The sequence below is a fragment of the Manacus vitellinus genome, unplaced genomic scaffold (genome assembly GCF_001715985.3).
Source record: "Manacus vitellinus isolate BGI_N305 unplaced genomic scaffold, ASM171598v3 scaffold_9_pilon, whole genome shotgun sequence".
In the NCBI taxonomy this organism is placed as follows: domain Eukaryota; kingdom Metazoa; phylum Chordata; class Aves; order Passeriformes; family Pipridae; genus Manacus; species Manacus vitellinus.
Window position 1 is genome coordinate 18951738 of NW_021940917.1, and position 72089 is coordinate 19023826.

General features: G+C 38.3%; 1 protein-coding gene across 3 annotated transcripts; it reads left to right on the forward strand.

Moving 5' to 3' along the window:
- The first annotated feature begins 26108 nt into the window (after positions 1-26108).
- On the forward strand, positions 26109-41615 carry DIRAS2 (DIRAS family GTPase 2). Of its 3 annotated transcripts, XM_018086197.1 has the most exons (3): positions 26109-26299; positions 30903-30977; positions 38361-41615. In XM_018086197.1, the coding sequence occupies exon 3, from the start codon at positions 38402-38404 to the stop codon at positions 38999-39001; it is 600 nt and encodes a 199-aa protein (XP_017941686.1). In that variant the 5' UTR covers positions 26109-26299; positions 30903-30977; positions 38361-38401; the 3' UTR covers positions 39002-41615. The 3 variants fall into 3 exon arrangements, with proteins under 3 accessions (XP_017941686.1, XP_017941685.1, XP_017941687.1); XM_018086196.1 differs by lacking the exon at positions 30903-30977; XM_018086198.1 differs by lacking the exons at positions 26109-26299; positions 30903-30977 and adding an exon at positions 27537-27596.
- The last annotated feature ends 30474 nt before the right edge of the window (positions 41616-72089 follow it).

The following is a 72089-nucleotide window of genomic DNA, read 5'->3' on the forward strand; positions in this document are numbered from 1 at the left end:
AAAAAAAAAACCTGTTATGGCGCTCCAGCAAAACATACTTGGACATTACACAGTGGGAATAGTTTTGATTCAATTTTTGTGATGTTGGCATTGTTTTACCGAAGGCCTGTTTTATGCTGTTGTTGTAGAAAGGGTTTGCAACGAATGAAGGAACCATAGAATGGCCCGTGTTGGAAGAGACCTTAAAGATCATCTCCAAACCCCTTCCAAACCCCTTGCTATGGGCAGGGACACCTTCAACTAGACCAGATTGCTCAGATCTTTATTCAACCTGACCTTAAACACTTCCAGGGATGAGACATCTACAACTTCTCTGGACAACCTGTGTCAGTGCCTCACCACCCTCACAGTAAAGATCTTCTTCCTAAGATCTTATCTGAACTACTCTCAGTGTAAAAACATTCCCCCTTGTCCTGTCACTGTACTGTCTTGGAACTAGACTCTCTTTGTCTTTCTTGTAGGTTCCTTTCAGGTACTGGAAGGCCACCATTGGGTCATCCTGAAGCCTTCTCTTTTCCAGGTTGAACAATACCGATTCCCTCAGCCTTTCCTCATAGGAGAAGTTGTCCATCCCCCTAATTAACTTTGTGGCCCTTCTCTGGACTTGCTCCAACAGGTTGATGTCCCTCCTGTGCTGAGCACCCCCGAGCTGGATGCAGTGTTCCAGGTGGGATGTCCAGAGCAGAGGGGCAGAATCCCCTCCCTCACCCCGCTGGCCACGCTGCTTTGGATGCAGCCCAGGACACAACTGGCTTTCTGGGCTGTGAGTGCACATTGCTGGGTCATGTCCAGCCTCTCACCCACCAGCACCCCCAGGTCCCTCTCGGCAGGGCTGCTCTCAATCTGTTCATCCCCAGCCTGTGCTGATACCAGGGGTTACCCCGACCCAGGTGCAGCACCGTGCACTTGGTCTTGTTAGATCGCCTGAGATTCCCACAGGGCCCACTTTTTGAGCTTGTCCAGGTTCCTCTGGATGGCATCCTGTCCTTCTGGTGTGTCAACTGCGCAGCTCAGCTTGGTATCCTCTGCAAATTTGCTGAGGGTGCACTCAATCCCTTCATCTGCATCATTGGTGAAGACTTTAAATATCACTTGTCCCAATGGATTACCAGATCCCAGAAAAGACATGGGTAGTTTTAGCAGTTAGGAAGCTAGGATAGGTACACTCAGGACTCAATGATTTCAAGTTCATTGAAGCATCTTGTAAACTTTTGTGCGTGTCCATCACTGTATATGAATCTTCTCTTGTCGATGTCAATCTGAATGGACAAGCAAGATAGGAATACCAAGCCTTATGTAATTTTCTAATGAAGGAAATTTATATTTCTCTTGCTTAGCTGCATGATTATTTCAGAAGCAGGGAGCAGCTGATGGGTGCTGGAGATGTGTCTCACAGATACACACAGTCCTAAGGATCCCCTTTGTAATTTGGTGTAAAAGCAAAGAAACAGAAAGTAGTCATTCTGCAAAATCCTGATAAAACATCATTCTTGACAACTGTATCCCTGTGCTGGAGTGTTCTATAGTTGTATAACAATTCATATGTTGCAGTTGTCTGCCTGTCAATGTGATTTCTTTTTCTGATCAAGGGCTCAGGGTGGGGCTATGATTACAGTTTGGAAATTTCTCAGTTTCCTCAGAAGACAGGAAGAGCTAAGTGCCAGGGGGCCTGTGTGCAGCAGCGGTCTCTGTTGCCTCTGCTGCCCCAAGCCTTTGGCTGCCTGTCCTCAGGGCCAGTCCTGATGCCCTTACTTCAGGCTCCTGGGAAAGAGCCCTGTGAGAAAGATCTGGGAGATATTTCAGCAGAGCCTCCTGGCCTTGGCTTCCAAGCCTGGCCCTTACCAGGACTGCAACTCAGCCGTGACCTTGACCCTTCCTGGCCACACACCCTCCTGGTCCTGGCTGACAGATCTGACATCTCTGCTCGGCCTCAGACCTGCCTCAACCCTGGAATAACAGAACATTCTGGAATAACAGAATATTCCAGTGACTTTATTATTAGTTTAGAAAATAATTTTTACTTTTCTCTAGAATTGTTCCTAGGTTTTTTTGTTTGTTTTGGGCTTTTTTGCTTGTTTTGGTTTTTTTATGGTGGTTTGTTTTTTTTCTTTTTTTTTTTTTGTTGCTGTTGTTGTTGGGTTTTTTGTTGTTTTTTTTTTTTGTTTTGTTTTGTTTTGTTTTTGGTTTTTTTGTTTTTTTGTTGTTGTTGTTTGGTTGGTTTTTTTGGGGGGGTTGTTTTTGTTTTTGTTGTTTTGCTTTTTGGTTTTTTTTTGTTTTTCTTTTTTGGTTTTTTTTTTTACTTCAAGTTGAAAAAGGAGAAAAAAATTAAAAGGAAGAAAATAAAAAATGAAATGTTATAAATTCTAAAAAGAAAGAGAGATATCTGCTGTAGAGATATTACAGAAATCTTCACAAAGTTATGCCAATATCAGTTTTCATGGGTATTTTGAACAAGGAAAAGGAGTTGTTGGAATCTAATCTTTAGCTTTAACATTGGTAGGACTGAGTGCAAAAAAAAATGAATTGTTCAATATAATGTAAAAAGGAATGCAATTTTAAGATAACAGAGATTTTTATTTTTATGTGAAAGTAAGTTTTATTGATTCAGTGCTGTGAGAAGAGTCAAGATGGACATGCAGATCAAGCTGCTTTCTGCTTCCTCCTCTGTTCCTAGAACTCTTCCCAGGACAGAGTTTGTCTCGATATCAAAGGCATGCAACACAACTGTTTTCAGTGCCCTGACATGAAAATGTGTGTTTTGGTTTAAGAATGGTACTTCCCAATTTAATGCTCCCACTGAAACACTCCAAACCATGTGCTGCTCGACCACTTCCCCCTTCCCCACCTCCCTCTGTGGCGGGATGGAGAGGAGGATTGGAGCCTCTACAAAAACTAAAGATTATGGGTTGAGACATGAAAGATTTACTGGAAACAGCAATGAAATAAGGCAACAAACTGTAAAAGCAACAATACTAATGACAGAGTGTAAATGAAAGAGGAAAATAATTCACACATGACTACTCACCACAGAAACACGAAAATAGGCAATACCCAACCTCTCCTTCTGCCACAGTATTCCTCCAAAAGGTGTTCCTCCTCTGTCCCCACAATATGATGTGAGGTGGTATAGAATAACCTTCATGTCCTAACCATGGCCCTTCTTAGTTACTGCAAAAATTAACCCTGTAATGGCCCAAACGGGGACCACGTGGGTTGAGAAAGAGAGACATAAAAAATCCTGGCAGTATTTTGTCATCAGTGACCATGAAAGTCTGTCAAAGCATTTTGCAATCAGCTGCTCCCGTGTGAAGCAAGAAAGACATCTGGTGAAGCATTAGTGTCCAGATGGCTATTTCAAGAGCTAACAAGATGACTTAATGAAATGCTAAAGATGGAGGATGCCAGAGCCAAAACTGGATGTAGTTCATATGCATCACAAGGGAAAAGAAAAACAAGATGCCAATGACTTGCTTGTAGAAGAACTGTTTGCTTAAACAAAATGGAAAATACTGCTTGCTAAACGTCAGCAATATATAACTCATGAACATGGTTAGTTGAGTGCTCAAGAAAGTCACCTCTGTGATTCTGGAACTCAAAACCAAAACCATATGTAAAGAAGCACACCATTGCATCACAGAGTAATAGAATCTTAGAATCACAGAATCATAGAATGGCCTGGATTGGAAGGGACCTTAAAGATCATCTAGTTCCAATCCCCTGCCATGGGCAGGGACACCTTTCACTAAACCAATTTCCTCAGAGCCCTGTCCATCTTGGCCTTGAACACTGCCAGGGATGGGGCATCCGCAGCTTTTCTGGACAACTGATTCCAGTGCTTCACAGTAAAGTGCCTCATAGTAAATAATTTCTTCCTAATGTCTTATCTAAACCTGTTCTCTCATTTTTAAGCCATTTCCCCTTCTCCTATCACTACCTGTTCTTGCAGCTAGCAAGAGAGTGATTCCAAGCCTCTTGTAAGTAATTGCTCTCCATCTTTCTTGTAGGATCCCTTCAGGTACTGAAGACCAAAATTAGGTCACTCTGAAGCCTTCTATTTTCCAGGCTGAACAATCCCAATTCTCTCAGCCTTTCCTCACCAGAGAGGGTGTTTTATCCTTCTAATCATCTTTGTGGCCCTCCTCTGGGCTTGCTCCAACAGGCCAATGTCCTTCATGTGCTGGGGACCCCAAAGCTGGATGCAGCACTTTGGGTGGAATTTAATGAGAGCTGAGTAGAGGAGCAAAATTACCTCTCCTGACCTGCTGACCATACTGCTTTTGATGCAGCCCAGGATGCAGTTGGCTTTCTCTTCAGCTGTCTTGGACAGTGTCAGACAATTCCCCTAACCTCTGCCAGGCCCTGCCACAAATCTGTGGATCAAGCGTGGACTAATGTTCCCTGTGGCCACTTCCATGCCTTTCCTTCTAAGGCATTTTAACTTCCTTGGAAGAAATGCTGATAAATTCTATGAAATTTCTAGATGTCAGAGAAGAGGTCTTCAGGAGAGATAACTTTGATCTTGCAAAAACATTAAGTGGGTTATAAAAAGGAGTGGGTCCAAAATTATTTTATGCACATACACAGAAACAAAGACATGTACACTTTCATAAGTACTTAATTAGAGAGTGTGGAATACAGAGGATGCAAAGATTTATTCCAAAGAACATAGTAGGGGAAAGCAGCACTCTTGGGGTTTAGTGCAATGGTTATTACCACAGCCTTGGTGGTTTGCTGAAAGTAAGAGAACTTTTGAGATCACTTCTCTGCCTCCTAAACAATTGGGACCTGCAATTATTATTGCAGTTTTGTCTGGCAAAAGACTCCCACCAATAGTTCCAGGATGTCAGTAGAGAGACACTGTAATATTATCATCAGGAAGAAAACAGTGACTGATGGCTCCTTGTCTTAACATGCAATGTTTTAGCACTGAATGTAGTGTCCTGAGGTGTCCTCATAAGTGTTTAAAGGCAGAAGCAGATGGAGGGGAAACAGAAGCATTTTCACAATCCTCAGTGGCACAGCCACGGACACAGGGACAGACACACAAGGGTATCTTTGTCCAAGAGACAAAAACTTCCTGCATGACTATCCAGATGAAGCAAGGGATTCGTTATAATTGCCTTTCTCTTCTGGTAATCAGAAGTGAAAGTTCAGTTTTCTGTGACCTTTTTTCTTTTTTACTGCAGAAAGAAAATGTTGAGCATTAGTAACAGAGCTATTAATTATTAACAGCAACAGCAAGCAAAACTTATGACACATAGAAGTAAATTAAATTGGTTCATTTCCTGTTATGGGTTAAGAATCTGTTACTTCAACTGTTTCCCTTTGGCTGGCTTTCCTCTTTAGCGCTGACTCAGTAAAAGGTGAGCCAAGGATGGACTTGTTCCATCATATATTAATGACTTCTCTTTAATATTTTCCTTAGAACAAAAAAGGCTGTTTTTTTTTTCTTTTACATCTTAGCTTATAGTTGACCTTTATCGTAAAAAGTTTTCAAAAATGTCACTAATTTGTAAGTAGCACTTTGGCAACTTTCTGTCTTGCTTACAGAGAGCTGTTAAAGAGCAAGAAGTTTTCCTTTTTTGATCTGGATTTTTACTTCTTTTATTTGTTTGTTTATTTTTTAATTTGGGGAGAGGATGTCACTTCCCTTCTTACACCTGCTTACGGATTGCATCACAGATCAATATGATTCATTAGAAGGTGATAGGACTGTTTCAAAACAGAACATAAATCAATCCATAAAAATAATTGCTTCTTTTTTTTCTTTTTTCTTTTTTTTGTTAGAGTTTGCTATTTTCCATTTTCTGGGAATATAATCCCTTTTCTGATTCTGTAAGATACTAGTAGGACTGATATGTCCAGTTTAATTATTCTCAGCATGACAGAACCAAGCTGATATGGGGTGAGAAATGTATCCTAACCACCAAGCCACTTAAATAATTCGATGTTTATTATCAATACTTTATAGAATCCAAAGCTTACTTGATTCCTTTTCTCACCATTTCTGACGCTTACTCTGACTCAGCCACACAACACTGTGGCTATAAAAAGATGTGCAAAACAACTGACTCAAGCAGAAGCATGCCTGTTGCACGTGTCTGGTTAAGATTTCCCTGTTTTAGCTGCATAGGTACATTTTTCTCTGGTGGCAGACTGCAACTGAGAACGGGCAGGTACCATCAAGTGTCATGTAAGAGCCTGAGAATTGTTCAGTAATTGCAGTTGCAGGTGAGTGAAAAGCAATTTCCCAGAATTTTTGCAGTTAATTGGAGGGATTGGGCTGATGTACTTTAAGAGTATGCTAACTTTTAAGTTTGGAAAGAGTATTCATCTGCAGTAACCTCAGATGATGAGATGAAAGCTGAAAAGCACCATTTGGGCTTCTGACTCCCACGTGACTTTTCAAGACTGATTGAAGTAGAATGTGGAAATGTTTTCTGCCAAAACATGTAAATAACACCGAAAGTCAGATTAATATATTTGTGGAACTATTATTTGTTCATATAAATTTAGTTTAAACAGAGAGTGCAACATGCTGGGGAGTTTTGACATGCAAGCAGTAGCTGTTTCAACTGACAATATCCCATGCAAAGCAACTCATTGAATGTTTCACCATCTTCATCAATTCTGAAATCCTATCCTTCTCCTAAGGTTTCTGGTGTTCTGTACTCATAAGTAGGTTTAGTGTAAGAAGAGCATGGTGCTGGACCCTGGTACCATCTCCAGTGTGTAGTTGGGGGGGCTTTTTGTTTGTTTGGTTGGTTGTTTCTGTTGGTGGTTTGGGTTTTTGGGGTTTTTGTTTGTTTGTTTGTTTTGTTGTGTGTGTGTGTGTGATTGTTTGTTTGTTTTGGGGTGGTTTTGGGTTTTTTCTAGGTTTTTTTTGTTTTGGTTGTGTTTGCTGAGCAAATCTCCAAATCCTCAGGAAATGTTAGCTATGTGGGTTTCCGATCCTGAAAGTGTTCACATGTGACTGGTTTCAGAAGCACATGGTTGGCAGCAGCCCACTGTTTTCCAATTCAATTACATCAGCCATGTTGCACTGCTTGAAGCAGAAAAACACAACACTGCATTTTCTTACTTTGTGACCATCCTCTCAGATGATAAATAAACTGCAAGATCTGTGCTAGCTGCATTTTCTGGATAAATTTTAAAAAATGAGTGAAACGTTCTTTCAAACTGTTGGATTTGTTTATTGGTTGGCCTGTCGAAATTGAATACATAAATATACAGAACACAAATAAGTACAAGCACTGTGATGGCCAGAAATCAGCAGAGATTCAGTGATCATTGTAGCTGAGATTCTCCAAAAAATCAGGCAGCAGCATGTGTTTAATGAATGAGCAAATATTGGGAAATTGGCCAGATCCTTTAATTTAAATGTCTCTGTTTGCCCTGAATTTTGAAATGGGGATGGGGAGGGAGGTAGGCAACTGATAAAGTAGCCATGAATAAAAAGAAGCGGGGTCTTTCTAGAGTATTTTGAGCATAACATGTTCTATTTACTATATGGATATGCTGCAGCACCAGTGATACTGGTTACCATTAGAAATAATGGATAATTATCTTACTGATACATTGATTTCTGTTATCTAAATAAATTATCTTTCTTTTCAAGTTTTATATGTATATATAAATAAAATAAATTTATTTATTTATGTATAATTACATAAAGATAAATATATATACACAAAGAAAGAAACGTATCATTTTAAAATGCATTCTAGTTAGAACTACATAGAATTGCATAGGTATAGGGAAATTATTGTTACCACACTTGAAATGTCTAACCACTACAGTAGGTGAATGTGAAAAATAAGTCTGTTCTGAAAAATAATGAAATAGGTGGAGCACAGAGAACAGTTCCACTTGGTGACATGTTACGTTCACCTAAAACTCTGTAATTCAGGCAATTATGGAAGAAATTTTAGCTGTAATAAAACAGATGCTCCCTATTTTGGCCTGCATACTTTACTGCAAAGTATAACCAAACAAGGATGGTTTTACACTGTTTTTTCTCGAGATACTTCTTTATTCTCTGTTAAAATTGTGATAATCTCTGACTAACTGCACTTTTTGTACAGTCTGTTAAAGGCAGAATGACCTTTACCACATCATCTAAGTCAAAGATATTATTTTAACTTTCTTCCTGCACTTTTCCCTCGGGGGTTACAGGCACAATAGTTTTTATTTGCCATTTCTATTTCATTTTCTGATTGTCCTTTCATGTGTCCTCCTGTTTAGTACATTATGTTGATCTTCCTTGGAGCTGCACCCTGGAATTCTACTGTGTTTGAAGCAATTTAGTCTGTCCAGTGGATTCTTTCCTTTTCCCATTATGCAGAAATCTTGTTGTGTTTAATAACTCTTGACTATAAATTTCTGTTCAAATACACTTAAAACTCTTACACATATAAACAAAGTAGATGAAGAATTTTCTTTTAACAAAATAATTTCTGTACCTAGCATGAAAACGTCTTATGGTTAAACTTTATCCACCAAACACAGTATTAGATGTGAAGGATATTTACAGAAAACTCACTTGTGATAATGAAAAGAGCTCTGATATGGTTGGTAGTTTAACTTGCTCCACTCTAAGGTACTTTGTTATGTGAAAAGATAATTTAAAACACCTATAATGAAAATAGCACTCTGATGATTTACAGAGCTAATTAATTTTCTTGGCTTTGTTTTTTTCCTGCTTTGCAAGGCCTGAATTGTGACAGTAGGGCAAAAAGTGAAAGAATGACTGGAAGATGAAATAGAACATGATCAGATTAAATTTCCTATTTTTTTGATAGGATGAAAAAGACAAAACAGAAAAAAACCCCAAATCTACTGTACTAATATAGACAATACCCCTTAATGACAAGAAATCAATGAGAGTGCTGATAGTCTTTCCTATTGTAAATGATACACCCAATTTCAGAAACCAAGTTTTGGGTCAACTCTTTTGACATTAGCAACTAGAATGTGCCATAAATTATCTTTGGATCACCTTAGAAAAATGCAGAGCAGAGTACTGAATTCCAGTTAATTTAGTTTAAATTTTCAGCCACATCTATTGGATTTCACACAGAACTGCTGTCTTTACAAAGACTGCACTTTAAGTGATCAGGAAAAAAATATATATCCTGGATAATAATATTTTTTAAATGTTATTAAAAATATCACTGGAGGATTAGAGTCATATGTTTGGCCTTGGTCCCCATCTTCTATCACTGTGTGGTGAGAAGAGAAAGCTGTAGCACTAACTTGTTCTCTTACAGGCCTGGTAATAAAGCATTTCAGTGATATTTAAAAGCTGGACAGCAAAGATACCAGTGTCCCATTTGAAGCCCCAGAGATCCAGCACAAACATTATAAAGGGCCTAAAGCAGGAAAATTGGGTGGATAAATGCTCTGTCCATCCCTGGTGGTCAGAAGGGTGAGTCAGAAACGAGGCATAACATCAGCAAGTGTCACACTGTCACTGCTTATTCTGAGGTCAGGCATCAGCTAGCAGAGGATTTTTGTGAATTCAGCAGTCTGCAAGGGCTTCAAGTTCAGTCACTGTGCTCCTGTGTCCCTTGCAGAACTGCAGCCTGCTGCTCTGGGGGGCTCCACGTAGCACTGACCTGCCCCTGACAGATGCAGTGAAATTTATGCTATCCATTTTTGAATCCCATGTTACAAAGTATTTGACCCAAACCAGACAGTCCTGGCCTTCTTGCACTCGATGACCCTTGTAGGTCCATTCCAACTCAGCATACTCTGTGATTCTGTGATTCCAAACACCAGTCAAGTGGGAGTTCCTTCCTCTCCCATGTTGCCTGATAGATCTATCATGAGATATCGTGTGCTTTGGCTATGTACTCAGGCTGTTCAGTCAAACAGAAATTTTCTGAAAGCAGTGTCTGCAGAATCGGGTCCTGAGTTGCTTTGTTGACTTGAGAGGAGGTATTTGTGAGATAAAATTTGAAGGGAGTGCTGCAATGTGGAAATCTGTACCTCAAGGCCAGAACAGAGTGTTGGTGGTTTGCTGCGTAGGGACTGCTGTCTGTTTTCACTTTCCTTGTTTTGTTTGTGATTAGTCAGAATGTTATTAGTGCAGAATGTTTCTGGTTAATTTACACAGCTATTAAAAGATGGAATAAGTGGTTAAAAAATTATCTACTGGGAAAATCACAGCATGGTAAAGGTGCTATAAGTCCTGCTGATTGTATGGTGGCCCGGTGTCCAGAAATACCAGCCTGGGGAAAGGTGGAAGGAAGTATTCCCTTAAGTGTTTCTTACATCTCATTTGATCTACCTCATGAATACATTTTTAAAGCATCTCTTCGTCATTTTAATTAGCAAATTTTTATTTTATCATTTTTATTGGCCACTCGCGTCCCTTTCTCTAACTTTCACAAACATTCACCCGCATACTGCCGGGGTACATTATTCCCATGACTTTGTGCAGTACTGGAATTTCTGCTAAACTAACAGACACTTTAATGTTTTCAAGTGCCAGTGGAGAAATGTTTATAGTAATAACTGTTTAGTACACTATTACATCACATAGCACAGTGCAAGCAGCTATCAAAAATATGTAATTTTCAGCAATACACTGCTGTAATTTTCTGATTCAAAGTATTTTTCTTCACCGTACTCCTGGTTAAACATATATTTATCTGATAGATTTCTATGACACAGCCTTTGTTAGTGAGTATACAAGGTGGAAATATTAAAAAAAAAACAACTTTTTTTTTTCAGTCCATTAGACAATAAAGTTAGTTGCAATGATACTGAAAGTTCGATAAAAACTTGGAGTGTATAACAATCCATACTTGCCTCTCCAATGCTAATTACTCCTTTGGGTCGTGTTACATATTTTTAAAAATTTATTTATATAATATATCCTTTAGGATAAATTTGTTGCTGGAGTAAATAATTTTAACCCCATTGGTGTCTGCAGAGGTGCAATTGAAATGTTTTATACATTGTCTTTTTAATCCTTCCTTGGAGATGTAGAACTAAAATGGGTATCTTCCCACATGTAATTTAGCAATTAAAAAAAAAAATTCTCCCTCTAGGCTTATCCTATTTCAGGATGAGGTATTTTCAAGTGAATTTTTTTTTTTACAGCTGCAGCAGCAGGGGACACATTAGGTTGCCATTACTGGCTAGTCAGGCATTGAAGAACTGCTGAAAATGGAATAGAGAAGTTTCACTGTGAGCCCCTGAAAAGGTGTGATCTAAGACACGGTATAAACTCTCCTTCACAGCTTTCTTTATGGTTTGATAAGAGGTAAATTGATTCTGGTGACTAGCCTCTCTCAGTATAACTTTCTGTACTGATTTCCAGACAAACAGATGGACTTCAACAGAGCATTTGAAAAAAAAAGCTGTTGGCAATCTTACTGAGAAGCTTCTATTTCTGATTCTTGAAGTAAATACCTGGACACCATGCTTCTGGAAATTCCTTTAACAGAGAAGTTAGAACAACTTATGTTGAACCACTCTCAGTGAAACCTGCATAAAAAGACTCCAGTGCAAGGGGAGGGAGTGTCAACTACCCTTTTGTAGCCAGCTCTCCTGGAGGGAACAGGACTTCACTCAGAGGCTGAGCTAAGCTTTTCCCTCTTGTGAAAGAGGTATCTAATTTTTTCACAGAATTAGGGTTTATGCAAGCTATTCGTAGTGTAACATTCATACCCAGAAAGCAGACCAACAGACTGGGAGGGAAAGCTTTCCATCTGCAGAGATTATACTTCTCACGTGCTGAGGGTACAGGAAGTTTGGTGGATTTAGTTGCAGAAGCTGTGTCATAAATCCTTGTTTTCAGCTGTTGAAGACAGCTGTGAGGACCTCAGGTCATTTGTGGTGAAGTTTATTGCCTTTGTCATGGAACCACCGTCAGTAAGGACCTAATCAGAACTTTAGATTGTGTAAAGGCTTCACTGAAGCACTGATTGATGCAGGGGTTTTTGGAGTTGTACAAAAAACTTCCATGTCTTTTGCAGCCTTTAGTGTTCTAATGAGGCCAGGGTGATGATGTGGCATGCACAGACCTACCCAAAAGTGAGCAATGAAGGGAAGGGTGGTGAGCACAGGCTAGCACCTACCACTAGAATTTTGAGGCCATGATATGACCACATATAATACTTAAAAGATGATGGCTGGTTCAAGACTGTAAGGTATCAACAATTTTTTTTTCTTATGTGTTTGTATTCTTTTTGCTTATAAGTGTTTTTTTTTTGGGGGGGGAGGGGTTTGTTTTGATACTTTATAAAATGGCAGATAAAAAAAATGTATCTTTGTAGTGACCCTGTTCAGTTGATGCTTTTTCAGTGTTGCTGCCTCAGGAGGGTGAAGTCAAAAGTACTGTGCCCTGCTGACAAGAAACCAAACACTGAATCATACTCATGAACTGAGCTCTAGGTATTGCTGTGTGGAAGAAGAGGAATTCTAGTGCCTCCTGACTCTTGGCACTATGACAAGGTCTCCAAATCTGACACTGATGAGCTAATATTTATTTAAAAAAACAAACAAGCATTCATGTAAGATTACTGGAATCATTAGGAAGGGACAACTGTGATAATATCCAGATAATCCTTTGCCAGTAGAGACTTAGTGAGTGATTTGGCTGTTGTACCTCAGTTTATTTTCTGGTGACTGAAGATCAGAAGGTCACAGTGAAGCTTTTCCAAAGTAATAAAATATACCCAAAACCAACAGAAAAAGAAATTGGAATACCACAATTATCCAAGTTCCCCAAACCAATCAGGCATGTATATGTAAAATTTTGCTTTAATTGAATTAAAAAATTGCACACTTACATGGACCAACTTCTTTTGCTAAGAGATAGGTAAAGAATTTCAACAAAATCTTCTAAACAATTCTTCTCTTTCTTGCTTTTTCTGGTAGCTTTCTTCCCTAGGGAGAATCCTTGGTGTTTAACCAGAGCAGATTAAGAAACCATCTCTAAGCAAATCTTTTCCATCCACAGTGTTTCCATCCACATTTGATTTAATAAACTGTTTGCCTGATTTCGATCTGTATTCATCAACACAATTCTTCTTCAAATTATATTGAGAATATTTTATAAAATTAAGTGTGTAGTGTCCACGCTGCACAAACTGCAATGAATTGCAGTTTATCTGTGAGATGTCACCAAATTTAGCAGAGGAAGAGCATTTGCTGGAGTGGTAGGAGTTAATGCAAGTGTATGCTCTCTGTCTATGCCAGAACAATTGATTTGGGCAGAATATACCTGCCTTCATCCTTGTTCCAGCACTGCAGCAGTGTTACAGAATGGAAAGGGCTCATTTATTTAGAATCCGCCTAATTTATGTAGAAGGGTACCAAGTCTCAACTCTGCCAACCAACACATATTGAAGTCTAATTTTGATAAAGACAGGCTTTTGCCTATAGGTGAGGCTTAAGGACACTTCACCTCTTAAGAAACAATTTCAGTTTATTTTACTAGGTGCTATTACAGGAAAAGAAAAACACGAAAGTTACCAGCCAAGTTCTGTTTTCTTTGCCAAGTCGGCAAAGTCCCCTTATAAAAACATTGACAATCTGACTCCACAAGTATTATTATCGCAGTCATGTCATAACTGTCTAGTAGTTAAGTGGGCTTTTCAGGAAAATAATGTTCTTAGATGCACCATTTAGATACTTGAATGACTCCTTCAGTATGAATGCATTAGTGTTAGTGGTTGCACTGCTGCGCAGTAAGTAAAGGTCTTACTTCTGCAAATGCAAACCTTTAATATTTTGGCAATTGTGTAGGCTGTGGGCCCTTTGGAAATGTCTGCATGCAGGACATGTCTGTGCAGCACAGGATCTGGGTACTAGCAGAGGCCACAGATGTGCAGTCGTCGTGTCACTGAAGGCATTACACTGCACTTTTCAGCAGAAACTGATGAGCCAAGGTGGTTGTGCTGTTTTTGGTTTTGGAGCTAGCTTATTTGACACAGGCTCAACTTTCTCTGTATAGTCCACTCTGTAAGCTACATCTTTAACAAGTCAAAGTTTTTGAGTTACTGGAGCTCATCTTGTTAGAACCCGGAGCTAATAATGCCAAGATTGTGGGTTTAATCCCTGTGTTGGCCATTCACTTGAGAGTTAGACTTGATGATCCTTGTGGGTCCCTCCCAACTCAGAATACTCTTGTGATTCTGTGATTTATTCACTGTGCTCTTGAGACATACTCTAAATGACCCAGAGCCTATAAACAGAAGTCATGCACCCAACACCTACTATCTTTCTTCAACAGAACTGTTCAGGGGACTCAAGTTTTGATTTAGCAGGTACCTAGCTGATGGTCTGAACAAAGACTCTCATGATCATGGTTACAGTCAAGGTCTTTTGAGGCCTTTAAAGCTCCAAGGAAAGCCATAATTTTTCATATGACTAAGAACTTACATTAAAATAACTGTGACAAAGAAAGGGACAGGATCAGCTTGTATAAGTGGTATAAGTCTTTTTCTTCATTTTTAAAGGACTAATTTTCTTAAATAAATGTGATTATGCTACTCTGAAAATGTTCTATGTTAACATTCTTATTTCTTGAAAGGAAAGCAAATTCTTTCTATTCCTTACATGTTGCACAATATAATGGCACACAGCCCACACAGTGGGTAATTTAAATGAACAGCAGGCCTTCAGATTACACCGAAAGGCCTGTTATATTTCAAGCAGGGAACATTTTTATTACAGTCACATTCCTGACATCCTACAAGATGCATACTCATTTTTTTTCCTCTCCCTCAATATCAGACCAACAGACAAATAGCTGGGATAAATGGGCATCTCTGGAATACCCATGGCCAGTTCACAAATAAAGCTACCTCAACTTTTTGAGCTGGAATATTCTGCACTGAGAGAAAACTCTATTTTATACACAGGAACTGCAGCATGAGTTGTATGCAGGAAGCCTCATCACATACAATCAGTGATTCACAGTTTCATTCAGAGCAGACAGCAACTTAATGGCATTATTCAGCCCAGCAAGCAGGGATTTGTGTAATGGGGCTTTCCAAAGGTATAACCACAGCAGTGAAGAGAGGTGGCAGCTCAATATTTTCGGTTTGTGTTTGACCTTTTGTCATACTTTGGACCTTGATACAGCCTCAGCTGCTTCCCTCTTGCTTTGGAACAAGTCTGATCATTTTTCCTGTAACTAAACTAGGACTCAAACAGACTGTAGTCCTACCTCACATCTTTAATCTATGTTTGTTTTCTCACCCCATTAGCTTCCTCCTGCCTCATCCTCACTGCCTCTTTCAATTTCAAGGCTACAGAAGTTATAGTTCATTATAATGAACTGCAGCTCATTAGTGCTGCTCTCCGAACCATGGAAATTCCCCCCTAAAGAACTGCCACCCAAATAAAGTGACTTAAAAGATTGGGAATTTTGCAAATGATAGTTTTGCAAGATCTCTCTATCCCCTAAAAAGGAAACAAACACATCTTTGGATTCATAAAAATGCACACGTTTTAATGCTATTAAACACAAGCAAGTATAGATGTCTACGCATCAAAATGGACAATTATACATTTTTGTTAATCTTTCCATGTGGCTTAGGCTGTGTCTTTATTGCCCACTTATATGCAGCATACATATATTCAAGAGAGTTATCCATAACTTGCAGGAAGGGTTAGTGACCAGAAAGCTCTGCTAAGACTCAGCAGAGTCTATTCTTAGCCCTGTTACCAGTAGAGTTGATGACCTTGGACAAGTGAATTCACCTCTCCAGACCTCAGCTCTACTCACCGAATTGCAGTGACATCTATCTGCCCCTGGAATATGATGTAATAGGTATTTGGGAAAGGTTTAATACCTCTCTTATTGTTCATGTTTAAGGGTAAGTGAAGAACATGCAAACTCTGCTTGTAATCTATTCAAACATCAGCTGTATTCTAAAAATTGAAGGTCTATGGGTTCAGTTCCTTGAAATAATGATCAGAAGGGTATTTCAGAATCACAGAATATGCTGATTTGGGAGGGATTTAGAAGGATCACTGAGTCTAACCCTTACCCCTGCACAGGACCATCCCCAAGAGTCACACCATGGACCTGAGGGTATCATCCAAGTGCTTCTTGAACTCTGTCAGGTTTGGTGCTGTCACCACTGCCCTGGGGAGCCTGTTCAGTGCCCAACCACCCTCTGGGGGAAGAACCTTTTCTAATACCCAGCCTAAACCTCCCCTGACACAACTTCAGGCCATTCCCTCAGGTCCTGTCTCTGGTCACCACAGAGCAGAGATCAGTGCCTGCCCCTCCTGTTCCCCCCACAAGGAAGTTGTAACTGCAATGAGCTCTCCCCTCAGTCTCCTCTTCTCCAGCTGAACAGAACAAGTGCCCTCAGTCTTTCCTCACACAGCTTCCCCTCAAGGCCCTTCACCATCTTTGTTGCCCTCCTTTGGACCCTCTCTGATAACTTAATATCTTTCTTAGATTGTGGCAATCAGAACTGCACATAATGTTCAAGGTGAGGTTGCACTGGGTAAATAACTCCTGTCTTCCTCCAAATGAATAGAATTTCTGCCAAGAAATTTTGCCCACCCTAAACTGTCCTTTGGAAGATTGTTCCTGATACGCTGAATAACATCATTTCCAAAATGGCTTTGCATTTGATAATGTGCACTAAACAATCCTCACTTCGCATTGTCTAAGGCAATTCATAACTACAAAATTAGTAAAGATTTTATTTTTTTTTTTGCTTCATCAACCAATTAAATATTACTTGATCAAAACATTTAATATGATAATTCGGGTGAAAGAGCTGAAGTCTATTGTGTTTTTCTTTTCCACTCTGGCTATTGCATGTTTTTGTGTGGCTAACAAGTTTAATGAAGATTATGTATTACTAAGGATATGCAGAGCCATGCAGAAGAGAGGCTGTCCTTGCAAGGAGGATAAACAGCTCTGACCTCCTGGCTTCTGCAGTGAGTTCACAGTGACAAGATGATCATGGAGCAATGGCAATTGGTAAGAAGGATCAAGTACCATGACATCTTATATAGTTCAGTTACATATCTGTACAGATATGCATAAGTGTACAGATGCCAGCGAAGGCCTTAAAATGCTAATGCATTTAATAGAGAAATATGTGGCAAGAACTATAGAGAAAACTGAAAAATCAACAAAAAATAAAGGGCAGATAGAAATATTTCCATGATTTACATGGAATCCCAAAGAAAATTTATCAGTGTGATAGCAAAAGGGAATCTGACAGTAATTCTGTCAACAGGTTTTCTTATTCCCGTTATTTGCACTGTTTTCATATCTGACAATGAATGCAAGCTTTTCCCCGACTTTGGTTGGTAGATGTAAGCTATCTCAGAGGGGAGGAGGCAGATTCCTGTAACACAAGGTGGCACTAGGCTGCTGCCATTTTTGAGACCAACCTTCAATGCCAGGAGGAGGAGATGTGGAAAGAGTAGACTGCTCAGTTTTCAGTCTGACAAGTCATTTCAGCTGAGCAAGCTGGCCTACAGAAGCAGTGAAGAACACAACCTGCTTTCTGCACGAGGTTCAGAGCTGCCATCCTAGCCTGTGTGTGCCAGTCACCTTGGGGACATTACGGCAGACTTGGCCAGCCTTGCTGGAACACAGCACTGGCACTCAGTGCTTCTCTTTTAACCTTGACACGTAAAGATGAGTTTTACTGTTGATCAGGTAAAAGACAGAGTTTCTCCCAGCTGAGAGGAAGTAACCTGTTAAATCATCAGCTATTCTTGGGAAGCTGATGGAACACTGCTTGTTAAAACATTTTCAGAGACACATAACATCTCTGTAATGACAGAAATGCTGATGAGAGTGTTGAATCAATGGTCTAAAAGGGCTGACACAGTGGGACAGAGGAAATGAAGAGGATCAGTTTATCACTATATTACATGACAAGGAAAAAGAAATACACATGTTCTTAGACCTGCTTCGTGCCAGATGCCTTGTTCGGGGAGTAGTTTCTTATTGATATTGGTTCCAAAAGGTCTGTTCACTGTGTCAAGCACTGCTGTACTGTTTCACATTTCTTGACAGGGTTAGGAGACCAATCCACTTGGTGGTAAAGCACTTAAAGACCACAGGGCTCAATTTAGCAGTTGCCATTGACTCTAGTCCCCTCTGGGAACATCCTCAAGAAAGAGACAGATAACAGCAGTGCACACCTCTGCATACAACTGCAATGTGGACAGTAGTGAAAAGTATTTTTGCCACACAAAGTCTCTGCTTCAAATCTAGTTGGTAGAGGAGAGAGATAATAATAGACTTAGCGCAGAGTCAAGAGGAGAACGTGAAAAACTCCTGCTGATATTCTTTGTATACTGCAGAAACAGGAGAATTGCTAGTGTGCAAATTTTGTGCACGTACACTGTGAGGTTTCTAAGCCAAACACAACTCCCATCAGTGGGGATTCCTGCAAAGGCAGGAATTTGAATCACAGATACTAGGAAGAGTTTCAAATTAGTAGAATTTATGTCTAATTAGAGGTTGTCCATTGTTTCCTGTATTGTTACCCTGATTCTACTCCTTGTAGAGGTTGAAGTTCAACAATTGAGAGCAGCAACCCAGCAAATAATGGAGGGCTCTCTTCTGCTCACTACTCACTTCTGATTATTGGTTGCAGGTGATGGATTCGAGTACCAATTAGACCTGTCAAGACAACCACAAATGAAAGTTTCCATTTCAAATAGGCAACAATAAGGTCTGAACAAAAAATAAAGTAATTTGCAAAGTGTGTAATACTTTGTCTGTAACCAAAAGACTATTTCTTTCTCCAAATGTTTGATGTAATCCAAATATTTAATACATAGCTAACATGTCAAGATGTTAGCCTTAAACAGAGAAAGTAATAGCAGGTTCAGTTTGTTGTTGATCAACAAGTGAGCAGTTCTTGAATGGGAATGTTATGTAGTACTGAAAGTGCAAAAGTAAAAAGTAATGGAATATTTAGGTTGGAAAAGACCTTTAAGATCACTGAGTCCAACCACTAACTTAGTGCTGCCGAGTCCACCACCTAACCATGTCCCTAAAGACCTCATCTACACACCTTTTAAATAGCTCCAGAGATGGTGACTCAGCTGTTTCCCTGGGCAGCCTCTAGCAGTCTGTGACCTAATATCCAATCTAAACTTCCCCTGGTGGAACTCAAAGCCATTTGCTCTTGTACCATTGCTTGTTACTTGAGAGAAGGGGACAATCCCTACCTGTCTACAGACTTTTTTCAGGTAGTTGTAGAGAGCTTCCTTTTCTCCAGGATAAACAACCCCAGCTGCCTCAGCTGCTCCTGGTAAGATCTGTGCTCCAGACCCTTCACTGGAGATGTTGCCCTTCTCTGAACATGCACCTTCAATGTCCTTCCTGAACTGAGGGGCCCAGAGCTGGACACAGCACTCCAGGGGTGGCCTCACCAGTGCCAAGTGCAGGGGACAATCACTGCCCTGGCCCTGCTGGCCACACTATTGCTGACACAAGCCAGGATCCATTGGCCTTCTTGGCCACCTGGGCACACTGCTGGTTTATGTTCAGCTGGTTGTTCACCAGCACCCCCAGGCCACTTTTCACTGGGGAGCTTTCCAGCCATTGTCCCCCCAGCCTGTAGCACTGCATGAGGCTGTTGAGGTCCAAGGGGTGGGACCCAGCATGTCACTTTGTTGAACCTCATACAATTGGCCTTGGCCCATTGATCCAGCCTGTCCACGTCTTCTGTTATGATTGATATGAATGACAGGTTATAAAATATGTATATGTGAGATGCACTTTTAAAATGCTGTACAATTAATGAAGCTTATGTGCTATTGGTAAATAATGATATATTCTTGTACCAGATCTGCTCTATACCTTTCCTCCTCAGCTGGGGGGGACAAAAGTTATGAAAGGCTCAGGGTTCGAGATAAGGTAAGGGAGGGATCACTCACCAATTACTTCACAGGCAAAACGGGCTTGACTTGGGGAAATTAGTTCAATTTATTGCCAATCAAATCTGAAAAGGACAATGAGAAATGAAACCAAACCTCAAAACCCCAACCCCCACCCCTTTCTTCTTTCTGGGCTCAGCTTTACTTCTGATTTCTCTACCTCCTCCCCTCCAGTCCTCCAGAGATATGGGCTTGAGGGGTGCTGTCAGTTCATCACACATTGTCTCTGCCTCTCCTTCCTCCTCAGGGGAAGGACTCCTCACACTCCTGTCCTGCTCCAGTGTGGAGCCCCACCCACAGGAGACAGTCCTCCACAAAATTCTCCAATGTGAGGCTGCAGTTCTTCAGGAGCTGTTCCAGTGTGGGTCCCCTGCGTGGTCACAGGTCCTGCCAGCAAACCTGTTCCAGTGTAGACTTCTCTCTCCAGGTGTTCTCCACAAGTTCTGCCAGGATCCTGCTCCAGCTCAGGCATCTGACAGGGTCACAACCTCCTTTGGGCACACACATCTGCTCCAGCATGGGGTCCTCCATGGACTGCGGGTGGATATCTTCTCCACCATGGACCAAAACATTGCCATCCAAACCCAATACACCCCTGTAATGTTTACACCTAAGAGCTGTTGTAAAACCTGAATGGGGTTGTCTTCATTTTAAGGGGCACAAGATAAATGAATGCACTAAGAAAAGAAGGACTGCCTGGCTATGGGAAATTTTTTCCTGTTTTTCAGTTTTATTTTCAAGTGCAATGCAAGTAGCTGACATAATGTTTGAATCTTTTAAGGCATTATGCTCACATAAATTTAAAATTGTGCTTGCCTAAACCATCATTTGTCCTGAGAGCTATAGTTTGTATTTGCAGGGTTAAGATCAATGAATAATTGATTACTGTAATTCATTTATGTTTATCAAGTCACAAGTTTCTTAGCCTTCCTCCTTCATGGAGATTTTCTTCAGTATGCCTGGATGATTATGGGTCAAACACATTGTGGGGTTTAGTGTGAATATTGATCAGCAAATGGAAGGACTGCTCTTAACAAACTGATTTATACCCAGTATATTTTGTGGTGGGTGCTTATACTAACTTATAAAGAGAGAAATACTCTGTTTTTCTATAAAGGGTTCTTAACAATTTACAGGTGTCACAAAATTCTAACAACGTTCTATATTAATAATATAGATTATATATTGCATATAGTTAAATAATAAGAAAAATAATATTAAATAATATAAATATTATTAAATTTTAAATATTGCTTATGGATTTCTAACAAAGCATAGTAACTTTTTCCTGTATTTGCAGTTCTATGCAATTTATTGATGTTGAATCACTAGTTTACATGTGTATGTGTTTGTGCATGGTTTAGTGAGACTTACATCTGCAGAAAGAAAAGTGAGTTGAACATGACACTTTTTATGCTTACAACACAGAAATTTTGGTTTTCTGTTCTTTGTTTATTATAAATGCCACCAACATATTTTTATTTTAAAATTATCATGTTAAATACTGAGCGGGGCTACACTATCTTACCATTTCACAGAAAATCAGGTTAAATGCAGTTAACTATCAATTTTCAGTCACAATAACACTCTCCCCTGTGTACCCTGGAAAGATATTAGAGAATAGAGTCAATGGCCCATCTCCTTCAATCACATTTATGGTATCTGACAACCCAGAAGCCAATAAGAATTAAACCTTGTCTTTCTTTCCCTGTAAATCAGCAGCAAACCACTTGCTCCCAAGTGTTCAGAAGCAAGCCCTGAAGTTATGGCCCTTATACAGACAATAAGGCAAAAGTATCTCCTTGTGCCATTCCGTTCATCAGGAATCAAGTCAAAACTTGGAAAATATTGATTCAGAGTAATACAGTCAATAATGGAGATTTCAGGTCAAAAGGGTGTCTAAAGGAAACTATATTCACCATATTGCAGGTGTGAATGACAAAGTCTGGGCTGAAGTCCACTGAAATCTAAAAGAGAAAATGGCACTGTGGGGTCTGATAATATTTTCTCCAAGCTACCAGTTCCATCTGCAGCCTGTAAGGAGCGACATGTCTTGCAATTTTGCTGAAATAGCTGCTTTATTTTATTGCAAGATAAGAGCTAGGCTGGGTTTTATTACAACAATATATATTTATTTATTTATTTAACTTCTGTGTGCCACACAAAGTTACCTTGCAAGAAAATGAGCTAAAAGTCCGCAGCTAGCAAAAACAATATTTCATATATGTACCCCTGGGCCTCAAAATGATACAGCATAAGGTGCCCCTTTCCAGAAGAACAGCAGTTTGAGCTTTATTCACGACATTTCACAGAGCAACACTGCTGGTCAGGTGAGGCTTTGCTGCTAAAACATGTTGGATAAAGATCCACCTTTCCAGTCGACTCAAATCAAGAGGTAGTCTGGAGTCACTCAACATGAATGAGAACCTCAATTACACCCAGGAAGAATTTGGCCTCATCATCTCATGGTTTTGGTGTAGACCACTAACTGCCTGAAATACTACATATGTTTCAAGTGCGTTGGATTTATACATAAGATGTAATTCTACCAGAGATAGTCACCTGCTCCAGTACATTTTAAATGGACTATGATGCACTTAGACATGCTAATAATAACTTGCTAGTTATCTACTTTTCTTGAGTTTTTCTGGTTCAAAGTAACATGCAGGCACTAAAAATACTATTACAATTTCATGCTTAGTTTACAAAATGGTGAAAGTTGCCTAATATTCAAATGAAATGTGCAAGCACAAAATACAGCCCTTTAGATAAACTGTCCTGGAGCTACTGTCATGTCATATTTAAATATAATTATTTGACCAAATGCAGGGCATTAAAAGATCCACTGCTGACAATCAACTGCCCTGGAGAAACACTCTTAATAATAATAATTTTATCAGAAAGTAATTTCTTCCTATTGGACAAAAACTCCTGTAAATCTTTCTGATGCTAAGATCTTTTGCAATGTCCAATGTACTGCTGATTAAGACAACTCATTACCTCCTTTTTTAATCCAACTGGTAAATACAGAATGGGAAGATACCAAAGTATGATAAATTTATGAGAACTATTAGCCATTTTGAAGGATAGTTGGAAGGAAGAACTAAATTTCTTTACAACACTGCATAGCTAAGACAGTAAGTTTCCAAATGTGCAAGTGAAGAGGGATGTATTTTAGCCAGACTGTGGTTTAGTGAAAGCATTCCAGAGAAACAGAGGTTAACAAGGGGGAAACCATCCCAGAAAAGACAAAAGTGAGCTTAGTCCCTGCTCTCTGCTGGTTTTACTTTGTCAAGACTATGTTCTACCTTGCACAGAGAAAATCCTTACAAGTGAGCAGCTGTTTCACATCTTAAACTTTTATGGGCAAACTGAAGACTTTCTCATTTTTCCGTGCTGTGTATGGGCCACGGATTGAATTTTGACTTGGAAGCACTTCCAGTGCTTATGCAGGTTTGTGTTAAATGTGCATTCAAGCTTTAGGCAGCTCATATTTTGCTAAATAAGCAAACTTCTTGTTCCTTAAATGCCCTCTCTAGTATGGATGCAGCACAGAAACCTAATAATCACACGGCTTGGCTGAGATATTTTGCTGTGAGGAAAGCTTGTAAGAGAAATAGTCTAGTAAGGCTTTGTGCCCTTGCCCTCTCCACTTTCCCTTCTACGCAGTGACAGATGGGGGTTAGTGGTACACATTCTGCAGTTGCAGGGCAGAGGTCTGTGGTGCCACTGGGAGAAGGGAAGACCTTCGCTGCGAACAGACCCTGTCCACTCCATCCCACATTAACATACATCAGCATGGGGAGCAATGCACCCTCCCTGCAGCTTAGGGCAGGGAAACCTTCACCCTGTGGTACCTTTGCTGGCCTGAGTGGGACTGACCCGGGATCATTTCCGTGGGATCCTCCATTGGGACCACGTGTGAATAACCTGTGTTTATCACAAGATGAGAGAGGCACACTTGGGATTTTAGAAGTCTGTCTTGTGTGAACAATGCCATTTAGAGCAGCAGTGTTACAAAACCACTGCTGAGAGTAGGAACTGCCATGTTAGTTTTCAGCAGAGATAGTGAGGGAAATCCCGTACGGGTCTCCTTTATAGTGAATTATAGCATGGCAACCCAGGAAAAACCTCATGGTGATTTTGGCAGCCTAGAGCCCAGGTGGAAGCTGTAGAAGTGGAATTTCTGTCTGTCAGTGCAGGTGCAAATCGGGAACCTGTAAATGAAAGATTTCTGTTCTTTGGACAGATAAGGAAAGAATGAAGACAGGCTATACTGATACTTGTAACTGAAGTAAATTCAGTTTGAAAAGGTAGTTTTTCTAAAGTTTGATCATCCATCCTGGTGGAGTAGGGTTCGAGAACTAGATTCTCTCAGACTCACAATGTAAACCAAGTGAGTAAGATTTGTGGCAAGTCATAACTCCAAAATTCTTCACGTGCTCCCACGGTTTTTAAGGAAAATTGAAAGCCACATTGGCAACAAGGATGCACTTACAGAGGACTGAGATCTGTTGACCTTTGAAAATTACTGAGACATATTCTTTGCAACTACAGAAGCACTTTGTGGACTTATTCAATAAGTGGGTCTGGATTCTGCACTCATGCTGTGTTGCAGTAATTATATTATTGTAATTTTTTGTTTTTGAGATACTGACTAACCAATTCTCTAAGCACACAGGATTAAGAAATTGCTGAGAAATGGTGACAAAACCAAAGACAAGGCTTTGCTGTCAGGCAAAAGAGCAGGCTGATAGCACATGGTTTGATCCACAGCTTGCTGCCTGGGAGCCCATGGAAACAGGAGTCAGGATTATTCTCTAGCAGAACCACACACTAGTGCAAATTATTTCCTCAGGGCATATTGGCCAGGTCATCATGCATACTAATACACATATACTCTGTAAAACACAAATTTAGGGGAGAAACCTTTTCATCTCTGTGTTCAGCAAAAGCACTAGCGTCATAAATGGATCTTTCACAAAAGCAATTAAAACAAATCCATTTTTAAAAAACAAACAAATCAATTTTTAAGTACCACCAAGGGTTATGTTTAAAAATTATCACACCAGCTGTTGGTGTGCCAACAGCAGTTGGTGTGCCAACAACTGGTCAGCCACAGCAAGCCTAAAAACTGAACACTTTCCATTCTGCTGTGCCCAGGGTGCTGGGTGCCAATCGTCCTTCACAGGGCAGTGCTCCTCGGGATAGGCACAGAGCCCTTTTATGTCAAAACTCAACTCAGTTACGTGTTGCAAGCTTGGAGAAACCATAGTCCTACATATCCCTACTATCTGGTAATGAGGGTAGCATCCCCACACACCTTCCCTGGGTATTCACAGGGAGATCCTGTACTTAGACTTTCTTTCTGCAGCAGGAGTTTAGACACCTTCAGGCATCTTCTAGTCGAGAAAAATGCATTAGGAGTTATTTTAAAAAATAAATGGCTGAAGGGGCCGTTAGGTTTTGCCTATGAATTTTTCACCAAAAGAGAAAAATAAAATATCATCACCATTAAAGGTGGATAAAACATTTTAATTTATGTTTGTCCATAAACTTCGGGAATCCTGTTTCACACTGCTCTCAGGGAAAAAAAAAGTCTAATCTGTTTCAGATGAGTGAAATTTTGAGGGACTATGTTGGACAAAAGCTATTTTTAAGATACATTTTTCTTTCCACTCTTTTTTTTTTTTTTTGTGAATAAATATTAGACCTAAGGGATTAATTTCTCAGCTAAGATAAATCAGCACAGCTCCACTGATTTGAATAGGGCTTTGCTGTTTTATGCCTACTGGGGATAAGCCTCACCAAAGGCTTTGTAAGCTTTTTAAAGTTAAAGGGACAGGCTTGGTCTGTGCTTCGCTGCTGAAAGAAAGGGAGAATTACAAGCACAGATTAGTGTAAGAGCTAGAGCTTTAAATGATAAACTACGGAATATTTGGAGGGTTTGAAGACTATCTGCAAAAATCTACTAGATTGGTGGAGAAAAGCAGAAAATTACAGCCAGTATGCATATGTACCTTATATATAAATATATATTCCACAATTATTCAGTAGGTGGCAGTTAAAAGCCTCGATGAGCTTTGCCGTCGCCATTTAGGCAGTAGCACTAGCAGGGGCTGGAGTCAGTCCGTCCCTAAAAGCAGAGAGGCTGCGATCGAGCCAACGAGAGCATTATCCACAACCCAGGTACCGGGGAGAGAGTGGAGAGGAGCAGAGCCGCGGGAGGAGAGGGCAGGCAGCAGCCAACACAGGGTACAAGGGGACGTCACAGGCTGCAGCCCCCCTTGATTAAGGCAGGGGCTCCTTTCTGGTGGAAGAAACCCAGGGCAGAGAGGGAGAAGAGCTGGTGCAATGACAGGCAGAAACTGAAGAGCATTTGAAGCTTTCTGCTCCCACACAGGTAATTTATTTTTTTTCCACTGTCTTTCTGTTGTCACCTCGTACAAATAAGCACAACTTTGCACTGAGGGTAGAGGTCTTCATTTCCTTCGGCCAAAATCCACAGTGCTCACTCAGGCAAAATTTCCTCTGAAGTCGATGGAGTTTCGTGTGAGTTATGACTGCAAGATTTGATCTAAGCTTCTATCTTACATAGAGAACATGGCATGCTGCAAACTGGGGCTGGCAAGGAAACCAGAAGCTGGTCATACACATAATGACCAGTTAACAATATCATTTTCCTTGTGCTGGGATGCTAGTAATGACTTCACAACCTTGTTTTTCCAACTGTCTTTCATGAAACTCGATGTGCTGAATTTTGCCCTAGTTTACAGCACTGCCACTGCAGTGGTTTAAGGAGAGGTTAATGTTTATTTATTTTTTTTTAATGAAAGCTACATTTTAACTGATGGAAGAATACAAAAATGTAGAGTCTGCATGAAACAACACTGGGTGTTTCTTTCTTTGAGAGAGATACAACTTTGCAGCATTCCACTGTCAGGCGGGAAATATTTTATTTATTCGGTAGATCATGTCTCTCACAATTGAATGAAAGATAATAAATCATGAAAGACCATTCTGAAGTGCCTGAGAGTGACTGAATTCAGATTTGACAACACTTTCTCTCTCGCTGTCTTCCCCATGAAATGTGGAATGCTCTGTATGCTGCACCACAGCCACAGAAGGCTGAGCCCGGAACGGAACAACAAGACTGGATGTGTTTTAATTTTAAGGCGTTTTCTGAATGTTCTGTTTTCATGAGTACCTGGATATAAGTGAACACGTATATGCCTGCTTATACATGCACACACATACAGCTGTGTAAGGTGTGCACCCCCACACCTTTTTATGTAAATGAAGCTGATGAAAATGATTGCTGTTATATGTTTGCCAGGCTTTACATTTTACTGTCTAGAATGTTTGCAGGATCTCACCATTTTTAATTCTGGTTCAGAGGGCTGTTTTGGCTTCCCCCTTCCTCCCTCCCCTTTTTAGTTTTCTGACTCAGAAAAGCTCAGGGAGCTGCTCCCTGGGGTTCCTCTGTCCTTACTGAATGCAGTAGTGCCCAGTTCACACAGAATGGGATCCATGCCATTGTTCAGGGACTAAGAAAGCTGATGTTCCTCCAGGTTTCATGCTCTCTCCCTCACATCACACACCACGTTTCTGAGTCTCTTGCATGAAGAATTGCCCAGATATGGAACAAGTTCAAACACGCAGCTGCAAATCAGTCGTCCCGTGGACCTGGGAGAATGATGGTGATGTACAGCTTTTTATCCTTTGTCCCTTGGAAGAGAGAAGAATGAATGGGTATAAATGAGCTGTGAATACACTTAGGCTTAAAGGTTTCAAACCATTAGAGCAGCAAGGTTCTTAAATTACATTCTAGTTGAAGTAATAGAAAACACTCTAAATGCTTTTTGGTTGCAACTTGATGGAAGGGGTTATGTGAAATGGTTGCCTGCAGAGGCAAAGCACTGGATTTGATAATCCAGTAGGTCTCTTTCAGTACTAAATAGCATTCTTACTTTTCACTGGAAGTTGCCTGCATTGAAGAGTCAAGGTCTTTGGAAACACAGTTTTCCACATATCTCACGTCAGTCAGATGAAAGCATATTTATGCACTGTGCTGCCCTATTGTTTATACCAGCAGACTCATGAGCCCTGATGGTCCTCAGGCTGAATAATATCCCTTTCTCACAGTGCAGGGCTGAGCTCTTTGGAATTTAATTGGAGTTCAGAGGCATGGCTCCTTATGGCCAAGTGGTCAAGATTATATTAAGCGGCACTGCAGTCTCTGTAGTACCACTAAAATAGTGAACAATATGTAAACTGGTACTGCTGTTCCTGAAGTTACCAGCACTGTTTCCAGCTTCCTTTGAAGATCATCTGGCAAAGTTCTATAGGGATTTTCTCTTGTGCTAACCAACACACTCACCCTTGTAAAGATCCCACCATCATGTGTGAAAAAGCAAAAACTTACACTTTCACTGTATGTGTTATTGCCTCAAACTTAGTCTTTTTAATAAACATACAATAAACAATATTCTGGTTCAAAGATCTTCCTACAGAAAGACTGAATTGAATTCCGTATTCTCTTTTCCTCTAATTCTTTATTTTATAAATATGTGCTTTTCTTCCTTCTTTTTTTTTTTTAATGTTTTTGATTTATATACTACATTGAATTGCATTCAACTCACAGTGGACTCCAGTAACTGTTCTGTAATAATAAGCTGCATTCAGTTGTTCCATCTCCCACACTGTATGTGAGTGTTGGGTCATTTGTACATTTAAGCTGAAACAGTATTCACTGTGGGACATTTAGCCCCCCCATATGTGGGGCTGATTTCAAATGTTTGTTAATTTCCCCTTAATATTTTATGTTACTAGGATTAATAGAGCAATTATCAATATTATGTAATCACAATTTTATAAAACATGGATATTAGCAATATGAATTTCCCTTTAAAATGAAAAACTTCCATAAATGTTTCAGTAAAAAAAATATTCCTGGAAATGTTTTTCCATTTGGTATTTTTACTTTACACACAAGTAAAGGTTTCTAAGTATCAGTGAACAGATACTTTCACTGCATTCTTATTGTGGCATTAAAATGTGCACTAAATTGTCTCACTTTACTGCTGGAAAAGAAGTGAAGAAGACCCACTAAGTGACAATGCAACTGTACATATTAATTGAAACAGAACATGCTTTAATTTACCTTTTTGAATAAACAAGTATTGATTAGTTCTCAACCAAAAATATTGATGACTGTATAATTCTTGAAATGGGTATCAAAGGAAGACAAGCAAAATGTGAAAAAGGGTGTGTCAAATCTGTGACAAACGCACCTTTCAACTCACACTGAGGGCAGGACCACCTCCCCTCGAGCAAATAATTTTAATGTTGAATGTTAAGCTTCTGTATCCAAGATTAAAATCAGTCTCTCTGGCTATGCAGGACTGCAATATGCTATGGCAGTAAAATTCAGTCAGCATCACCCTGACTGCAGGCAATGAAACTGGTTTTAGTTGAATCTGAACAAGTTCCAATGAAGTTATGTCAGCCTTTCAGCATCCTCATTTAAAATATATACATATGAAAGCAAGCATATGAAAAGGGCAAATCCGTTCCTGGACTGCAGCTGTTTCCTTCCCAAAACGTCCAGTAATCCTGACTTAAAATTAATCTGAAGATAAGAAAAGAACACTTGTTCTTTTTTATTTATTTTTATTTAATTTTGTATTCTTCCCTGAAAATTTAAGCTGACAACTTTTATCTATTCTGAAAAAGTTAGTTATCTAATAGTCAAATGTTAGCTAAAATATTGCTGTTGGCCCAAATAAATAACATTACAATTTTCCTAATTTTTTCATGCAGACATGAAAATGCTGCCATGTGTTACTGAGTAATTGTTTTTTAACACTCAGAATATAATTTTTACAATTTTCTTTAATACTATAAGGAGAAGAAACATGAATTGAGACTAAACTACTTTAAGGGCTTAACCTACCTTTCTTGCTTCAGAACAAAAAGAATTGAAATTTGGGACGATGATGAATATCAGTATGAAATTTATTTTCTCTTTAAAAATAATAATAAAAAAAATCGAGAGGGAAAACTATTCAGTTTGTGAAAGTCCTGAGATGCAGATTTGCAAATAAATTATTAAAAAAACCCCAACTCTTTGGAGTAAAAAGAAAAAATAGGTACAACTTTCCCCCAAACCAGGTTACAATAAATTGCACATTATAGACAACAAATAGCTTCTTATGAACATTTAGAAACTCCTATCAGAAAACTGCTACTGCCATATAATACCCCAAAGTTATACTTTAACTTTTGGGTTTCGTAACTTTTTTAAGTATTGAGTGGAAGAACAGTCTTCTTACTAGTGTCTGAAAGCATATCAGCAATGGGACTGCATTATTTCATTACTTTTCAGGGATGTTTTGGGTCCGGAAATCCACTGCATTATCCTAATCACAACTTACTGCACAACAAAGGAGTTGCAAAAATGCTCCCAGTTTAACCTACGCTGTTTTGCTTGGGATATTGTTTGAGCTGTGTAAGAGCATCAGAACTGAGGGCTACAGTGAGAGCAACAAGGGCCACCAGTCTTCATATAGTTTCTTTTGCTGAATGAAGGGGTTTTTTCCATGTTAGTTTTCCATGAATATACTATTCTTCTGTGTAAATACACACTTTTATATGGAAATAGCTGGTTGCTTATGTTGGCATTTTTCTCTCTGAATGATTATGAATCTCACAGTGTATGGAATCACGCAAACCCTCCAGAGTAAAATGATTATTTGGAGAATGTTCTTTCTTGATTTGCCTTTTTTTTTGGTGCTTTGTACTTTTCTAAGTTTCTCCATCCAGGAAAACTTAAAAACCATACCTTTTTCCATAAGATGCAGAAATTATTTTGGCTAGTCTACATCTGGAGAAGCAGAATTTCACTACGACATGTGAAGTCATTGCTCAATGCCAAAACAGTGTTCTACTATTAAAAAATAGAGGGGCTGAAAGGTCAAACTGAGTCTCTTATTCTGCATTTATAGGAATGAAAAATTCCAATTTATAACCCTATTGCTCACAGTGGCAACCCACCTGTTGAAAGGCAAACATTCAACATTGTAAGTTGATCTTTCTCTCTTTACTTGGTTAAATCAAATCTATTGAAAATTGAGGAAAAACTACAGTATTTTGTTTAAGTTGGGAAGAAAACTACAAAAAAATCAGTCCCAAAGGGAGTTGAACACAGTGCTGTTATCTTGACATTTTTATTTCTCTGTGTCCATTCACAAATACCTAAATACACATGTACAAAGACTTCTGAGTTTCGATGATAAGCACTTTAAAGATTAAGACACTGGTTTACCAAAATGCTCAAAGAGATAAATAAAAGTAAGAATACCTCCATTCAAGTCAATGAAGTATCTAACATGCCTAAAACAAATCCTGAATTTAGACAGAAACTGTCATGAAATGCTCCATTTTTAATTTTAAGGTTAACCAATCCACTAAATAGGAAGAGACAACCAATAGGACCCCTGTGCATCCTGGATGCACTTAGTATATTATTTCCATTTCTGCATGAAAGTACGGGTTTTTTGGTGTGGTAAATGTGTCTAACTGTCCATCCTGGATAAATATAGCGTAATGTTTCTGTTACTGCATGAAAGTAAGGCTTTTTTTTTTGCATGGTAACTGTGTTCAACGATACTGAATCTTGTTTTATGGTAATGTTTCATTGGCACATACCTGTTACTCAAGGGTTAGTTCTGGAAGCTCTTAGACAGCAACAGAGAACAAAATTTCGGTGTACTCCTACTTGTAAACCTCTTTGTTAGTTCAGGTCCAACACCTTCTGCATTTTCTGCACAGGAACCCTCAGCCAAGAAGGGAATCAGCAGTTCCTTCTGCATTGTTCATTTTTCTGTGACAGCTTCACCTTCTTCGACAAGCAATGCCACTTTAGTTAAACGTGGTTTCAGAAACTGGTAAAGATTTTCTTACTGTGACAACTATTCATTCGGGATTTTTCATTTTAACAGGGGTTCCATTTGATGTAAGAATTTATAGGGATTCAAATGAAAAGCTGTTTTGAAAAGCTATTGTTTTGGGAATGAGATTTTCCGCGTTGGCGTGATGACAATATGACAGTTTGCTAAAGCAGAGCACAGCATCTGTGACTGCAGACCAATATACAGGCTGTATTCTACCTCCTTTACATACAAATAGTCTCCTTCCATAAATACAGAAAAACACTTGCAACAAATTAATTCTTAAAGACTCCTATTCTTGCTGTTTCTCTTCTGTGCTAGGCCAGGAGCATGAAGGAAACCTCTCAGAGAACCTCTCTGAAAGACTTTGTAAAGTTGGTATCTGATACTTAGCTTGAAACCTACACCATATTTATACTGTAACAAACATATTTATAAAGTTGTGAAAAACCTGTTCCAAAATGTAATAAATACTTTGGTAAAAATATATTAAAAAAAAAAAAAAAGAAAAAGAAAAAGAAAGGAAAAAAAGAGCAATTTTTATTTTTCTTCTTTTTTTTTCTTTTTTTTGGACACTTGAAAGCAAACACTGCTTAGTCCAAACTCCTCCAAAGCAGACACTTTTTTGACATTCTGGTCACCCAGAGCAGTTTCAGCTTTCTGCTCTGTCTCAGTCCAACCCAGTTTCTAAGTTATGATTTTTCTGTCCAAATTCAAACAGTTTCAACATTGTAGAAATCATAACTCTAAAATGGAAACTGTTTCAGTTTAAATAAATTGATTTTGTAGTCCGAATTTTTGCTTTCTACGAATACACTGAATAAGAAGAATGTCTGATTTTGTCTCTTACTTTGAGATGATCAAGTAAATATCATATAAGGACAGTGTGTCAGGTAGACTCAGCAGATTTATGACACACAGGTTTTTGGTTTTTTCCTCAGAAGATGCCATTTTCTCTGTAACTCAGTCTGGTTACCTTCTTTTTGGCAGATGATAAAGAATATTAAGCTATAAATGCATTTCTCTCCAGCTATGGTCGAGAACAAGATAAATTAAAAGCGCTACCACATTTATGCAGTGAAAAAAAATCATGATTTACACTAGCTGATCAAGAAGCAGACTTTCAAAGAACATTTTGTTCAACATGAGAATAAAAAAGCTCTTTCCATATGGACTAGAGCCTCATGTTGCAAGAAGGAGCCATTTTAACAGTTAACATTTGGTCTTCAAATGTGTCCAAATTTCCATTGACTTGAAAAGACCAAAGAAGCCAAGAAAAGAAAAAGAATGAAAAAGTCAATCTTGTATTCAAAGTTGAAGACACTGGAAGTAGGAAAGTCCCCATTCTTGAAGTCCATGTTCATTAGCAGATATAGTGAAAATACTCCCCACGGAATGCCTGCTTCTATACATAGAGTGCAACAAGCAAAACCTCCTTGCAGAGTTCTATTTCTATATTTTATAAAAATAATGTGAAATTTTTCACATTTGATATGCTGAAATGGACTTTAACCTTACAGACATGTTGAAATCCATCTTAATTATAGGTACATTCTTCATCTTGTACCTTGTATCTTTGTATAGTGGTGCCATCGCTGGATAGCCTGGAAAGACTGCTAATTTAAATTGAGGCAAGATTTTGAACTAAAAACATTGCTTGTCCTTTATTGAATTTTCATTATAATAATGACAATATAAACAGAGACGTCACCTTAGAGTTAAAACAAGCAGCCAAACAACCAGACAAAAAAACCAACAAAAACCACTGACTGACATGAGATGGTTTTACCTGAAGAAAAAGAGTTTTCAGGAAATTAATACCCAACATCTGAAAATTGCTGTATATCACACGAGACTGACATCTCAGTAGGACATCATAAAACCTCAATAACTGAATCAGTTAAGATGTAATCAAAGTCTCTGACTCCAGAAAGCAATGACGTTGTTTTATAAAATAAATGCTATGCTAAAAGATACCATCTAGTAAAAAAATAACAAATCTGTGACATTTCATGGTAGTCTAACAATGCAAACGTGATGAAAATCTTTTGCAACAAAACCCAAGACTGGAAACACTGGAGAGTGAGTGATATTTTTTTTGTACCTATTTTCAAGTATAACCTGAAGGAGTTCATGAACTGTGAGATTCTCATCTCATGTTACTCTAAGTGTAGTTATTCAGGTAGATTAGTTTTTGGAAGATATTTTTCAGTCATCCTATGCCTTTTGCCTCTTATTGTATATGTTATCCATAGCTTAAATGCAAACATAAGAGGCAAGTTATAAATACAATTGATAGAAGAATTAGAACAGAAAAAAAAAAAAAACAATTAAAAATAACTCTGGAGATCCAGTGGCTAAGTACAGGATCAGTAGCATCGATTTAGTAAATTCTAATACACCTACATGTAACTAGTCAGCCAAAGAACATGAAGAGTTTGAACTATAAAGAACATAAACTATAATGTGAAGTACTTTGTTTAAACATTTTGAATGCATATTTTTGTTACCACTATATAATAAAATAACTGATTTTATATTAAAATGACTCAGACCTTGAATCAGAGTTCTGTCAGAGCAGCCCTACAGTTCTTTCACCTGGCATGTCAGAAATAAATGGGGAAAGCATGCAGACCAACACAAAGGTCTGCAGTTGAGTTTGAACTGGAGGCAGAGGTTTGTCCCTGTAAATAGCCCATTAAGTTCACCTGCAGTAGCTGAACTGCAGCAGCTCGAGCCTTGTGCTAACAGAGCCTCTGCAGAAAACAGCTGTCAGCAGAGGTGCAGACTCTGATTTGCTGAACTTTGCAATAAGACAATTAAAAAATGAAGGATATCAATGTATGTTATAGAAAGTATTTTGCCTTTTCAAGTGAGGATAGTGTTGATAAACTGACACTTCAGAGGATGATAGTAAATTTCCACTGACGCAGGTTGTGAAACTAGCAAAAGCAGCAAATGAGGCTTTATTACAAATAAATCAGTTTTAATATTTAAAAAGCATTTTTATGTGCAGATTATGAAGCGGGTTTTCATAAGTATGAATCAGAAATGATCCTGTACATCTGAAAACCCAGATTTCTATCAAGTTAATTTTTCCGCACCTACACTGACAAGAATACAGAAAGCTGATGGAACAATATCATACTTTATTTTGTTCTGTTGTGTGCTTTCATGAACATATTTTAAGACAAAGAACATCAGCAAACTAAAGGGCAGTATGGAAAGAGTTAAACAATGAACACTTGTGTGCAGTCTCACCACAGACATACAGAATGATTTTCACTGCAGGAGACTCTCTGACCAGATCCACACAGAGAATACCAACAGATGATAAAAGGCATATATAGGGCATCCTTTCTCCTCAGTGCGATCAAAAAGCCATGCATGAGATTGTTTTTTGGGGTTTTTTTCCTCTCAGTTCCTGAGCAGGACAAGTATAAGTGGGAAAAAAAGTCATCCTGTCAGTAAGTCAGCAGTGTTTTCCAGAGAGGCTGTGGGAAATAAATGATGGAGATTTTCACACCTGGACAGGGCAGAACAACCTTCCCTGATCTCGTGGCTGACCCTGTTGGGACCACCAGGCTGGACCAGAAACCTCCTTAGGTCCCTTCCAGCTGGAATTATCCTTTGATACTATGGTAATTTCTAAAGACTGTCTGCAAAATCTCCCTAAGCAATAGGTCTACTCTTCTTACCCCTATAAAGTTTTCCAAATGTCTAATGGGAATCTCTTTTATGATGTAAGCCCATTAATGCTTCTTTTTTTCCACTACAGATAAACACTCTCCCTTTTTGCAATAACTTGCTATTTCAGGATCCCTTAGAAGTTTTTGTATGCTTAATTCTGTGCCATGAAGTGCCACATTTCAGTTTGTTCTATCTTTTGGGCTACCATATGTGTCAGATTTCTCTGAGATTTCTGACTATGCTCAAAGCATAAAGCATAATAAAGCAGGAGTACACTCAGCTAGCTTTTAAAATTTTATTTCTCTACTCTACATTTCACTGATTTTCACAGCAAAAATTTTCCTAGAGCATTTTTTCTCCTCGTCCCATAGTTCTTAGGCTGCATATTATATGAATGTGCAATGCTTAAGCTGCTTCTGAGGTGGAATACCCAGGTTTTCCTCTCTTGCCTTTTTGCTCACAAGAAATTATTAAACTATAATTCTTATGATAGCTCATGCTGTGCAGTCATCCACAACTGTATACTCTATGACTGCTCTGAATTTGCATGTTTGCAGCTCTTAGGTACAGTTTTATCCTCAGTGGAACAGCATTCTGCTAGCTTCCTCTTGTTCCTCCTCAATTTTTTCTAGCTACTTTGTTTGGTGGATTTGTGTCGGTTTTCTTTTTTTATTTTTCTCTTAACATCATGAGCTGCTCACCCATTTTCTTTGTTCCTCAGAGGGTTTTCCCTCTTCTATAAACACGAACACCAGTGTGTTTTCTGAGGCTACTTTCCCTTTCCATTCCTTGAATTCTGGTCCCAGAAAAACAATTTTCTTTAATGCTTCCGGAAAAACACACTTATTTATCTGTCTTTCCTGCATTTAAACAAGTCTCCCAGAGTGACAGTGACTGTAGCGTAGGAGAGATAGAAGGGGTGACGCTGCCTTCTGTGATGTGTTGTATGCACCTGAGAGCTTTCACTGAAGAACTGCTCTCTTCCTCATCTGTACCAATATTGTTTGGAGAATTTTTCTTCCATTTTTAGGCATCATCTGCCTGAAGCCAGGCTGGGTAGGCAGAGGTGTGACAGCTCTCCACTTTGCCTTGGGATCGGCAGGCCCTGTTGCAGTGGTTATTCTGCCTGTCCTACGGCAAATGAGGATGTACAACTCTTTCACACAACATGTTGTGCAAAGACAGATGTTTTCAGCTTACTCAGACATTAGAATTAGGACAGCATAGGATGCCCTGGACAAGAAGGATAACAAAATCAGGGTATGCTCCAACAACAAAATGAAGGCATTAGTGCAACATGGGTTGTCATAGCTTAAGTCGAAGTGGCACAAGCCAGCAACAGCATCAAAATGCAGAAGCAAAAATTTGGCCGTGAGGTTGCAACTGAGATAAGGTCATGGAGGGTCCACTAATGCCCATATCTCTAGGGCATCACTATTCTGCTGCTGCTAGACAGGTACAATCCCACCTAGCAATGCAATCGCTCCTTCTGGTGCATTGAAGAAATATCTTGAAGGCTTTCCTTCAAAGGAAAGAAATTCCTTTGGGTTGTTCTGGATTTACTGCTACCCAGGCAAAATTGCAACAGGCAGATTTAGTCACGTGGTGCCATTATGACACTTGGGTGAGGTTATCTTTTAAAACAGCTAATTTTCTTAAGAACAAATATAGATTCAGCAAGTTTTGCAGTTTGTCCTTCACGTACCTTTTATATATCTAAATCTGGTCTGAAAAGTAACAATATCCTAGATTCTCTTCAATTTTAGGGTTAATTTTTTAGTGTTTATTTACTCAAATCTCACTAAATATGAAAAAGACTTGTATGTGCTGTGTACCTAATGAGCTGCTGCTAATGGGAGAGCAAAATCATCTTCACATTTATATCAATGAATTCTAAAACAGCTACAGCGTGTAAACACCTGAAAACTTTACCATTTCTGTTATTTAACAATTATGCCAATATTTGTGGTCCTACTGTTTACAGATGGGTATTGTCAAGGGGAATTGACTTCAGAAATCACAAAATTTTGTGACCTTTGACATATGCACCTGTGAGCCTTTACAATACAAGCCACTAAAAATGTTGTGAATATAACTGCACAACCTCTCCAACAAGCGTTGCATGCATCATGTTAAATATCCTCTATTGCAAGATAAATATTAGAATGAAAAGGCAGACTGAATGTGAGCAATTTAAGTTTATCAAAATGTACTCTCTGATCTGAAATGCAAGTGGAAAAACACATTGAAGTGGGGCTCACATGGATTTAAAAACAAAGCATACTTGTGTTACTGATGAATAATCTGACAGTATGTCTTTGTTGTCACTCAAAAAGAGTTGTTCAGTTGTAGTGGAGATAAATTCTGCAACTACTGAAGATACAGCATATTCAGAATAATTGACTGTATGCACACGTACACCAACATATTTCAACTATGATTTAAGAAAACCTGTTTTAGAGACAGAAGAGTAATTCAACCTGTACAACTTGTTCAGGTCTTGGCCTTGTTGAAATTCCCAGATGCAATTTTTTATTTCTGCTGATATCAGTACAGTAGAAAGAATGCTGAAACTCATGATATTAATTTACAGTCAGCCATGAAGTGATGAAGAAGGTCTTTTGTTATCGCAAACCCTAAATTTACTCCTGAAAAAAAATAATTCTGTAACCCCCTGCAAATATTCTTAAATTACTAGAACTGGTATGCCATCAATTCTGTCACATTTTTTTTCTCTTATTGGGAAAGATATGACAACGTGCACTCTTCACATGTTGCCTGTATTAACATCTGTCTTCTTGCTTTTGTCATCTTCTTCCCTAGAATTTTTCCCCCCTAGCTGACCAAGTGGCACACAGGGAAACATGCCTGAGCAAAGCAACGACTACAGGGTAGTCGTGTTCGGAGCCGGCGGAGTGGGCAAGAGTTCCTTGGTTTTGAGGTTTGTGAAAGGCACTTTCAGGGAGAGCTACATCCCCACCATTGAAGACACCTATCGGCAGGTGATCAGCTGTGACAAGAGCATATGCACCTTGCAGATAACCGACACCACGGGGAGCCATCAATTTCCAGCCATGCAACGTCTGTCTATCTCTAAAGGACACGCCTTTATTTTGGTTTACTCAATCACTAGCCGGCAGTCCTTGGAGGAACTCAAGCCAATCTATGAACAAATATGTCAGATTAAAGGAGACATAGAAAGCATTCCAATAATGCTGGTGGGGAACAAGAACGACGAGAACCAAAACCGAGAGGTGGAGAGCAGCGAAGGAGAAGCCATGGCTAAGAAGTGGAAATGTGCCTTCATGGAGACTTCTGCCAAGACAAACCACAATGTGAAAGAGTTGTTCCAAGAGCTGCTCAACCTGGAGAAACGCAGGACTGTGAGCTTGCAAATTGATGGCAAAAAAAGCAAGCAGCAGAAAAGGAAGGAGAAGCTGAAAGGCAAATGCGTGGTGATGTGAAATTGCATTGTCAGAAGTCAGCTGTGAAGTCCCACCTGAGAACACACATGTAAAACCTATAGACACCAAACAACCATGCAAGATCCTATTTATTAGTATCTGTTCTGGAAGAAAGCTTCAGAACTTGAAAAAATTAGATACTGTGGTTGCTATGACAAAAATCAACAAATAAAAAAGCATGCACTCAGTGAAAATAAATCAGGAAGAAAAGGAAAGATGCCCCAGGATACCTAATTTTGTAATTTACAGAAAAGAAGAATTTTCATCATTCACACACATAATGTGAAAGATTTGGAAAGTCAACTTAATAATATTTTCATTTGCATATAACTGCAAGAGAAAGCACTGTATAATGTCAGAAGAAAATCAAAAAATAGTTGTGAAGAAACCTAGAACATACAAATGCATTCTGGGTGGCATTAATCATTTTCTTTAAGAATGCTGTAAACAAAAAATTCTGTGCCATTTTCACTACTGACTGGGGGAGAGTGTGCATAAGAGAGTCTTGGATCTGCCAAATAAATGAACTATTGCACAGCAAAAGGAAGTGTGGGTACAGCAGTTAAAAGGAACAGATATTATCTCTACCCTTCAGCATGATATTTCTTTCTGGTGGGATGCAGTATTTGAACTGAAGGTTGTGGAAAAGACAGTCCCTGCAAGAGAGGTGGAGATCATCTGCTTTTCTGGACTCACTGCTTCAAGAATGACCTGTTTCTGGCCCAAATACGTTTCAGAAGAACAGACATTTGCCCGCGGAGAATGTCAGATTGTATAAAAATGGTGTACATACACAAACAGAAAGCTTCCCCAGGGAGGACTGACTAGGGAGGCCCCTAAAAAGCCTCTATGGAAAGACTTGATTCAAATGCTGCTACTGGTTAAATGAACGCATGGTGTGATTAATGAATGAATGAAATGTCTTTTGAACTGGTGAACTGGTGGTACCCTTGGACAGGGGTCAATGCAGGATACAAAGTTTTTATTCAATTTATCAGATTAGAGGAGTGATACTTCTTTACATTACCATATTCCAATCAAAATGGGGTTATGTTTCTGCACTACTAGATCTACTGCCTTTATATTGTCTGAAGAGTTTTATATTTGCCATTTAAATTCATGATTTGAACTGCTGTGATTATTTATAGAACCAAATCCTATATCTGGAGTTAGGGCCCATTGGAGCCTCTAAGAGAAGATTTTCTGGGATAAGCACTACAGGATTTGGCATATTAAGGGTTGCAGTCAGTACTGTGTTACAATGCAATACAAAGTTCAGAATAGAAAAAGAAAATATTTAAAACACTCTATCAGGGGAAATTGCTGTTCTCAAAACCTTTGAAAGGGGAAAAATTGTACAAAATGTGAGCTTTCCTGGATGTCTCTCCAAAGCTTTTTTAAAAACTAATATGAATGACTGAAGTGTGAATCCTACTGATAACAAAGGCCATCTAACATAAAATAAGCACATGCAGTTTTTAAAGGACACATTAAAATTGCAGAAGTCACAATTTGCACCTTAGGAACTGCTTTGAACCAATAAAAAAGCCTACCATTTAGTAAATGTTTATGTCAAGAAACATGGGAAAATGAAGTCAAGCACTAATATTACTAGCATGCATGCTGTTGCATTATAAATACCTTCCAGGAGATGCTCAAATGCAGCAATTGCATTAAAAATTGCTACCTTGTTTCTCTCAGAGTTATTGCTTGCTTAACTTCCACCTTTCTAACAAATGTGCAGATATTTCACAAGTAGAGTGATAATATACATTTCCTTGGGGAAGAATTGCTATTAGCACTGTCTAGAGAGGAGCACAGCCTTTGTCAGTCACTCAGAAGGAATTCTGGCACCAGTAGAATCAAGTGTGAAGCTGCTACTTATTTCAGAAAGACTTTTTTTTGTGTGTATTTACTTCATTGCATTAGAAGAGAAAACTGTAAAGAGCATGGAAAAAAGTTAAGATTCTTCATTGGCAACAAATTCCTGGCTCTTACACAACACTCTTTCTCCATAAATCTCAAAGCACTTTGCAAGAAGGACAGCATCATTATCTTAACTTCTCAGGTGGTGAAAGTGAGGCATGAAGAGAGGAAGCAACTGCACATAGGTTGCCCAGTGGGCTAGTGGCAGACCCAGGAACAAAAGCAGATCTCCTCTGCCCCAGTTCAGTGCTCACTCTGTGTTTTGTCAGATTGTCTCTTCACATTCTTAAATAGTTTCTGAAACACATAAAGAAGCCTGGTTTGGCTTACACGGCCAGGTACATCTTTCTCGACTGTCTGTCAACAAATCAAACAGTATTTCCAGATCAGGGATGCAAAGCATTTAAAAGCACTATGTTTGGTAAGACTTTTATAAATGTTTATACATCGACGGTGTAAAAAAAAATTGCTGACGATACTCAACGTCACAGCATTTGATCCCATGGATGAAGCTGGGAAAAAAGCATGATCAACCTTAAGGAGGCATACAAAGATCAAAATTAGAGAGGTTGCCCACAGATGCTAACACACCAGTGCCAAAGGTCATCATGCATGGCACATGCCTTAGCAGCCAGCATGGAATAATGATAGAAAATCAAAGAGAAAAAAAAAAAAAAGGCTATATAAAGGACCTTTTAACATTATTTCTTTAGCTGGAGGAATAATTTACATACTAAAGTATCTTGCAGAAGTACAATATAGGGGATCTGAATTACTTAAAATGTACTGACTGCAAAGATATTACAGGCTGAAATTTGGCCCTGGACTTTTTTCTGAATGTGCCTCATAGCAAGAAAAGAGTAATTGTATGGTAAATATGGAAATAAAACTAGTAGCTGCCAATGTTAGGCTTGAGGACCATTTCCTTTAGTTTCCAGTTGATTCCTCACCTGCTACATTATAAGCCATGAAGTATTTCATGGACTTGCATGTATAAAAGCAAGGCCAGTACAGAAGCAATATTACTCAAGGACCACAGACTAAAAAGAGAAGATATTTTATACCCTTGCATTGCCATCCTAGTTTATACTATTAGATTTTACATACCTTGCATATGTGTGAGCTGGTTGAAAATGTTTGTTTTGCTATTACTTATAGAATTATTTTTTTTAATACAGAAAAAATATAAGGTAAATAAAGAAAATATACAGCTTTATTACATTTTGTGTTTTATTTGAGAATGTGGTATCAGTATAATAATCTCTTTAAAAAGTATATAAAGAATATTTAAAATATGTAAGGTCTGCAGTGAATTTTAGCGCCCAGAAAATATGATCTAGCCAAAATGAATCTTTAAAATGCATGATTTTTATATGTATATGTGAAATATTAAGTATATAGTTATCATGAAAATGTGTTGTTGCAATTTCATTAGCAATTGTTTTATTTGAAAACTGGATATGAAGTAATTTGTACCTACAAGTTTCCATGTGTGTGATGATGTTCTCAACATACAAAATAAAGTTTTAAATCTAAACATAAGTTTAGAAGTCTTGTTGATGTCTGCATTGTATTTGTTTCATAAGTATATTATATATTTTTAAAAATTGTAAAGGCAATTCTTTAATCTAAACAGGTTCTTACATGCTAGGTAGAGTCCCAGAGCCTTCAGCTATACATATCAGTCTTGAGTGAATTGGACCAGTATTACCTTATCCAATATTTACTCTTCCTTTATTATACTGTGGCAAATACCTACCTTTCAAAGCAATCTACCTTCAGGAAAAACTGCCCAAAAACGTTTATCAGTGGGTGTTCCTTTTGGCCAGCAAAAATCAAAATCATTTGGAAAACTAATCTATATCTCAATATTTACTTAAAAATAATGGCAGATAAAACTTTGTGCTTGTGAAAAAATGAAACTTGCTATATGGATCCTGCTATTGCTCCTAATTTCTATAAAATTCCTGATGTTTTTGCAAATTTACTACTACTGCATTTTATGTCACCACCTGTTGCAAAAAATGTCAAATATGATATTTTAACACTTCTTGCAATACAGAAGATGCAGTAGCAGCAGTTCAGCTAAACAATTATTTCTTCTTGTAAGAAATAATTCGTATTTGACTGAGGAAGGAATCAAAAAACAAGCTTGAATACTTATGCATGTTGATAGGCATTTGAACCAGGGATGAAATATTGAGTATTTATTACAGATTTCACCTCACTGCACATGGCAGTCCAAGAAGCACTTTATTTTTAGTAATAAACACCCCAGGAATCTTATTAATCCCTATTGTTTTTGTTTTTTTCTTTTGTTCTTCTAATGTGCCATCATTTACTATGCTTTGTCCTGGTTCTGTTACACCCTACTGTACAACAGTGGATGTGCCAATTCAGTGGCCTGAGTTTTGCACAATTCAGTCACTAATTGCTTTACAAATGTTTACGGTATCATATTCCACGGAAACACCAGAAGCATCACAAAATTTTGCCAGCCTTCAATTTTGTTTTGGTCGTTTGTTACTACTCTTGTTTCCCAGTGGAAAATATTTTCATTTTTAACGCGTCCTCTCATTCAAACTTGTGCGTACTTGTCACATTTAGTTCATCAGCATTTTAACTGGCATTCTCACCCACCTTCTGTGCACATTTTCTGATTAATCCACAAATTTATTTCATGCAGTCAAGTGTGTCTGAAGTCCAGCTCCACTAAAACTGCAAAGAGAGGGAGAGCTGAGCTTGAGTACCTTTGAAAGTACATACCTGGATGCTCTTCGCAAAGGACCCAGAATCTCTTCCAAATTAACCAGAGGAATAAAGGGTATAGAGAAAACGTTTAGCCTCTTTCATATAATTTATCTTGATCGAAGTACTACTTTTTATAATGAGTTATAGTGGTTCTACTGCAACATAATGAAACTGAAGGGCAAAAGAAGATTTGTTGTTCAGTCTGATGTATGTATGTCACACTCAGATGCCGAGAAGTGGCCCACAATGGATCCTACAAGAGCATCTCTAGTATCAGATTCTCAGATCAAAGTGCAGCCTGTGAGGGTGCTGTGAGTGGTGCACACCACAATCCACCCCAAAACTCGAGTCAGTGTCTGTGGGCCTCTACACCTGATGCTCTGAAAGCTGTGTATGACGGTGTCTGTCACATGGAAATTACCACAGTACTTTATTAATTTCAGTAGAGAAAACAGGAAATAAAGAAGCGTAAGAGGTGTTCTTTTAAGAGTCATATGGCAAATATCTTTATTTAATATGTAAGGTGAGAAAGATTATTCTACTTTAGCTTTCAGAGAGAAGGGAGGAGAGCACTGAGACGCTGTTTCACTTTAACATATGTCTGCTGTACAGCAGCTTTTGTCCAGAGCTGCTGTAAAGATCCTTTGCCTTTTGAATTTCCTTTTCTTCTTTGGTGGTTCAGTTCCTGCTGTTGTTCAGATTGGTCCTTTAAAAAGACTGTTGGCCTGTTTATTAATTTATAACCACATTACAAAGGCACTGTACGCTTAGGCATATGAATTTAATTCCAGATTTTTCCTAGCCAGCTGTCCCCTGCACAGTTGGGTCACTGTGATAAAGAGGTAGGAGAATTATAATTTGGGAGGGGAAGTAGGAGCACAGAAAATGGGAACATCAGAAGATTTTACATTTTACAGAACTCACTATTTCTCAAAAAATTGTGAGATCAGTGAGGACCCCTAAAAGTATTTTCCAAAAGAACAAGTCAATACTGATCACACTGAGCTGCACTAATACTGGCTGTTCTTACAGACATCACAGGGAGGTGACACAAGGTTGCCTCAAGTAAGCAGGTTGTATAAGGAGAGCAATTGCTACTCACTCGGTGATCTATTCAAATCTGTAACTCCTTATAAAAGTAACTTTACACTGGATAGCTGACCTGTATGACCATGTAGGGGAACACACTCACTAGCAACAGGGTTTTAGCTCTCCTATCCTTCCTTTTGCGCTAGTTTTGGCTGGAGTAGGGTTAATTTTCTTCACAGTGGCTAGTATGGGGCTGTGTTTTGGATGTGTGCTGAACACAGAGTTGCCAATATAAAGATGTTTCTGTTATTGCTGAGCAGGACTCGCACAGAACAAAGGCCTTTTCTGTTTCTCCTGCTTCGTGCTGGTGAGGGGGCTGGAGGTGCACCAGAAGCTGGGAGCAGACACAGCTGATGCCAGCTGGACCCTACCATACCACAAAGTGTCATGCTCAATATAAGAAGCTGGGTGATGAAGGAGGAAGGGGGGAAATTCAGAGTGATGGGGCTTTATTTTCCCAAGTGACCATCAGGGATGATGGGGCCGTGCCCTCCTGGCGGTGGTTGAACACACCCCTGCCCACGGGAAGCAGAGAATTAATTCCTTGTGTGGCTTTTCTTCTGTGTGCAGTTTTGCTTTGCCTGCTAACCTATCAATCTGTCTCTGTCAAGGCCACGGTTTTTTTCACCTGTACTTTTACAGTTCTCTCCCTGATCCCACTGGTGGGGGAGTGAGCAAGCAGCTGCTGTGGTGCCCACTTGTCTGCTGGGGATAAGCCACAAGATCTATTTAGTCCAGGCAGCTCTCTTTCCCTCTACATGGAGAGAGACAGATGTTCTCCTCAATGAGGTGAGATGACCTCTACAGGTATGAACAACAGGTCCTTTCCTTCTACAAACCTCACACTGGTCAAGCCTTGCCTTTTACAATGAATTAAAAAACTGACTGGAACAATGAAGCCCAGGACAGCAGCAAGGGAAATCAGGATACTTTTATAGAAACATGTCTGTAAGCATCCAAATAATAGCATATTTATATGTAGCTCTATGAAGTGCATGTTCATGTGCCAAAAATGGTGAAAGACTGTGTTAGAAGAGAGAGGCAGAATTACAGAAGTGGCTTTTCTTGGGATACTGAATGTGGAGAGAGGGTAAATGTGTTTAGTTTCAATGATAATATTTAAGAAGGATGAAACAAAGGAGGCAAAAAATCAGTTGCATATTCTTGGAATTACCCTAATAATAAATTCTATTAGGACACAGATCAATCACTCAGAGTAAGTAGCAGCCAATATGAACATTAAAAAAAAGGTTGGGGTAAATTTAAATTCTGTCCTTCTTTTTTGCTGGCTGTTATGATCCAGTTATTAAAATTATTAGAAAGATGCCTCTGCCTGAATTAAGGTGCAAACAAGGCCATATGCCAAAATCAGTGGTATTGATTTTATTTAACAGTAAATGTGAAGCAGAGAGAGAGAGAGATAGAAAGAAATAGGAAAAAGGAGGTGGTAGGGAAGAAAGAGAGTTTCTTTTCAAATTCAAATCTGAATCTAAGATTGGCTTTGTTCTGAAAGTTTGAGCTGCATTTCATGGTCTTTTGCTTACCTAGTGTGATAAAAGCTGGATGCCATTTTGCAAAGGCACAGTAAACCCACTATGGCAGAGGACAATTTTAATTTATTTATTACTTACTAGAAAACAGCTCCAAATAGTGTAGTAATAAAGTAACCGGAGTGGTCAGGGAGCAGCCACTCTGTTAAATTATTACCATGGAAAAAAAACCCCAAAACAAACAAAAATAGCCAGTCAGTTACGTAACAGCACATAAAGTGTGCTGCATCTCTCAGAAGTTACCATGGTCTAAACATTGCTGGGTCAATTAGGCTACACAGCACTGCTTTAAGCTGTTTACGGAACCTGGATTATTTAATTTAAAAAAAAAAATCAATGTTGTGTTGAAGTCAAGAAAATATATTATTCTGTGCTATACAGATGTAGAAAGACAATGCATTGTTAAGTGCAAGCTAGTAGTTAAAACTGTATTCTATTTATTGTGGTGATTTCATTAACCTGTTTTTCCTCAGAAGCTTGATATTAGTACTGTTCTACTGGGTCTTTTAATATGAGTTAGTTTAGGAAAAGAAACTTCCATATCAGGTCTATTTTCAGCAAGAGATTTTCAAAGTACTTTTAATGGTAATTAGAATTTGAAGTTCAACAGAAAAATTTAACAGTCACTTGTAGAGACAGTATTAGTCATTCTTTTCCCCCACAAATATGTTTTATGGTTTGAAATGTCACTAAAATGAGTATTTTAGAGCACAAGCTAGAAGTTTGAATAGGAACAGACTTAGCATGTGTTTTAACTTTCAAGTACATGGAAGTATGGGCAAGTTCAATTTTTTTCTGAATGCCAAAGGCCAAACTCATTCCTGGTTTTGTTTGTAATGAATTTGTCCCTATGTTGTCCAGTTTATTTTCAATAGCACCGTATTTGATGTGGTAACAATGGACCTGATGTGAGAACAAACTCAAGAGTTTTGCTTTCTATGGTAAAAATTGTTGATTTTTTTTCTGGTATAGGAAACTACCAAATCAAGAAAAAGTTAAACTTGTAAGCTACAAAGGGAAACTTTCAGGAAATGTTTTTCTTTTCCTTTCTCTAACTCAGACTTTTTTTTTTGATCTGTAGCAAAATGACCAATACCCTGGTGTTCAAATTCCTCTCATATACTGGAGCAACTTTTTTTTTTCTTGAAGATGCAGGAAACTTACAAAGCATCTGAAGTGAAAATTTAATTTCTCTATGTCTTTTTAATATTGTTTTATAGAATAACTGCCATTTTTTCAAAGCCTATCGTCTCTTCCAAACTTACAGCATTAGGTGAAAATCTGTTCCCACTGGACATGTCAGTACACTCCCTTGGTTGTCATGCTCTCATTTCAAAATCCTCTGGCGACAAAATTAAATAATTCACTCCTTCCAACTTCATTTTCTAAGCCCCTCAGCTGTTGACATGACTGCAGTTCTTCTGTGATGATGACACCACCAGAGAGGAACCCGTAGGAGACGCGGGGGAAATGTGGGAGGGACGTACTCCTGATCCTATGAGCTTGCTTGAGAAGAAATCTGCAGGACCTCCTCACTTCCTCTGAACTTGCATGTAGGTCACCTACACCAGGCTCCAGGACAGACCACTACACAAGCACAGGCCACTCTTGCTGAGCATACCACAAACTACTGCTTGCATCAGAGCCACTGTGACATGTGTTCCCCACCCCGGGCAGCCGATACCTCTCTTCACCCTACAGTCCATCAAACTCTATTACCACACTGCTGTTTTGGAGGCTATAGGCAGCCCCTCTTTCACAGGCATGCAGTAATGGGATTTATCACTGTGTGTAGCAGTGTAGACACTGACACAGAGGTTAGAAAAAGTATTTTTGGCTGCGGATAGCAAGTTTTGTTTGCTTTCTAAGGCATGGCATAAATTATGTATTTTCTGCAGGAGATTTTCTTTTTAAAAGCTTCGAAGATGAAAGGCTATGTTAAATGAAAGCTTTCTTGAGCAGCTATTTGAAGACAGCTTTCCTGTGGAAAAAAATTTTAAGTTCTCATCTCAGTCTTAAAAGGAACAATAACATAAACCTACTGACTTTTGTTTTCACTGACATGGCTGCTTTTGTACTGGGGGAAAGACTGAAATGATGAAAGGTCTTAATTGCATCATGGTGTGAGAAAGAAAGGAAGCAATTGAATAGTAGAAGTTACCTGCAGGAGATGACAGTGTCTCTTGATTTTGCTTTTAATCCACTGTTGGTGGGAAGAGACAGTATTCCATTGGCATCTTCGAATCGTAAAGAGAAAATGTTCAATCCTTGAAAGAATGTAGGGGGGACATAGAACAAGTTAAGTAAAGTAGGCTCTGGCTTAGATTTGCTCATTGGCTGGACATGTGCACTGAGTGACCAATAGCTCATCATAGATGATGACTGCCTATTTTAAAGTAAATAAGTAGATACCACTCCACTTCTCCTACCCTATGACTTTGTAGGATTAGAAGTAGAAATCCCCCAAATCAGTGGGAACACCTCAGCTTACCTGATTTTTGGAATACCATATTTCCAACTAACAAAAGTGGAACTTCCTAGATCTACTGGGAAGAACATTTCAGTGTTCTTTGACGTCCAGGCAGCTTTTAAAGTGCCACAATGAATAATCAATGATGAACAAAGACAATGAATGTTCTTTCTGAGAATAACAATGACCAATGACCTTCAGTGAAAACTATATACTGAACTTCTTCCCTTTATTTTTTTCTATTTCAATAATAAGATGATCAGATATAAGCAATTCTGTTGATATTGATGAACGAGATATGTTCAGCATGATATATCACTTTTTACATCAATCCTGTGCCATGTGCTTCAGGATAACCCTGCTGGAGCAGAGAGGTTGGAGCAGATGACCCACCGTGGTCCCTTCCAACCTCATCCACTCTGTGACCCTGTGATTCTGTGAAAGTGATTGTGATATATAAAAAAAAGAAGATCAGCAAAATAAAATCAATGCATTTCTAGGAAAAAGAAATTTAAAAAAAAAAAAAAAAAAGAAAAAGACTTCAACCAACTGGTGAAACCTCAAAGTGTAATCTCCAGTTTTGGTTCCAGATTAAGAAACATGCAGATCATTTGAAGAGATATGAAGAAGAACACTGGAAGCAACAGGGCATCTAGAAAGCCAGATCCATGCTGAACAGGTCAAAAAATGGTTTGGGCAACTACAGAATAGCCATATGGTAAGAGCCATAATAGGCTACAACTATGCTGCAAGTAAGTAAAAAAGATGACAAAAAGCTCTGTTGCACATCCGCTTCTGCAAATTTTTTAGTAGTCAGAGTAGGTACAAGCACCCAGAGGGAGTCTGAGTACAGACACTGACTGAGGGATCTGTATACTTTTACCCTCATTGCAGCTGGTGGGTGGATGAAAACACCCAGTAATGGGAGAGACACTCATAGCAGTGACATTGCTGACATGGCCCCTAGACACATTCTGAAAGTCCTCACCAGTCTGATTATTTGTGATCTATCCCAATACTGAGGACAGCTCATAGGCAGAGACAGAAAGGCAACTCTTACACTGTATTTTTAATGCTTGTTTTTCTTTCAAACTATGTGCATGGTTTTCAGTTTTTTGTCTTTTTGTTTTCCCCTCAAGTAAAGAGAAGACTGATTTTTCCTGGGAGATTCTCATAACAGCTCGTAATTGTTTTCCATCTTTCTTCACCCACCCCTATGGTTAAACATCACATGGGAAAATAATTCACAAAGGGTTGCTTTCTTCAGGCATTAGAGTTTCTGTGCTACTGTCACTGCATATATGGCAGAAAATCCTCATCATCTGTGATTTTAACGTGAGGTTTTGTGTTTTATCAGGTAAGATTAACATCTTAAATATTCCCTTTTTACTCATCCTGCTAAAAACATATGATCCAACAAGAAGAAAACCTCTGTATGCTACAGACACTGTACATAATCTTTATTGTGACCTATGCTCTCTTATCCCGGCACTTTTTATCTAAAAGTTGACAGGAAAACATATTGACCCTGTGATTAACTTAGCTAATTAGTGTATGGTGCTAATAACACCAAGGTCATGGGTTTGATCCCTTTTTGGGCCATCCATTCAAGAGCTGGACTCAGTGATCCTTGTGGGTCTCTTCCAACTCAGAATATTCTGTGATTCTGTGATATTCTAGAGAGGCAAAACATAAGTATTTTGACACTATAATATTAGGGTTAGTTTGTTCTTTTCTGTGAACTTCACTTTCAAAAGATACCAGGCTGTTATGACTGTTGAAATTTCAGTTCAGACTGATAATGGACTTTTTCTGGCATTTGGACACACTATAGTATAGGAGAAAAATCCCCACCTGGCAGTAGAAGTTGCCACACTGACAGCAGTGTGGGCAGGAAAAATCGTGTTTCACTGCATTTTTTATCCTTTAGTTCATCATTGCACAAAGAAGTGCCAGAGGACTACTTTCAGGGGTTTTTTGTTATCTTTTATTTTTCCAGATATGAGGAAAAATAGATGGGCTTTAGTCATTTTATGAATCACAAATGTTTTTTCCAGCAAAAATGATGGCAGATTTATCTTATGAGAAATCTGAAGCACGGTTGAATAAGAATCTTAGTACTCTATAAATTACTTTAATGCCATATGGACAATACGATTAGCGTAGCAAGCAATCTCAAATGGAGATTAATCATGAAAGATTCATTGAAAAAAAAAACCAACCCAGTAAAAACAACAAAATACCCTATCTGGAAAACTGATCATCTGTCAAGAGGGTTGATAACTGGGTGGCTTAGATTTTTGTGAAAGCATTTTTTTGTTCCCTACAATCTTTAAACATTCTTGGATAGGAAATTGTGTTTACAGGGAAGATTCAAAAGGAATTTGAGGACATTATTTTTTATTATTTTTATTTTTAATTCTGATATATTTCTGTTGACTGGGAAAATACAGATTTGGTTTAATTGGCTTGCTTTGCAATGGTTCTTTTTTCTCTCCTGCAAAGAAAAATTCTTGTTGGGTTGAAAAATCTAGGTTATGCACTATATGTGCCTTCCATGTTTCAATGAGCCCGGGCATTCAAACACATAATGTGGTATTTTGAGATATACACTACTCCACTTGAGACTGTACTAAACAGTGTAGCATATTAAAAAGTGTTGCAGATTAAAGACTGTCCATTTTGTGAATGGGCTTTTTTATTTTTTTTAGAAAAAGTTATAAAAACTAGAGTACATACATTTCTTATTTATTCCTCTTAAAATTTGTATTCTGTTGGCTATATTTAGTTACGCTTGGCTATGAAATATAATTACCTACACCTTTGAAAGTCAGTTTGCTATGGAAAAATACTGTGTCTATTAGAATGACAACTTTTTATATACACATTTAAATGTACAGTCTAAGACTTTAGAAAAAATTAGGAACTGTACCGTGGTTCCCTCAACATACATGAAACACAGGGAAACTGCTTTGTATTTTGCATAAGGTCTTATTAGTACTTAAAGAGGCAGAAGAGTATTAATTTCCAGGTTTTATTTAATTTATTTCTGAATTCTTTTCAGAAGACTTATAGTTGTTTTCCAGCATCTACACTGTTCTTCCGCCTATCTAAATGATAGATAGTCAGGTCATATTCTAAATTTGTACATAACTACAAAGCTGAGAAGATTTACTGAACTCGGAATCGGGAAGATGAATGTGCAGAACCTTCAGGTTCAAAGGTTCTTGCTTTCTTATTCACTGCTATATGAGTGCCTGAGAGAAAGGCAAATGTTTTTTTTCAAGTCTGGTAATAGTCAGACTTTGCTGAAATAGCTACTGCTTGAAATGTCACCTTCAAGTACCAAATCGAACCTGTTGTTTAATTCAGACTTTCTCGTCAATGATTCAGACTGCAAAACAACACAACATCCAGACACAATTCTTCTAAAAGCAGTGCTTTTTGAGTATTTGGAGTGAAAATATCTGTAGAATATTTCAAAATTGACTGAGGAGTTGTCTCACAAATATTTTTTGAATTGTCACTAACTTAAAATCAAGAAAAATACTGATTGTCTAGGTGGCAATTTTTCCATGGGGGTTAATATGGGTTCTGTGTTCTACTTCTGATGCCACACAGTGTTATTTTCAGAACTGTTCTCAAGACAAAATGCAGAAAAACTCAAAAACCATTTCACAAAAGCAGGGGAAAGAAAAAAACCAAAGCCTATGACACTTGAAAGAAAATTGAGATTTTCGCACTGGTTAGTTAGGGACAAATTACAGATGAGGTAATTGAATCTAATTAGATATATTGTATTCCTAAATTTAGATTCTCCTTTCTGGTCAGCACGGCATGCAGTTGACGTGTCCCATCACATGGAGAAGCACATTATTTGTGTGTGAGGTGAACAAACCCAGTTAGCAACACAGTCTTCTGGGATTATTGCGCTGCTAACAACTCTCACTGCTGTTGGAAGAATGCCTCGTTGAAATCTTTAAAAATACTGGTTTTTAACATCAATTCACAATGAATTCCCTTTTCAAGTTAGGAATACAGTATCACACCAACTCAGCCTTGTTCAGAAGGAAGTGAGAATTTGTGTTGTTTAGCACTTTGCTTCCACTGGTCAGTGATGTTACTTTTTGTTAGTTCATTGGCAGGTTTCCTTCACAATCTGAGGTAAAGCCAGTTTTCCTGCTGTGAGGGCTCCTGCCTGAACTCCTTTGTGTTTCTGGGGGATGCATTGTGTAGCAATACAAGGCATTACACACTTGATGCCAGGTTTCACTTCTCGTTTCTCCTCATAAGTGACAACTGCACTTCGAAATTGAGGAAAAGCAGCAAGTTCACGAGTCAATTGCTGTCCAGACGTCCTAGAGAAGATACAGCTGATTTTGCCAACACAGAAAAAAGAAGGTGAGAAGCTGAGGGATTGCTGCAGCAATTACCAGACTACAAGTCTTTTCTGGCACAGGGAAGTGGCCATGCCTCAAGTATGAGAAGCTTCTTCTAGGAAACCATCACACAGCCTGAGCTGTGAATAGTGACATCTTCAGGAAAGGAGAGAAATGGAGAGGCATCTGCACCAGAAATGAAACTTGAGGTGTTCATAGTATGTGAAAACTTTATAACTAGTTATTTTCTAAGAGCCCATTTACTGACAGATGAATAAATACAATTATAAAAACTTTGGCTGAAAAATGTTACCACTTCAAGTCATGTCCTATTCAATAACATGGTATCAAATCCAGTGGAGAGCTGACAACATCTGACATGTAGAAGGTTGGGGCCAGCAAAGCATAATGCTAGATGTCAGGAAGAAGATAACAATAAATCTGAAATCTGCTGTATCACAAAAAAAGATAGCATTGAAACTCAAGGACATCCATTCCACAGTTACATGTGAACACAGCTGTTATCACCCAACCAAGTGTGTTTTTATAGATTTATTTTTACCTATCTATTTTCAGCTGGTTGAGGTGATGTGAGATAATGCAATTATTGCCAATACCAAGACAAAACAGTGGTGTCTGCTGTTCTCAAAAGGCAGCCCAGATGTACCCTGGCAGGGGGAGGATCCCCTGGCAGCAGGGAAGCTGCCTGCAACCTTGGGAGAGCAATTAGCCCAGTTGGCCCCATCTCCAGCAGCATTTAACACCCTTTGGCAGGCTGATGTGTATCAAAGTCAATTGCAATCATCACAGATGGAGAGGGGTGTGTGCAGGGGCACACTCGCACAGGGACCTGGCTGTCTTTCATCGTGGTCACACCATGTCCCAAAGTGCCACAGCCTACACATCTTTTAAATTCTTTTATGGAAGGTGAGTCCACCGCTTCCCTGGGCAGCCTGTTCCAATACCTGACCACCATTTCAGTGAGGATTTTTTTTCCTAATATCCAATCTAAACCTCCCCTGGTGCAACCCGAGGCCATTTTCTTTCTTCCTGTCCCTTGTTGCCCGGAAGAAGAGGCCAATTGCCACCTCACCACGACCTCCTTTCAGATGGCTGTAGAGAGCGATGAGCTCCCCCTGAATCTCCTTTTCTCCAGGCTAAACCCCAGCTCCCTCAGCTTCTCCTCTTAAGACTTGTGGTCCAGACACTGCACCAGCTTCATTGCTCTTCAGATACAACTATAAGGGTATAGGTCTTGCTACTCAGTCAGTGGACTTGCACACCCAAGTTATTGGGAAGATAAAGTGTTGTGATTAATTTTTTGAAAAACTTCAGGCGGGAAATTGCACGTAGAAATCTCAGCATTAATGCAAAAATATTGGAAGCACTTTTTGGTATGTGTAAGTCTTCTGGTGAGTGGGGAGTAGATTAGCACCTTTAGTTGCTACTGTGAATTTTCCTACTTTTTTTCACTTTGTCTGAGCAGTTAGAAAATGGCTGTCATGTAAAGCCTTCCATTTGTTTTCTTAAAATGGATTATACTGCTTTGCTGCTTTTATGCTAACGTCCTGCTGACGTTTTTCTTAACTGACTTTAAAACCAAATCCAAATAAACAACGTGTAGAAATGCAAAAGGAACATTCCTTTTATATACTACTTGCAAAATGTTTATTTTATGATTGATAACTTGTTATATAAAAGAGATTATTAGAATGAATAAGGACATCCTAGACTTTAATTGATGTAGTCAAGTCAGATATATTTGTGTATAAAATCTGAACATGAGTGAGCCAGTTTATTTGAAATTTGCTTAGGTGTGTGTGTGGTATTACTGCTATGCGTAAAGGATTAGACAAAAGGTTTTCAATCCCTAAAAATGAACAATAGTTCAGTAAAATAAAAGTTTTAATTTCCATTTCCACAGTGATACTGACAAACTTACGTGGTCTTCCTAACGGCATCATTGTAGATGAGACATAAGAATGTAAAAGCAAAAATTAATTTCCATATCCAGATAGCCTGTTGGATAATCCAACATAGGTATAATCCCAGATTATTGATGATTGCAGACTCCAGGATTTAAAGTACAATGGCGAAAAAACTGCAGAACACATTCTAACACTGCTATTCTCTGCATGCACCAATAAATACGTTTGAAAGTTGTTAGGAAAAATAAATTTTAAAGATTTTAATTTTACAATCTTTGGTTTTGCCACTGCTTTGAGGTCAGAAAATAAATTCCTCGTACACTTGAAATGGGTGGCACTGCCTTACTTCACAGATTGCTGTTATAAAAATACTGTAAACCCCACAGAAATAAATCACATGATAATCAGCTTAGTGTAGATTTTTTCCTGTATTTCAGAATAATTTATTTCTATATGCTTAATACAGATGATAAGGTTTCACTTTTGAAATCAAACAAGTCAGCTGCATCCTTAAGAAAAATCACTTCTTTTAATATTTTTCAGATTAATTTTTTCCTTTTATATGTCTTTGAGATTAAAATATGTTAGCATACGTGACACAACAGTTTGTCTATATTGTTGACTGTCCATGGACCAGCCATAAAAGTACAGAAATGTAGATAGGGATTTTGATACAAAATTTGGAAGTGTGTAATGAATATTCCAGTAGACTTTTAGTGTTGAATTATCACAAGACCATAAACTTTGTGCTAGAGTCACCAACTGAAGGAAAACCCAAGCAGCCCAACAAGATCATAAAACACTTTAGAAACGTAGTGCTTTTCAGATTAAAACTAGTGCTTTATAGGGCAGTGTGTGTGTGTTAAATCTTTTCCCCTCATTTCTGTTTACTTTTTTCGTGTTCTCTGTCATCTTAACATTTAAATGTCTAGAACAGAGGTAAGAAAATTTATCCATAGGGAAAAAGATGAGGCTTTTCATTCAATTCTGAGGACAGAAAATAAAGTCTAAATAAGAACTTGTCATACTTATAAAAACATACCTTATTAAGCATATGTTACAAAAAAAATAGCAGGTGCATGTGTACCAAAGTCATATACACTGCATGTTACTACAGTCTCTCTCTCATATTTAGCACTTTTTACTGCACGTGGTCAGAGTAGAGAAACCTATCACACCTCCTCACAAATAGTTCTGAAGGGCAGAGGACCAGATAACAGAAAATCTGTGGCGAAGGGAGGACTTTTATCGACATAACGTAGTTAATGTGCTACTGGTTTGCACATTGTACTTGATTTTACAAGGGTATAGAAAAAAAATAGAAGAAAATGACAGCCATGCTCCTACATGCATGCATCTACAGACTTAATTAGCCTCCACTCTCAGAGCATGTTAGTCCTGTGCAAGCTGCCTGGGTCATCCACAGCCGCCTCTTTTGTAAGCATTTTACACTCAAGGAAAGGTAGAAGGTGAGAAAAATTAATCGAGGCTAAGAGAAAAGAGCAAGTAAACTGCAACTGAAATTCAAGGTATGATTTACAGGTAAATGAAGAATTCTATTTTCAGGGCTTTGTGTTTTTAAGCCTAGACATTCACACAGTTGTATGAGCATCTGCTCAGAAATGAGTATCCCCTGCTAAGTGGAAGGATGATGTGCTGGGCAGTCAATGGCTTCAGCTGTGCAAAAAATTGACAAAGAATGAAATTACATAATTTATGGTCCTGTCCGTGTGTGAGAACCAAATCTTGGCTGTAGGAGCAGCTGGCTGCAATGCTGAAGTAGGTTACCATGCAAAGCAGTGGTAGCACATGAGTTATGAAAACCTGTGAGGTGAAGATGGTGGATGAAGAGGGGGAAATACTATCAAAATTTTGATCCATCCAGAGAGCCGCTGGTTGGAACACCTGGAGGTTCAAACACCTCTGGTTTGAGGGTGCTTCAATGCAAAACCATAGACAGGATAGTTTGGAGGGCACTTCTGGTGGTCCTCCAGTCCCATCTCCTGCTAAAAGCAAAGAAAAATTCGAAGGTATATCATGTTGCTCAAAACCTTCTCCAGTAAAATCTCCACATCTCTTAGGCTAGCAGTAGTGCCACAGTAGAAATTCATTTTGTTTTCTAGCATATGACTGGAAATTCCCTTACTGTAACTTAAGCTTACTGCCTTTCATCCTTTTGCTCTGCTCTTCTGCCTCCTGGCATGCTTCGCTCTTCACCCTCCACATGCCATAAACCCAGGACTTTCAGCTTCTCCTGCTAAACGTACTCCAGTTCCCCAGTTATCTTGGTGGACATCTTACAATTTGTCAATGTCTTGTTGGTACTGGGAGGTATGAAACTCAGCATAATAGTGGAGTTAATGGTTTATGAATACTCAAGAGAGGCAAACAATCATTCCCTTAAACCTGCTTTCTACAGTTTAGCCCAGTATGCAGTTAGTCTTCATTACTGCAAGGACACACTCCTGACCCATGTTCAACTTGTTGTCCATTAGGACTCTCAAAACTTTTTCTTCAAAGACCCTTTCCAGCAATCAGACTAAAGTACTAAGTTCCTCCATCACATGGGCATGACTTCGCATCTGTCGTTTAATTTTTGGAGGTTCCTATTTTCCCTTTTCTTCAGATAATAATCTTGAGTTCCCTCTGACCTTAGTTGGTCCCTTTGAACAGCACTGCTCTCCAGTTTATCAACTGCACTGAAAAGCTGAGTATAACTTGTGAACTTGCCAGGGAACTACATTCCATCCTGTGAGTTGTTAAATATATTAAACATTATTGGTTTCAGGATCAGCCTCTGATGAATGCCACTAGTAACTGACCTTCCAGCTGTCAGCACTATCCTTTGAGCATGACAGCCTAGTCAGTTTTTAACCTGCCTAGTAGCCCATTCATCCAGTCTGTACCTCTCCATCTTGGTTATGAGGATGTTATGAGAGACCATTCTGAAAGGATAAAGTGAAAGTTAAAAATATCTGCTTCTCTCCACCTGTGAGCTAACACACGAGCGAGGGCAGTGTGGTTGGTCAGGCATGGTGTGTCCTTCATAAACCTCCATTAGCTGTTTTCAGACCTGTTCTTTTCGAATGTGTACACTTTCTTGGGTATGGACTCTGCCTCTACTTTCAGGTAGTGTGCATTCATAAATCACTAAAATCCAGGTACTCTGATATTTCCTTCTAACATGCCAGCTAAGCTGTGTGCTTTGAGTGTGCCCCAATAGCTTGGTGCACCAAAAGAGGAAATAAAATGCTCCCAAAGACATCTTCAGGGCAGTGAAAGTTCCCCCTCTAGGCCAAATATGACCACATTTGTTAATACACCCAGGTACATATGACCAAGAAGTACTTATTTCAGTTTAGGTAGGAACACTACTCTTCTGAGTTACTTGGCTTGACTCATGCATGGATTTAGGCTATAAATCATGGAAGTGGTTATTTGCGTTTTGGATTTAAACCTCTTTTAAATGGTGGAAAGAACTATGCTGTCTCACTCTTCATTAAAAAATATCAATATTATCATTCTGATTCTCTATGTCTTGCACCATTTCAGTTGCCTCAAAGAGTGCATTATTTTTATATGATCATGTGGAGATTTTCATGAGGAGAGTGATCTCACATCCTGTACGTATCACTTTTTTGACATCCTGACTGATGGATGGTTTATTTTCAGCACAGAATTCAGAGTAAGACATACTATACAGACAAAAGCAAAATTACAAATCTTATAATAATTTTTAGACTTTCTTGAATTGCACTTGGAGACCAGTCCAATGACTGAAAAAAAAAAATAAAAAAATTCAAGTTTAGATTCAATGCACAGGTTTTTTCTTTCTTTCCAAATAATTCTGTTTTTCCCATACTTGCTCTTAATAGGGTTTCTTGCTCTAATGCTCCACAGTTTTAAACCTGTACTATCACTGCCTTTAGTTAAATCATAAAATTGTTTGCCTGAGTTGATTCTGCCCAATTACACTGTGTTGTTCTCATATACGTTTCACATTTTGTTAGAATAATTGGGTTAGAATGTTTTACAGGGTTAATGATAAATATTGTTAAACAGAACGTTATTTTTCTCTATCTGCAAGTTGTAGTAGCTCACTAGAAAAAAAGAAATTGGATTTCATTTAGCAGTGGGATTACCCATCCATTAAAATAGTCATCCTAGAGACAGAATTAGATGAAATGTGGGGTTTCTAGCTTGCAAATCATTCATTTCAATATTTTTCAATTTTGATCCAACTTGGCAGAAAATTCTCTTTTCTGTGTGTGTGTTTTATAGAACCTAGTCTAGAGAAATACCCTAGTAAGAATAAGGAAGCCCTTCCTCAGGAACTCCAAGTCTTCTGATTCTGCAAGAAGGATTCAGGTCACTCAGGGCTTCCAGATATCCACTGTAGCCCTAGCAGCCAAAATCCTGAAAGCCAGTCGGGATTTTGAGGAGGCCAGGGATATCCCACTACAGTCCTTGGATCCCAGGCACAGCCAAGAGTTCAAAGTCTCCCAGGGATTTCTGCCTGTTTGGCTGGAACCCTTGGTGTGCATGGAACCAGCAGGAAAAAAAAAAAACAAACAAATAGGTTAACTTCCTGCTATTCAATAGCTGACCCAATATATTTCTGAATAACTGCTTTTTAATAGCTCCCTCTAATAGGAAGATTCCCCAGGTGTCTCTGCCTGTAGCATGAAGTAGGTCTAAGACTGTTGACTTTTCACTTATCTGAATCTTCCAAATTTGTAGTTCTATTCAATGTTGTCATTGGGCTAGAACTTTGCCACTGTGTGGTTTGTACTTTTTACATTTTGGGACTGTTTCCCAAAGAGTGTGTCTTTCCATTCACATCCCTATGGGAATATTGCTATCTTGACTAATTGTTGCATTATTAACGAATGCTACTGTGCTCAAGTCTTCATCTAGGTGTCCTCATTAGAAGAAAAAAATATCACATGATGTGCCTATGATATATTTATGCTATTTCTTACTTAATGAAAAGAAGTGGTATGAAAAAAAAATCAGGAATATATGTGATTTTACAATTAATCTCCAGAAGAACAAAGTTTTTATCTTCTAAGGGAACTTTAAGTAAAGGCCTAGCACTTTCATTCCCCTCCGCTTCCTCTCCTCTTCCTCTCCTCTCTTTTCCCTTCTCCTCTCCTCTTTCCTCCACCCTTCTTCTCTTGTCCCCTCCCTTCCTTCCCCTCCCCTCCCTCTCACATAGATACTTACAGGAAGGACAAATAAAAATACAAGTCCAGAAGAAGGTCTTTAAGTCTCATTCTGGGCTACCTTTCAGTGATCCAAATAAAATTATCTTTCTCGCAAACTGCAGATGCTCCAATTAACGGCAGTAATTTAAGAACTGTCCCCAGAGGTCTTGTATGAGGTAGCACCAGAATTTCTGGATTCTAAGAGCTTGAAGTCATCTTCCAGTTTCTAGAGGAAACATTATTTACCGTATTTCTAACCTTTCTCCCCGTTCTTCTATTTTAAATTCATCTTTCTAACACATGGCTTGTCAGAACAACCAACACTCAATGACTTACACACCCTAAGATATACATTTATCCTCAAGGGTGTCTCATAATCACCTGTTAATTGACTGTTAGAGCCCAAACTTTTCTTACTCCACCATATCCCACAGACGATCTCTTGCCTAACAGAATTAATAGCTATTAGTCTCTAAGAAATGAATGTTAAAATGGATGTACACAAATCTCATGTGTTTAGGCCAACAACAGCATGCAAATGGAAACAGGATTTTTTTAGCTAATCCTATGATTCTAGTCATGTACATGCCTCAGTGTGTCCACTGACTGCCTACTCTTAATATATGCATCACATTTTAACCATTCTTAAACTTCTTTTTGGAAATGATAGTCACCATAAAATACTGACTAAAAATAAACTTCAACTAATGACCCCCAAAAAAGCTGAGACTGATGAAAACATATCTTCTATTAAATTGGCGAATCTAAATATTTAGACTTTATCTTAGGATCCTTATCAGTAGCCATGAAAATTATACATCAGTGTTCACTCTAACATAGTGTTTGTCTACATTCACCCAAAAAATTTTTACTGGAGACAGGAGTCGACCAAGACAATACTGATTTTACTGGGGCTGCAATGTTAGAAGCAACAAAACAACCCAACAACAACATGATAAGCTTTGGCATGCACACTGTGCATTCCACAAACAAAATGTCCAAACCAGCCAACTCTACAGTAGGAACAGGCTGAAAAAGGCTAGAAAAGAGAAAGAAAAAGGCAGAACTAGATGCAATAATCAGAGATTTTTCTACCAAATTACTATTGAAGTCTTCACCAATAAGCAAAGATATACTATTTTTTTAATGAGACTGTGTGCTGAAATGTAGACGGATATTTTCATTCCATGGGTGAAGCAGTTAGCATAATAAAACGTGAGAGAAGCACTGTAAATATCCATTTAAATAAACCAAACGTGTTTTCAGGTCTGACTTCAAACTGAAGGAATACCGTCATACTCTCCCAAAATGCCAGGGAGGTATTCCTCCCGAGGCAGGGAGAATAAAAGCTCTAATTTTGACGACAATGTGATGTAACCCGACAATGCATGACCAGAATGTCATCCACTGTAAACTTGAAAAAGGTAAATAGCTCTAACTAATGTTCTGTGGAAACGTAACATAGCCCTGCTTCACCATCTAGAGAAAACATTACTATCCTGACCTGGAAACAAATGTCACTTTGTACCCTCGTTATGCTGACTCAGAAGCATTAAACATCTTGCTGCTATAAAGAGAAAAAATATTATTTTACCCCATATGGTATTCTTTAGTTTCAGGTTTAATTTTGTTTGCTGTTGATTTTACATCCTTTTCCAAGCTAAATATTACCTTCAGGCTTGAGAAGAATGAGAACACACTCTTTTTGCAAACGTCAGAAATTTGTTGGAGGGCTTCATTTCAGCTGGAATAAGCAACATCCTGTTCTTGTGCACTGAGAGACATTGCTCATCAAAAGCCCTTCACTCTATTATGGACAGGGAAAATGGCTGAGAAACTGGGTGTACAATTTCCTTTTTTTTTTTTTTTAGTGTCTGCTGCTTTATTCTTTGCTGTTGCATGGTATTAAGGTTGTGAAAGAGAGATATTTTACGTGGTATTTAATGTGCTACATTTTAAGGAGCCCAAGTGGTGACTGGTCGGGAAATCTTGCTGCACTGCTGACACAGCTAATAAATTATTTCTCCTTTGATAAAAGATAAAAGAGCTTTTTAAGTAATTGCCTGAAATACAATTCTGTGTGTGTGTGTATTCTGGATGTCTACCAAAACTAGTGCCAACTTGGAGACATCTGTCCCATTTTTATGGTTTCACTTCACTAGTAGGTCAGAACTAGTTTGCTGGTATCCATTTGCTGAAAGAGTAATTTAGATTTGAGAAGTTTCATAAGGATTATATTATAAAAAGGGAACACTGGGCTTAATGTTTTGGTATAATTTTCATTTTCATGTGCAAAATGGCATCTTTTTTCTACTCTGTTCAGTTACACCAGGTGACTGAGGGATTTTGAAGCTTTCAGAAAGAACCAAAGGAAAGTGCATGATTCTGAAATTAATGCAGACACTGAAAATAAAGGTTTGCACAAAGTGCTTTCTCCTCAGGATGGATGGCGCACAGTGTCCTTTCTCGAGGAGACACCAACTCTTGTTGCAAGACTCTCTCAGACCTTGGGTTAATGACCCAGCTGGTGCCACCTGAGCTTCCCATCGTACTGGAAGGAAAATTGCTGGGTGGGCTCTGCTGCAAGGCCTAAACCCAGCTTCTGACCTCTTCTCTCTCTTCATTTTTCTTCCCACTCTTTACCTGATATTTCCCTTCCCCTTTTTGTAGGACCCCTGCCTCGCTAAGTTTCAAAAATGTCCCTGTGCTTCCTTGCAGTACCTCTGGCCATGGTGTTCTATACTTCAGAAAACAAGGAAAAGATTATTTTCTTTTCAGAGTGCTATTTAATAATTAAATTTGAAAAAAGCATTCTACTTTTTCCTTGGTTGCAAGAAAGAAGAAAAAAAAATTAAGGCAAAATGTGAAAAGAATAAGGTGGAAGAGGTAAACCAGAAATATCAATAAATAGAAAGGAGTTTTTTGAAAGATTTTGGATAGAAATTCACAAAATATCTCATATGAAATCAAGGAAAATTACCTAAAACTAAATAAAAAGTTAATACTTTCCTTATGCTTCCCTCTACTCTCAAACTCTGTGATGCCTTCTTTCAGAGTCAACAATAATAAACATTTATCCTCTACAAATATGAGTGAACTCAGAATATCTAGCAAATCTGGACACTCTTCCAGAAAAGAACTGTTAAAAATTGTATGTTAAGAGGTAGAAGCCTAGTAAAAATAATTAAAAAGAAATAAAATATTTGCTGGTGAGCAGATGCAAAACCTTTACAGCAAAATTATGAAAAGTAACAATTCAGATTAAATAATTTTCATATTTTATTTTTAAGAAGTTTCATAAACTAATGGGTTGTTCTAGTTGAAGCCTTCTAGCTATTTTCTTTGCTTGTATTGCAAGACTAAAAGACTGTATAATGCTTAATGATTAATTGTTTGCTCTGGAAAGAACAGAGTGTAGGCATATGGCATATTCAAAGAAATGCTAGCTTTGAAGTAGAGTAGTTCTTATTTTAATTTCAGCAGTACTGATCCTTTATGACCCTAAGAAATGTACTTCAGGCCTGAGAGTTATAGCAGGATTCAATGCATATCACTGACAAATTTGTCTAATTTAGAGATAATGAGAACAAGTATAATTTCCCTAAAAAATCGAATTTCTTGTGTAATTATGAAACAGACCTTTTCAGTAAGTTTCAGTAGCAATATATATCAGTATAGAACTACCTTATGAAAATAATGAAATGTTATGATTAAAGTAATATTTACTTATGAGGTATAGATAAAATTGATTTATAGCCAAATGCTGTTTATTTGTATAGTATAGCAGTGTAGCATTATACTATTGTAACATACATTATATTTCAATTTCTTTATGACTCTGAGAAAATTAAAGTAAAACTATTACCACTGATCCTGGAATATCTATTCTGTTTGCATTTGGAACTAGGCTGAGCTGCAACTGTTTTGCATCAAAGAGGAAAAAGAAACAGGAAAAAAAACATTCACTTGTAGCATGTTTTCATTTCAGGAGTGAAAATTCGATAACAAATAGTTCTGAGAGAATTAGCTATGAATCACCTCCCAGTAGTACACTTCAGCATACTTTTTTCAACACTGTGTCCCTTTGTCACTGTAGAGGAAGCCTAGAAATTCCATTTACATGTACGAGAATATTTTTATTTGTGGTTATTAAGTTATGCTTCTTAATTGCAGTTCCTCACTTAGTTACGGTTCCTAAAGCTTTTATATTCAGTGAACACCTTTGTCACCTAATGCTTCTAACAAGTCACAACTGCCGCATTTGTGACTCATTAACTAAGCTGACTCAGTTAATTACACTCTCTGAGTTAAACAGTGATAGTCTGTCCTCCTGAACAGCTAAGATCCAAAAATACAATAAAGGATAAACCAGAACATAAAATCTGACAAGGCCATATCAGAGAATATAAAGTCACATAAAGTCTCATCTCAGCTACAGATTCAAGCCAGATGAACTCATTGAAATCATGGCAGCAAAGTCATTATTGGAAGACTAGTTCAGTTCTACTCAATTGTGTTTTCTGTACATATCCACTTTAAGATTTTTTTCCCCTTGGTGCAACACAACTCTAGTTAAGAAAATATCGTATAAAAGCCTGACTGTGCAGAGGACTTTGGGAATAAAATAGAGCTAGCTTGGACTTGTGCTGTGTAAGAGGAAGCAAAGATTTCTCCTTAGCACACAAAAGAGGTCTGACTGTTCTTTCTCACATAAATTTTAAATTGAAGCAATGTCACTGAAATCAGCCAGAGTCACATCTATGCAGTCATAACTTATGCAGTGGAGTGAAAATTCCGGGCTTAGTATTTAAAATACAGAAAAGACCTACAGATTATGAGCTAGTATTCTGTTAACAAAGGAGAAAAAGAAAGGCAAACAAGAGAATAGAGATGTTAAAATATTATCTTGCTGTTTCAAGGTAGAGCTCTATAAATCTTGGTATGTATGTATGAAAAGATATGCAGTCTTGGGTAGAATAACTCCCCTACCCTGTGACTCAGATTCAAAATTGATCATATCTTAGATCTGAAAAAAGTGTAGTTAACTTCTATTCCCTCCCAATTTTCATTTCTTAAGCATCCCCAGTTCCGGAATTCAGTTCAGCCCAGTAGGCAAATGCGAAAGTATCTCTGTAGACTCTTCTCTAAACATTTCCAGAGTAAACACTTGGACAGGATAAAAAGCTCAAAAAACCAATAAAAATGCCTTTGCTTTTGTCTTAGATGACAGCAGTGACAAGACACAGGAAGTGGCCTGAAGTTGTCTCAGAGGAGGCTTTGACTGTGTATTAGAAAAAGGTTCTTCCCCCAGAGGGTGGTTGGGCACTGAACAGGCTCCCCAGGGCAGTGGGCACAGCACCAAGCCTGACAGAGTTCAAGAAGTGTTTGGACAATATTCTCAGGCACATGGGCATGTCCACATCCAGGACCAGGAGCTGGACTTGATGATCCTTGTGGTTCTCTTCCAACTCGGCAGATTCTGTGATTCTGTGTGCCATATCCCAGCTCTGAGTGCTGCTGCCTTACAATCAGCTTAGGGAGAAGTCAGCACAAACACCCTTGATTTCTCCTTTGAAACTCATACCTGAGGTCACCTACACAGCTTGTGGTCAACATTAATTGCAAATTAATGACTCTGCCCATTGTTTGAAACACAGATCACATATATCACCAGTATTTTCAACGACCTTGAAGTATCTTGTTGAAAAGTAACAAGAGATCCTGAAATCACAGCAAGATAGAAGCTTTTCAGCACGATCTGTATTTCAATAAAAGCACTTAGATAACTCAAATCCTAGGTTATGGCATTAGTATCTCCTAATAGAAATGAATTGTACACAAAATTAATGCTTAGTCAGCATGATTCTGGTGCTCAAAACTCTCAAACTGGAGACTTGGCAAATTTTGACTTCTGCTCTGTAGAATGCCATAAAACAACATCAGTAACAATAAATTCTTTTTGAAGAGTATCTCTGAAACAGAGGAAGCTGAGTAAGGAGACTATTAGAATTTTGTTCTTCCTATAATGAACTACAATATACTTAGTGTTTCACTGAAGAGGAATAAGTAAATTAAGTTCAGTTTATGATTACACTTGCTTATGTATAACTAGTGCTTTCCCTAATACTAATAAAATATTTTAAAAGTCCAATCCTTTCTTCCAAGTATGTCTCTTTTTACCAAAAAGCAATATTTTTAGTGCCAGGAACAATGTTGCTAAATTATAAATTAGAATTAATTTATACAATTGTACCACTATCCCATTTTATTATTATTGTATTGTGCTGCTATGTCTAACTTAGTGTTGAACACATTTTGTAAATAATGATGAAGTGTGCATAGATATTAATATTTACAAAAATAGATATATTATTTTCAGATATTAGGAAATGTCAATAGCTCTTTGGAAGAATATGATCTGACTCTTTGCAAGACTATTTTCTGAAGAACTTCCTCCCTCCTAAAAGACTATCCTCACAACTTTATTTTGCAAGAGTTAGGGAAGCAGAACTACATGATCAGATCGACTACAGAGTATGCAAGCTGCTCATTCCCAGCAGTAACAATTCTGGTTTTTTGGGTTTTTTTTAAAGTTTGTCCTTTAAAATATAGGGATGTGTGCATAATTCGGACTGCTTCTACTGCTGCTCTGTGGAGGAAGAGATCACACATTCTTTTGTTATTTTTTCATCATAAAGGATGTAATTGTATTTCTATAATGTCAAGCAGGTGCTTTTTACCCAGTTTTTTACAAAATACTGCTCCTTAATGAAATTCACTTTTGCCATCAGCTCTGATCTGCTTTGAGATACAACCTTGCAAAAAGACTTAACCATACATTAATTTTTACATTCTCATCTCCCAAATTACAGAATTTTTTTTTCGTTCTGTTTATCCTACTTTTACTGAATTAGTGGTTGTAATAAGACAAGCATAGAATGAAAATCAAGATTTTTTGATTGCTGAGGCTGTTTGGTGATTCATTAAAACAATCCCTAAAAGGATCAAACAATGACAAATGTCATAAGACAACAGCACATATCATGACTAAATCCTCCCCTGGAAGAGTCATCTTCCTCTCACCGTGCTTCAGATTTCACACTGTAAACAGAACTACATCTCAGAGGATAGTGGGGTGGTTCAGAAGATCACCTCTTGTCTGATTGACTGTTCTCATTATCAGAACTGCCACATCTGGGATGACCTTACATCTGTTACCATCAGCTGTCAGCTCTTTCACTTGAGGAGGAGGACTGCTAGACAAAAGAAGAAAGTGACACTGGGTGTTTCACTGAAAGCCTCTATTTCAATGCTCCTGTTTGATTCTCCCCCCTCCCCTTCCCCCACACTCCTGATTAAACCTCCAGTGCCTCAGGATTAAATGATTAATGAAAAGCTGTCCGTGAAGGTGTGTCCGCGGCTCTGACCTTTCTTTAAATTTTGCATTCTGTATGAGAGAGAACAAAACCACAGACAAAAAAATCACTCAAACTTTAAAAAAAAACCTAGCATGGCAGAGCATTCACTTGCCAAATTCCCTTTTCCATGGGAAGGACCACCACAAAGACTTCGGAGACATAACTGAACTCGTTTTCCTAAAAGAAATAAAAGAATGGGCCAAAAAGCCTAATGCAGGTAAACACAAAGACATGCATCCCTTTAAAGGAAATGAGAGAAGCAATCTTCTTCTTTTCTGTAAAAACCTGTTTAATTTAGTCTGTGGTAAAACCAGTGAATCACTGAGTTATGAATGTGTCACCTCTCGGTGACCTTCGAAGGCAGTGAAGTGCTTGATTGCCTACTTTAGGAGCGAAGCTCAGGTCCAATTCAACTTGTGGTACCCCAAGTGTCATGACACGTGTGACTTACTGCAATACACCCCCATTTCCATGCATCATCCACTTCTGCTGTGCTGTATAACCACTGTACTCTTGTCTGAGTACACTGAGTACACTCAACACCAGGTAGTATTCACCAAACTCATCTGTGCTGCTCTATCTATATTTCTAATAGGAACATCAGACCTGTCTTTGCTAAAAGTTACAGTGAGATGAGTAAATGGAGTCACTTCCATTGAAGAGTTTTGTGTTGTTCATGTATGATTAGTCATATAAAAAATAAATGTGGAAATACAGGGGTTTCCACTCTTCATTTGGAAATGGAATGCACACTCTTCACTATATAATTCATCTATTATACTTTCTCAGGACAGAAGTATTTGATTAAAATATGCATAGTATAGAGAAACCCAATACTCAGGAAGAGAAGATACATTTTTAAGGCTGTACATGAAAAAGTTGCATAAAAATTAAGTTAGGGCATGGTGCTACCTCAAGTGCACTTGCACTCAAGTTAATTCTAGCTGTATGTTCACAAACATCACATTTAAACGTTTCATAATTATTGTATTAAATTTATCTACTCACATGACAGATAAATTAAGAAAAGCTATATAACAAATGAATAATTCAACATTAAATGCTAGACAATCTTTGTGTTTAATTAAAATAATACAAAAGAAGAATATAAAATGGTAATGTAAAGTACATTTTTAATTTTGTGTTTATTCCAAAATGATCTTCAGCTTAGTATCTTCTGATGAATAGCTGTTAAGGCATACAGAACTAAAGGGAAATGCATAAAAAATGTGTGCATTTTCACGCCACTAAGCAGCCCTTGAGCTGCTCTTTCTTCCACTTCACCTTTGCCTAGATGATGTTCAGAGCCTCCAAAGGAAAATGAAGGAAAGGAAAAATGAAAGAAAAAGATGTAGTATGTAACTCAGAAAATGGAGTAACTGGAGAGTGAAGTGGTAGCATGTGTAACCAGCACGGAAGAGCTGAGCCAGTCCCTGAGAGAAGTCTGGCACCCTATCAATACACAGAAGTGGTGCAATACGGAAGCACTCATTCCAAACAGCTTTGGCATCCTTCCTCTCCTACGACTGCTCAGCCTGCACACCTCAGTTTTGACAGCAGACAGAGTTTTAAGGAAAGCAGGGGGCACTTCTGTCAGAGCATGGTCACTGTTCCTCCTGTTTCTCTCTGAAGCCAAACTGTGTCTCAAAGAATGAGCAGCTGTGCCCGTGCTGTCCCCACATACTAAGGGTGCAACCAAAAGGGGAAAGATGGGGTACATCACACACTGCTAAATACTGTGGTGGTTGCAACTGAATTAGCTTTGCAGCAGGACAGAAAGCAAAGCAAACAGAGATGACACATGTATGAATACTATAAATAACCGACTACAGATGAAGTGATTTGTTCTGACTGGCTCACTTGACATCAAGCATGGCACATTACCGTGGCAAGTATTTCATTAGTTACTGCAGGAGAAACTCAGACTGCCAAGAGAAAGGGAGTATGTTTTACTGTTGAAATACTGTATACAGGGTGAAGTAGAAGAAAATAACAACCCTGCAGACGCCATATTTTCCTACATCCTTATTATTTCTTATGTAAGCATTTCCTTCTGTGTTAGCAAATTATTTAAATTCATAAAATAAAAAAAAAAAAGTTAAAAAATATAAACAACATTCAATTAGCTAAATTGAGTAAATTCATTTTTAAAAAGCCACACAAAACTGTGAAGCAAGTAAATGCACCTCTATCTTCTCCTTCCATTCTCTGATTTCTACCGCATTCCATTAAACCCTTCAACTTGCAACGTTAAATCACATCTCTGAATACAAAGCTCTGTCCCAAAAGAGTTGAAATGGACTTCAACCCATAACTACCAATAATTCATCAAATTATACAAAAGAAACATCCACTCATATCACACCATACTTGCTTTAGCATGATGTAGGCTTTCATAGCATCAAATCAATCACTGTATGATTTCAGAGAGCAAGATTCCTTTATTTTGAGGCCCAATCTATATGTCAAAAAATGTGCAGAGGAGAGTCCAGACACCTGAATTTCTGGCTCTCTGTCTTGAGCATTAGATAGATGGAAACTATTCTGTCACATCTAGTGACTCCTTGAATAATGTCTCAATTTAATAAGGACTTTATCTTTTAGTAAGGATGTGTTGTGGTAAGAAATGGCAACAGACAATTGGGAAGACTGGCAGATTTTCTCCTTCATGATGCTGTCTGCATTTCGTCACATTTCTACCAAACCCTGACTTCATTTGGAATAGAAACAAGCATTCCAAACTTGTTCACGGGGAAAAATCTTGGAAAATGTAATGTGTCAGCCAGAACATTTTGAGAAAATTTGATTTGACAGTGCTTCACACTGTTGGGATTTTTCCACCTCCTTAGGTACTATTATGGCAACATTTCAGCATCAACCTTTCATAAAACCTTTACATATTGGCAGAACTTGGTTGAAAGATAAGCCCCCTGAAGCTTCTCAGACTGAGGTTCCACTACTCTTCAGTCTACAGACTCAGCTTTTCTATTACTGTTTGGAATTGATTTCCTTTCACAGGGGGTAGTGAAAAAAAGCCGTGAAAATAGCAGAAAGCTTATGGAAATAAACAGGAGTGGAGACACTGATTCCAGTAGAACTGGAAAAACGTTTGTCACAGCAAGTGTGAGTGTTGCTTGAAGGAAGGAACTCAAGAGGGAAAAGTTACACGCAGAATTTTAGGATTAAAATAAGTTCCTCCAAAAGAACATGCCCATGTCATTTCATGTTTGGAGGGACTCATGCACAGACTTGGGTTATGTCAAAACTCACGAAAGCATGATGAGAATACCCATGTGTTTTCCCATGGTTATTTGACACAGGTTCTCTGGGCAAACAATAGCAGAGATAACATGATGCACAGGACTTGGCATAATCAAGATGACCATAAACGTGTCCGGGGTGTGTTTCAGGGTTGCTTAACCATGGTGACTCCGGGGCCATGAAACCTCTGACTACTGTGCTGCCAAACTAGTTTAATTCTTAAAACCTGTGCACTTGTCTGTTACAATCAAAATTTCAGTAGCAGCACAGGCGTGTTCTATCATCAAACATGCATCTTGTTTTTTACTAGCCAGGTAATGAAATGCAATTATTTATTCTTAAGTTGTTTTTGTATCAAATGCACTTGTACGCAGTTATCCAATCATTTAGGCATCCACGTGAAGCAAGGAAAAGATGGATGTTTCTGTTGAAGGAGCTCTAAACATCTCCATCAACAATGAAGAGCAATTAAAACTACAGAAGTTGCCACAGGTTTTCTGTATTTTAAGAATGGAATTTTAATTAAATTCTATTGTAATTGAATTAATAAAATTTATTTAAAATTTAAGAGTAAAACTGTATTAGATCTTGGAGACTTTGAATGGTCTATTTTTAGTTATTTTTTTTAAAGTTAGTAACTTTTCTAGAGATGGTGTAAAGACCATGTTAAATTTACTGAAACTATGTATTAGGTATATGTTAGTTAGCAGGCATTTAATAAAACTTGATAGCATGGGTTGAAATACCCTTTAGTATTAAAGAAAAATTTTGGTTCAGGTGGTTGCATGTTCATTACCCATCCACGTGCAAGCTGTTTGAATAAGATAGGTCCCTCAGAAATAGTTTGATGCTTCTCACACGGAGAACACATTCATATAGAAAAAAAAAGAAAGGACTAATTCTCATTTTGAACGTCTAATTTCCACTTTTACTCTGAAAGAAACATTTGAAAGCCAAACTAGGCCTGATGTACAGCTACAGTACATAGCAACTTTATTTTTTGCATCTCAGTCATACCTCTCAAGCACTGTGGCATGCTGGTCCCTAATCTGCAGGCTTAGCATACTCTTTTGTAGCCCTGTTTTATTGACTGTCTATGATGAGATTTG

Excerpts from the sequence above, each read along its gene's own strand:
- DIRAS2 (XM_018086197.1), top strand. The coding sequence starts at position 38,402 with ATGCCTGAGCAAAGCAACGACTACAGGGTAGTCGTGTTCGGAGCCGGC.